Source organism: Schistocerca gregaria, chromosome 4, assembly GCF_023897955.1.
Source record: "Schistocerca gregaria isolate iqSchGreg1 chromosome 4, iqSchGreg1.2, whole genome shotgun sequence".
Taxonomy (NCBI): domain Eukaryota; kingdom Metazoa; phylum Arthropoda; class Insecta; order Orthoptera; family Acrididae; genus Schistocerca; species Schistocerca gregaria.
In genome coordinates, this window is record NC_064923.1 from 335292110 (window position 1) to 335364198 (window position 72089).

The 72089-nt window shown below is 42.0% G+C and overlaps 9 non-coding genes across 9 annotated transcripts; 2 read left to right on the forward strand and 7 right to left on the reverse strand.

Annotated features, from left to right (window-relative positions):
• Positions 1 to 23556: 23556 nt before the first annotated feature.
• On the reverse strand, positions 23557 to 23631 carry Trnas-cga (transfer RNA serine (anticodon CGA)). The gene has a single exon. It is a non-coding gene; the product is annotated as a tRNA-Ser (tRNA).
• A 225-nt stretch (positions 23632 to 23856) lies between these two features.
• Trnas-cga (transfer RNA serine (anticodon CGA)) lies at positions 23857 to 23931 on the reverse strand. Its single transcript has one exon. It is a non-coding gene; the product is annotated as a tRNA-Ser (tRNA).
• Positions 23932 to 24156: 225 nt separating this feature from the next.
• Positions 24157 to 24231, reverse strand: Trnas-cga (transfer RNA serine (anticodon CGA)). Its single transcript has one exon. It is a non-coding gene; the product is annotated as a tRNA-Ser (tRNA).
• Positions 24232 to 25356: 1125 nt separating this feature from the next.
• Trnas-cga (transfer RNA serine (anticodon CGA)) lies at positions 25357 to 25431 on the reverse strand. Its single transcript has one exon. It is a non-coding gene; the product is annotated as a tRNA-Ser (tRNA).
• A 225-nt stretch (positions 25432 to 25656) lies between these two features.
• Trnas-cga (transfer RNA serine (anticodon CGA)) lies at positions 25657 to 25731 on the reverse strand. Its single transcript has one exon. It is a non-coding gene; the product is annotated as a tRNA-Ser (tRNA).
• A 225-nt stretch (positions 25732 to 25956) lies between these two features.
• On the reverse strand, positions 25957 to 26031 carry Trnas-cga (transfer RNA serine (anticodon CGA)). Its single transcript has one exon. It is a non-coding gene; the product is annotated as a tRNA-Ser (tRNA).
• A 525-nt stretch (positions 26032 to 26556) lies between these two features.
• Trnas-cga (transfer RNA serine (anticodon CGA)) lies at positions 26557 to 26631 on the reverse strand. The gene has a single exon. It is a non-coding gene; the product is annotated as a tRNA-Ser (tRNA).
• Positions 26632 to 27432: 801 nt separating this feature from the next.
• Positions 27433 to 27507, forward strand: Trnas-cga (transfer RNA serine (anticodon CGA)). Its single transcript has one exon. It is a non-coding gene; the product is annotated as a tRNA-Ser (tRNA).
• A 525-nt stretch (positions 27508 to 28032) lies between these two features.
• Positions 28033 to 28107, forward strand: Trnas-cga (transfer RNA serine (anticodon CGA)). The gene has a single exon. It is a non-coding gene; the product is annotated as a tRNA-Ser (tRNA).
• Positions 28108 to 72089: the final 43982 nt, after the last annotated feature.

Below are 72089 nucleotides of genomic sequence, written 5' to 3' on the forward strand. Positions count from 1 at the left end.
ATTTATTCCTTTTTAATCAGGGTCTATTTATCCGGAACAAAATAAAAACAAAAATTAATATCGTGACGCTACATGCAGAGCTGAATGGAGATGTGATCTTTATTTACACGGGAATTTTTGGGAATATACCTCTAAAATACTCATACCAAGGTTGTGTAAGCCATTTTCTACGACATATGAACGACATTTCGAAAATCTTTTGCCGATTTATATTCATGGAAGTCGGAAATGTACCGAATAGCACTACCATTTGCAGCTGTTATTACTTGCATATGTAGTACGTAATTCCATAGTGCTGAATATTTCCATATATAGGTGGCCTGCTTGGTGCTTCGACAACCGGAGCCTGAGTGGTTTCATCGGGTTTGACCCTACGCTTCCCTTCAGTTACACAGCTGTCCATTATATACGAAACATATCTGACACCACAGAATCAGAGAGCATCATCTTCGTGGAAGATGGACACACTGTTCTGACGAAAGATAACGTGCTTTATTTCTTAGGTACATTATCTGCTGAAACGAATCGGGACGGCTTGTTGGTGAATATTAGCATGGAGTATGTACAGTCTTAGACATAAAAATTCACCGCCGGCCGGGCGCCACAGAGACTAAGTTCGAGTCGTTCACTTAAGGTGGCCAAAAAGACGACCGTCCCTGATACCACTGTCCGATCATCTGCACAATCGGGCAACACTGCTAGAGGCGGAAGTGTCAGGAGGAAGTGTTGTCTACTTCCGAGATGTAATGTTGGGTGAGCCCATGGTCTGGTGGTAATCGCCGTGCGTTCTAAACTTATAGTCTTGTGTTCGCGACCGACTGTATTTTTTTCCCCCACATTTTGGCCCTCGTCTAAAGTTATGGGTCTGATTGAACATCGAAGATAATTCTTTTCACATTATAACCAGCAGTGATAATAATACTTTGAGAAACAATTCCGCAGGACAGCTCGTACCTGCGTCGCGATCACAACAGTTTACGCTCGAGCGTTTCCTCGCGCTGCAGCGGCTACCGGCCTCCGGCAAGACGCCAGCCGTCTCCTGAAATCGGGCGCCGCACATGTGAACGAGGTACGGTGGTGTCAGTGTATGTATCAACTGTCATTTTCGAATTTAATATTCTAGTTATCACCTTGCAGTTTAGCATTGGATTTTGCATACATGAAAATCATGAGCTACGGTTAAGCATTGCGAAATTGGGTCACAGGTGGAAAAAGGTGTAACACCTGCAACACAACGTTTACTTTTGGTATAACACAGGAGTGAATGCTCGAAAGATTTCAAACGTATGTGGAGCGAGTTCTTTTGTGAACAATACGCCAGAAAAAGATATTCTTGTTTCAACAAAGATCGTTGTGGCACGAATGATTTTCCACATTAAGGAAGTCTGACTACTGATACAAGTGAAGGATTTCCATTTAAGCATCATTCGTCATTTGCATTCAACAGGCCAGGCTCAGACACCTAGTGTAGGAGTACTGCACACTCTAACTCGAAACAATAAAAATCAACAGTGACGATTATTGAAGTTTTGCTTGAATGTCATCAGGTCGCTCATTGAGCGTTCCTACAAAATACTGTTACTAGTGACGAGTTGTGATGCCTTTGTCGTTAAATTCGTAAGAAGAAATGAAAGACTGAGCCCTACCAAAAGACGTAAACTGGAGCAAAGATTAGCGTGAACATAATATTTTCCATCTGATAGCACCAACTTCCGCAAGGGTGTGTCCATCACAGCTGGAATGTGTTGTCCACAATTGAGATACCATCGGTCCGCAGTGTAAGAAAAGCGACAAAACTGCATCACATGTGCAACTGCTTGATAACACAGTCTTTTGATTTGAGAAACAAAGCTGTCCAGGAGATTGAAAAGGAAGTCATCCCTCTGATCGTATACCCGTACAATTTTACCTTTCTCGCTCTTAATCGGTCAACCGTCAAGGCAATTCATTTCTAGACAAATATGCTCTTGAAAGTACACTGGTTTAATGACATCGTTAGAATCATCAGGTTTCCACAGGTGTAGAATTTGTAAACTACTTTAGCACTGTCAGATTGTTTTAGATTTTTTGAAATAATATGCTGTTTCTCATTAACTTCTGTTTGATGATTACTCTTGTGTTCAATGAACTAATAGAAAACGCAATTAATATATTAACTTTATTGATTCAAGTTAAATTCAAGTTACTACAGAAACATCACTAAGGCAGTCTAACTTGATAGAGAATTATGTGTCTGTAAGGCGATTGTGGCTATTTTAAAACGAATTAGTAGGATATTACCGACTTTTGACCTCGAAAACGTCTGTATTTACTGCATGTCCTGTATCATACTCAAATGTTATGAAAATGTGGCAATTCATACCTGGATATAAAATTCTGTATTCACAACTACAAAAAATATGTCTTCAGAAAACAAAAGTGGCATTATGAATATTTCAGTTCCGTAAGGTTTTCGCTCTGGGACTAAGGGATACTGAAAGTAGCTAGACGAATTTTACTCGAGCGTTGTCTTACGATTCCCCTATTGAGTTTCTATTTGCCCGCTTGTAACTGTGCTACAAAAGAATTTAAAATATTGATTTCCGAGAGTCTCTAAAGCAACTTCAACATGGTAAGTAAGCACGTTCCCTCGGAGCTATTGAAGAAGTGCGACGTGTATATCTTACTTATTTTACCAGTAGTCACTGTAACAGATAAATCGCAACATAAGAGACGAGAGTAATTGTATTTCCCGAGTGGAAGTATTTTCATTGACTCAAAAGTAATAACTAACATCCTTATATCATCACGCACATTATTCAATAGAAATGACATAATAATATGAAGTTAATTGCCTTCAAGGAAGTAACTCTTCGGTCAGAGAGTTGTCAGCAAATTCTACCATGTTGCCAAGTTTCAGGGGAGGATACTAGCTGATGTGTTCTGTGAGTGACCTCGGAAGTGACTATAGTTTCGTCTCAAAAGTGTTGGTGGCAAGGGCCGGAATGTCCTCTTTATACGTCAATGCGTCTGATTAGCATTACTGTAACTAGGTTTAAGGGCTAGAGTGTAATAACTTGTAATACATAGATGTCCTGAGTGCAAACGGAACGTCACAAATTAATAACGGCGACAGATAAGTTTTGTTTTACTGTCTTAATCGGACCGAAACCTTGAAAGCGTATTAACCAGATGCTATTCACAATTTTGGAGTTTCTCCGGTGGTTGAGTTGGCAACGTATCTTTGTTATACAATATTATCGTTGAGATCGCTCTCAATTGCACACGCTCTACAAGACAGGCATAACTTGGCCTCTTGTTGTCAGCTTTTCTTGAGGATATTCTGCCGTTGCTCGAAACGTGAGGTCTTAAAGGAGAGCCGGCCAGAGTGGCCGAGCGGTTCTAGGCACTACAGTCTGGAACCAAGAGACCGCTACGGTCGCAGGTTCGAATCCTGCCTCGGGCATGGATGTGTGTGATGTCCTTAAGTTAGTTAGGTTTAAGTACTTTTAAGTTCTAGGCGACTGATGGCCTCCGAAGTTAACTCCCATAGTGCTCAGAGCCAGTAGGTAAAAAGACGAGGGCTAGTAGAAATCCTTGGGTAACAGAAGAAATATTGAATTTAATTAATGAAAGGACAAAGTACAAAAATGCAGAAAACGAAGCAGGCAAAAAGGAATACAGACGTCTCAAATATGAGATCGAAAGGAAGTGCAAAATATCTAAGCAGGCATGGCTAGAGGACAAATGTAAGGATGTAGAGGCTTATCTCACTAGGGGTAAGATAGATACTGCCTACAGGAGAATTAAAGAGACCTTTGGAGATAAGAGAACCACTTGTATGAACATCAAGAGCTCAGATGGAAACCCAGTTCTAAGCAAAGAAGGGAAAGCAGAAAGGTGGAAGGAGTATATAGAGGGTCTACACAAGGGCGATGAACTTGAGGACAATATTATGGAAATGGAAGAGGATGTAGATGAAGGCGAAATGGGAAATACGATACTGCGTGAAGAGTTTGACAGAGCACTGAAAGACCTGAGTCGAAACAAGGCCCCCGGAGTAGACAACATTCCATTGGAACTACTGACGGCCTTGGGAGAGCCAGTCCTGACAAAACTCTACCATCTGGTGAGCAAGATGTATGAGACAGGCGAAATACCCTCAGACTTCAAGAAGAATATAATAATTCCAGTCCCAAAGAAAGCAGGTGTTGACAGATGTGAAAATTACCGAACTATCAGTTTAATAAATCACAGCTGCAAAATACTAACGCGAATTATTTACAGACGAATGGAAAAACTAGCAGAGGCCGACCTCGGGGAAGATGAGTTTGGATTCCGTAGAAATGTTGGAACACATGAGGCAATACTGACCCTACGATTTATCTCAGAAGCTAGATTAAGGAAGGGCAAACTTACGTTTCTAGCTTTTGTAGACTTAGAGAAGGTTTTTGACAATGTTGACTGGAATACTCTCTTTCAAATTCTGAAGGCGGCAGGGGTAAAATAAAGGGAGCGAAGGGCTATTTACAATTTGTACAGAAACCAGATGGTAGTTATTAGAGTCGAGGGAAATGAAAGGGAGGCAGTGGTTGGGAAGGGGGTGAGACAGGGTTGTAGTCCCTCCTCGATGTTATTCAATATGTATATTGAGCAAGCAGTGAAGGAAACAAAAGAAAAATTCGGAGTTGGTATTAAAATCCATGGAGAAGAAATAAAAACTTTGAGATTCGCCGATGACATCGTAATTCTGTCAGAGACAGCAAAGGAGTAGGAGGAGCAGTTGAACGGAATGGATAGTGTCTTGAAAGGAGGATATAAGATGAATATCAACACAAGGAAAACGAGGATAATGGAATGTATTCTAATTAAGTTGGGTGATGCTGAGAGAATTAGATTAGGAAATGTGACACTTAAAGTAGTAAATGAGTTTTGCTATTTGGGGAGCAAAATAACTGATGATGGTCGAAGTAGAGAGGATATTAAATCTAGAATGGCAATGGCCAGGAAAGAGGTTCTGAAGAAGAGAAATTTATTAACATCGAGTATAGATTTAAGTGTCAGGAAGTCATTTTTGAAAGTATTTGTATGGAGTGTAGCTATGTATGGAAGCGAAACATGGACTATAAATAGTTTTGACAAGAAGAGAATAGAAGCTTTCGAAATGTGGTGCTACAGAAGAATGCTGAAGATTAGATGGGTAGATCACATAACTAATGAGGAAGTATTGAATCGGATTGGGGAGAAGAGAAGTTTGTGGCACAACGTGACCAGAAGAAGGGATCGGTTTGTAGGACATGTGTAAGTAGGCTGTTTAGGTTTTTTTATTGCTAACGCCACGTAGCGCTCTATATGAAAAATCACTGGCTGTGCTGTGCGCAGTCTGTGGGTAGTTTGCATTGTTGTCTGCCATTGTAGTGTTAGGCAGCTGGATGCTAACAGCACGTAGCGTTGCGCAGTTGGAGGTGAGCCGCCAGCGGTGGTGGACGTGGGGAGAGAGATGGCGGAGTTTTGAAATTTGTAAGTATTGGTGCCATGAACTGATATATATATTATGACTATAAAGGTAAATACATTGTTTGTTCTCTATTAAAATCTTTCATTTGCTAACTGTGCCTATCAGTAGTTAGTGACTTCCGTAGTTTGAATCTTTTAGTTAGCTGGCAGTAGTGGCGCTCGCTGTATTGCAGTAGTTCGAGTAAAGAAGATTTTTGTGAGGTAAGTGATATGTGAAACGTATAGGTCAATGTTAGTCAGGGCCATTCTTTTGTAGGTATTTTAGAAAGTCGGATTGCGTTGGCTAAAAATATTGTGTGTCAGATTGAGCACAGTCTTGTATAATTGTTCAAAGGGCACGTTTCATATGTCGACCCTTAGCCAAGGATACCTCACTGGAATCTTCTGATTTTTTCTTGTAGTTTGTGTAGTTAGTGTAGCCTTTGTTTATTGCTAGCGCGTAATCATAGAGAGAATTTCCTTTGTAGTTGCAGTCTTTAATTGTTTTACAGTAAAACAGTTGTGGCACGCATGTACCAAGTATTTCGCAGCTTCGCTTGCAATTAACTAGATATTATTTTCAGTGCTATGTTAATGTGTTCTCTTATTTTTGCTCTTCAAATGGTGCTTTTCTGTGTTATCGTGCGAAATACTGTGACAATAATGGCGTGTGAAAAACGTAATACTAGGCTACCCACAATCTATTGGTTATGACCTGTAGATTAAAACTGAAGAAACTGCAAAAATGTGGGAAATTAAGGAGATGGGACCTGGATAAACTGAAAGAATCAGAGGTTGTACAGAGTTTCAGAGAGAGCATAAGGGAACAATTGACAGGAATAGGGGAAAGAAATACAGCAGAAGAAGAATGGGTAGCTCTGAGGGATGTAGTAGTGAAGGCAGCAGAGGATAAAGTAGGTAAAAAGACGAGGGCTGCTAGAAATCCTTGGGTAACAGAAGAAGTATTGAATTTAACTGATGAAAGGAGAAAATATAAAAATGCAGTAAATGAAGCAGGCAAAAAGGAATACAAACGTCTCAAAAATGAGATCGACAGGAAGTGCAAAATGGCTAAACAGGGATGGCTAGAGGACAAATGTAAGGATGTAGAAGCTTATCTCACTAGGGGTAAGATAGATACTGCCTACAGGAAAATTAAAGAGACCTTTGGAGAGAAGAGAACCACGTGTATGAATATCAAGAGCTAGAAGAGGATGTAGATGAAGACGAAATGGGAGATACGATACTGCGTGAAGAGTTTGACAGAGCACTGAAAGACCTGAGTCGAAACAAGGGCCCCGGAGTAGACAACATTCCATTAGAACTACTGACGGCCTTGGGAGAGCCAGTCATGACAAAACTCTACCAGCTGGTGAGCAAGATGTATGAGACAGGCGAAATACCCTCAGACTTCTAGAAGAATATAATAATTCCAATCCCAAAGAAAGCAGGTGCTGACAGATGTGAAAATTACCGAACTATCAGTTTAATAAGTCACGGCTGCAAAATACTAACGCGAATTCTTTACAGACGAATGGAAGAACTGGTAGATTCAGACCTCGGGGAAGATCAGTTTGGATTCCGTCGAAATGTTGGAACACGTGAGGCAATACCGACCTTACGACTTATCTTAGAAGAAAGATTAAGAAAAGGCAAACCTACGTTCCTAGCATTTGTAGACTTAGAGAAAGCTTTTGACAATGTTGACTGGAATACTCTTTTTCAAATTCTAAAGGTGGCAGGGGTAAAATACAGGGAGCGAAAGGCTATTTATAATTTGTACAGAAACCAGATGGCAGTAATAAGAGTCGAGGGGCATGAAAGGGAAGCAGTGGTTGGGAAAGGAGTGAGACAGGGTTGTAGCCTCTCCCCAATGTTATTCAATCTGTATATTGAGCAAGCAGTAAAGGAAACAAAAGAAAAATTTGGAGTAGGTATTAAAATTCATGGAGACGAAGTAAAAACTTTGAGGTTTGCCTATGACATTGTAATTCTGTCAGAGACGGCAAAGGACTTGGAAGAGCAGTTGAACGGAATGGACAGTGTCTTGAAAGGAGGATATAAAATGAACATTAACAAAAGCAAAACGAGGATAATGGAATGTAGTCAAATTAAATCGGGTGATGCTGAGGGAATTAGATTAGGAAATGAGACACTTAAAGTAGTAAAGGAGTTTTGCTATTTAGGAAGTAAAATAACTGATTATGGTGGAAGTAGAGAGGATATAAAATGTAGACTGGCAATGGCAAGGAAAGCGTTTCTGAAGAAGAGAAATTTGTTAACATCGAATATAGATTTATGTAACAGGAAGTCGTTTCTGAAAGTATTTGTTTGGAGTGTAGCCATGTATGGAAGTGAAACATGGACGATAACTAGTTTGGACAAGAAGAGAATAGAAGCTTTCGAAATGTGGTGCTACAGAAGAATACTGAAGATAAGGTGGTTAGAGCACGTAACTAATGAGGAGGTATTGAATAGGATTGGGGAGAAGAGAAGTCTGTGGCACAACTTGACTAGAAGAAGGGATCGGTTGGTAGGACATGTTTTGAGGCATCAAGGGATCACAAATTTAGCTTTGGAGGGCAGCGTGGAGGGTAAAAATCGTAGAGGGAGACCGAGAGATGAGTACACTAAGCAGATTCAGAAGGATGTAGGTTGCAGTAGGTACTGGGAGATGAAGCAGCTTGCACAGGATAGAGTAGCATGGAGAGCTGCATCAAACCAGTCTCAGGACTGAAGACAACAACAACAACAACAACAACAGGCTACAAAGTAAACTGAGAAATGACACTGAAGACGAAAGCAGTGTGTTAGCGCCACCTCGTAATGAATTCACTAATGATCAAAGTAGTTATTTGGTAATAGTGCACAGGGAAATTGAGCGGGCTGCAAATAATGGTTTAGGCAGTGAAACAGTTAGTGAACAGGGAAGCATTATCGATCGATCTGTCGGCAACAGCTCGCGTCAGGAATCCGATATGACAGGACACAATCTTGCAAATACTGTACATTCAGGTTTTGCGTCCTCACCGTTTTCTCAAATAAGTCGAGACACATTTTCTGCTTGTCAAACTGTGAATGTTGCCGGTGCAAATGCACTGCCGAAAAGCATAGAGGAACGGATTCCAGACACTAATACATTATTATTGCAATTAATGCAACAAATGAAACAAAACCAGAGACAAATACTGCAACAGTTAGACACAATGGAACAAAATCTTCAAAAGTTAGACACAATGGAACAAAATCAGAGACAAACACAGCAAAAGCTTCAAAAGTTAGACACCACACTTGAACAAACACGTGAAGATTTAACTACTGAGTTACATAACATTCAATCGAAATGCCAAAAAATCTGTAATGAGGTAAAAACACAAATTTGTGAGCATTTTCAAACTATTTTTTCCCGGCATGAAAATGCATTACAGAATCATGAAGCAGCCATAAAAGAACTGCAAACTATTGTTTGTGAAAATCACGACACATTGCAAGCTAAAATGGACTCAGTTGCATCCACCGCCTCGGTTACGCAACTTGCAAGAACTCAGGAAAACTTCAAGGATACAGTAGATTCGATTTCAACACAAATGGACACTCTGAAACTTGGTTCAGAAATACACACTGAGGAAATGTGTTCACTATCGGAGAAAGTAGCCGAACTTTCAGATCAGTTCACTAACTTATCTACAAAGGTAGATGATGATCTGAATGATACAGAAGAGTGCGAACAAATTAGGAAATTCAAACAAAATCAGAATCAAATTAATACACAACACCAAAGAGAAATCTGGAAAGTGCAAGGTCAGCTGAGACAGGTAATACAAGAATTACGTATTTCAGAGGACACTCGCGCTCCAACACGGGAAGAGGGACTTAGAAATACGGAAAAGCCACAAAATAATAACACAGCGCATTTCGGAAATTATGAAAGAAATTGGCAAGGTGCACCGAATTTTCAGATGGAACCGCCGACACGACGTAACAATGACCGATATGCTACAAGCCGACACGATGATTTTGACTATAAGCTCTTCATTACTGCACGTAGATTCAAAACATTTAAGAATTCTGGCAACGACATTCATCCACAAGCGTGGCTCCATCAATTCTCTCATTGTTTTCCTCCCAACCGGTCATTAGAGCAAAGATTAGAATTTATGTGTGGTTACTTGGAGAATGAACCAGCTGTAAGAATGCGATCGGTCATTCACGATTGTCATAGTGAAGGAGAATTTTATCATGCCTCTCTCTCAGCATATTGGTCTCAAGCTACACAAGACCGAGTAAAACATAGCATCATAATGATGAAACATTTCGAACAATCTGAATTTTCCCAGTCTTGTCAAATATTTTGAAGACGTGTTACATAAGAATCAGTATCTTTCAAACCCATACAGCTCCTCAGAACTTATCCGCATTTGCTTAACTAAATTACCTGAACATTTACGACATATTATTTTGGTAGGACGTTGCAAAGACGACACTGAAGCTTTTCAGCGACTCTTACAAGAAATGGAAATTGACACTGACAATCGCGGAACACGAAAACAGAAGCACAACAATTACAGGTCATATCCACCGCAATTCCGCGATGAAAGAAATAATAACTGGACGCGACAAGGCTATTCTTACAACGCAAATCGTGAACAAAACAGACACCAGCCGTATGACAACCGTTGGCAGAATAATAGTTACAAGGAAAGATCGCACTTCCGAAGTAATGAATATTACACAGACAGTCATAGAAACAGAAAATATGGCAACCAGAACTATTATTATCACGGGAGACAGAACAATTTCAGACACAAGGGTCCACGGCGCAGTGATAATTCAGGGAGAAATTCTGCACCACTTAACCGACAAGAAAGAAACTACAGGAACTACCGACATGACGACAGACGATATAATCATAACGACTGACGGGAATTTCGTCAGAACTGGCGGGATTCAAACAGAACTGGGCCCTCTCGGCAAGGTGAATTTGTAGATGTTAGGTCTCCTAATCCCAATAACGGCGCGCGCCAACAAAGAGACAGACAATGACTCGCACCGCATTCAGCCGCGTGCGCCAGCTGACTCAGAGAAAAATAACATAGACGTCAACCTTGAGAAAAATTTTAGCATTCCTTACCGATGTATACATCGTGGTAATTAGGTTGAAACTAAAATTCTGCGCACTATGAATAGTAAAGGATTGCACCATATTTCACATGTAAAACCGTTTATTGAAAGATAATCTGCTTTTTAACTTTGTCTTTGCCATAAAACATTTCATTTCACATTTCTAGTATGCTCTGTCACACTGAGAAACTGTTAACATGCAACAATGTTTTGAAGTTAACTATCCAGTCTAGAACTTAGTATTTACGAGTGCATTGTTATCGTGAACAGACGTCACAGTGTTATTGTGTGTGTACATTCTTGCTTGTTAGTTGCACGATTACGTAACGACTATAAGGCTTACATACTTAGAACATTTACCAGTACTCCTAATGAGATTTTAATGCAACATTTTGGTTTACTTGAAAATACATTCTTTATTTGAAGTACATTCGGTGAGGTTAAAGATGACTTAGCAATTGGTTTCTCTGATAGCTACACGATTATATCACGACGCTACTAATATGTGACACGATTTACATTGTTGCTTTTGCGGTGTATCTGTTTTATATCTGCACAGTTTTTCTGTATTATTCTGGAAAGTAAAACTTGTTTTTAGTAGTAACGTTTGTGGTATAGCTACAATGAGACAGCCTTTATCGTAGCACAACAATACGTTACATTATAGTACTTTCTTGATCACGGTCAGGTACGTAATAATAACGATATATATATATGGAAAGCATTTCACCTTCGTTTATGATGAGGTAAGTACATTGACTTCAGCAGAACTTTGCTTACAGAGGACGATAACTACGACAGTTCCACAGTATTATCTTACAGAAAAACGCACATTTAGCACTACAGGACTACCATTTATTTATCAAGATTGTTGAATTAAAAAGAAAGTTTTTCGTGATACATTTCATTCCATTGCTGTAATCTGTAACACCATAGGGTATAATTACATTAATCCTCAGGGGGTACACGCCTACTTTGTGTACCATGTGTCTGGCAAGCACAAGGAGCCTTAGCTAATATGGTATTTGCTTATACAACTTTTCACATCGGTACCATATTTCTCTAACACATAAATTACACACCTATCTGATCATCTAACTGGGAGAGTCAAACATTTATTTTAATACATCAGTGACAGATGTTTACGTAATTACACGGTTGGATAACTTCACACTTACGAAATTGTATTTGTCTGTACCTTGTGAACTGTTCATACGTATTTTTTCGGAACCATTGTGATACTATGAGAGCTTTGTATGACATATTTGGTATGGGATCATGATTTTTAAGGTACATTTGAGGTAGATGACACTTTTCACATGAGCAGAGAATTTTTTTAGGTTTTGTAATTATTGGAGGAAGCTATGACGATTTTGAGAGTTGACTGAGGTGTTATGATATTATTGCGATGGCTATGTGTATTATGCTGTTGCGGTATGTTTATGATCAATATGCTGATGCTATATGAGTTATTTGATTATGCTACGTATCTGTTATGATAAAATATTGAAGAAGTGTCGACGAATATGTATATATGTAATAAGGTAAGGAATAATGAGTAGTGGTTAGGGACTCTGGTTTGTAGAAAAGGATGTTGGAAACCAAGAATCGTACTTTAAGAATTATGAAATGTGTGTACATGCGTGAATGTATTACAATGTTGTCGAAAATGTTTTGGACGCTTTTATATTTATAGGTTTTTATTTTCTACACATTTGTAACGCAAATTCTCAACCTGTGAAAGTATTTTTATATAGACTGCCACTGTAGCGGAAACTGGTGTCGTAAATATTTCGATAAGACAGTTAAGTGACCACCTGCACATAATGCGTCGTGGGCACCCAGCTGCGCGACAACCACCTGACAAAAGAAAGCCATTAGTGTGTGCCTTTCAGAGGCACAGGTGAAAAAAAAGGAGGCCATTATCCTCGCTATTTACATTCCTTTGTAGAAAGCACCGCAAATACGACACGCTCATTACTGAGAAAGATACTTACATCTGACACCTGATTATAACAAACGTCTTTCTCCGAGAGTTGAGAGAATTCTACTAACTTATGAAATGTCACATGGCTATTCAATGATATTTTTATGCTTTGTCCATAGTTGCTTATTTCATTTGATATGTGTTTTCCAGCTGTGTTGCAGCATTGGTTTTATAAAATTAAATGCATTTGCTAATGTGAACACTTTCTGTCGACAGATCTATTAAATAATTATTTTATGATTCACATTCTTCGAAAAAGGAGCTCTTGGAATGGAAAGAGCAATAAGAAGCGACTAATAACAGTAACTGTATATACATAATTTTCTTTTCAAGTACTTCGTAATTTGTTGTAGCATTAGTTTTTGTGGTGCACCACTTTAATTACATAGACATTAAGATGTGATTATAACTTTCCCTTATCTGCATTGTTGTCTTTAGTATACTATTTTTTCTGCTTGTGGATTTTTTCATGTTTAGATATAAGTTATTACATTTACTGCTGCTTGATTTGCAAATCTGCATTTTTTTGGGTCATTGCTGTTTGTGTTAATTTGTTTTGTGCTGCTGCATTGCGTCGTCCCTTAGTTTAGAATCTGAGTTCAGTAGGTTTAATTTAGCTTAAGAGGGGGTAGACTATATAAGAAACTAACTATGATGTATTGGAAGAAAAGCATTGAGAAGCTATAAGAAAATGGTTTGGCCAAAAGAGTAGTGTACAGTGGAGAAAAACTATTTTTGAAAGAGGATATGAACAAAATACAGAAGGCATGCTTGGATAGGATATTTTTGGTGGAAACAAATGTTCAGATATGACGAAAGATCTACAGAATGAAGTTTTGGGTTGGACTGCAGTACCAAATGTTACACTGAAAACAAACCCTGCCCTTTCCTCTTGTGTTATCCCACTATGCGTTTGTGTACCCTTGTGTATTTGTTTTCTTCCTGTCTCTGTGTACTGCTCATAGAATTTTTTCTCTTCTAATGCTAAGCTACATTCACTATGATGAGGAATGCTGTTATCCTCAAATATAATTTGCATTAATAACATTTTATTTACTTAGTAAAGGTGTTTACACATTATTTATTCTGTTTTGTTCTAATGCTCATGTGTGAAGTTGATGTTCCAAAAGTTATTCTGTTCTTTTATGTATGTACTTATGTCGTAAATTTTGTAACACTGATGTATTTGCTATTTCGATTCTTTTGTAAAGCCTGTACTACTGCAAATGATATCTGTATTGTTATGTTCATTAAAGATGTATTTTGTACCTTTGTTATTATATTCTTATGTTATAAAATTGTAATTGACACCAATTCATCAAATTAAGTAACTTGTAAATTACATTTCACTGCATATGTTTCTGTTGGTCATAGTATATGGACAATATGTGAGACGTAGGGACTGATAGTGTTTGCACATGTGTTAATAATTCAGCAAGGGACTGGTTCTAAGGACATTTCAAAAACAATTTTTGTGAGTGCACAAGCGGTGGTTATGGACTTGCTATATTATTCGCAAGACTCTTCAATGGTGATTGTGCGCCTGCACAGTCAAACAGACGGCTGCTGGCCATCTCTACAAGGACTACAGTGGGTCTACACCTTTGATGACCCACCAATACCATTATTTCTACAAGGTCTGCAGTGGGTCTGCACCTCTGGTGGTCCACCAATAGTAATCTCTACCAGGACTACAGTGGGTCTGCTCTGTGATGACCTACCTACCAATATTCTTCAAAACTTCGACTGACTCTGCTGTGGGTTTCCTCTGTTGTGGCCCATTACCTGTCTGCATGTCAAGTGTCAGCACTGTCTTCCCATTGGAAGGACAACACTACTTCTTCAAGACTGCTTAGAAATCCTCTACTTCCATGTGCATTCTCTTTTACTAGTCAGACTTAAAAAAAAATAAACAGTGTAATTTTACTGTGATGAATGATCATGACTGTCTTTATGGGACTGTGAGAACATTTTAGCTTTTGACCAACATCGTATTAATAAGTGTGCGCATTTGATATATTTCTTACAGTAATTATGAAAAAAAATTTCAAAATTGTATTGGCCACTGCCCAAAACAATTTGTAAAATTTTTTGTGGGGAGAATGGGGGCTATGTAAGTAGGCTGTTTAGGTTTTTTTATTGTCAACGCCACATAGCGCTCTGTATGAAAAATCACTGGCTGTGCTGTGCGCAGTCTGTGGCTAGTTTGCATTGTTGTCTGCCATTGTAGTGTCGGGCAGCGGCAGCTGGATGCTAACAGCGCATAGCGTTGCGCAGTTGGAGGTGAGCCGCCAGCGGTGATGGATGTGGGGAGAGAGATGGCGGAGTTTTGAAATTTGTAAGTATTGGTGCCATGAACTGATATATATATATTATGACTGTAAAGGTAAATACATTAATTTGTTCTCTATTAAAATCTTTCATTTGCTAACTGTGCCTATCAGTAGTTAGTGACTTCCGTAGTTTGAATCTTTTAGTTAGCTGGCAGTAGTGGCGCTCGCTGTATTGCAGTAGTTCGAGTAACGAAGATTTTTGTGAGGTAAGTGATATGTGAAACGTATAGGTCAATGTTAGTCAGGGGCATTCTTTTGTAGGGATTATTGAAAGTCAGATTGCGTTGCGCTAAAAATATTGTGTGTCAGTTTAAGCACAGTCTTGTATAATTATTCAAAGGGGGCGTTTCACATGTTCTGAGGCATCAAGGGATCACCAATTTACTATTGGAGGGCAGTGTGGAGGGTAAAAATCGTAGAGGGAGACCAAGAGATTAATACACTAAGCAGATTCAGAAGGATGTAGGTTGCAGTAGGTATTGGGAGATGAAGAAGCTTGCACAGGATAAAGGAGAGCTGCATCAAACCAATCTCAGGACTGAAGACCACAACAACAACAATTAGTGGAACCGGATTATCTCCATCTGTCGTCTCATAATTATGAAAAATTATTTTTTTCATGTGCACAAGACCGCAGTATGAACTCATGGGTTTTCGTAGGATTCCTATACTTAATTTCGTTTTGATCGTTTTCAATGACAGCAGAGGAGAAGCAAAACTATCTGACTTGAAATATAATTTTCCAGCGAGATTTTAATCTTTGGCTACAGTTGCAGTAGCACATCCAATGAGGTATCAAGAATGTGAGAATTCACTCGTTGCTCTAGTATACGCTAGGGTAGAAAGAAGCAGGTTTCCCAAGATGGCAGACAGTGTAATTAACGTAAATTTTCCAAATCGTTGTCACTTATTAAACATGAATTGTTCAGAAAATTACAACTATATCTAGTGAAATGAGTAGGTTAATGCAGTTCCAGTCCGTCAATATCAATGAGTTGCCAAATATTTTCCGAATAGCTCTGTGTGTGTGTGTGTGTGTGTGTGTGTGTGTGTGTGTGTGTGCGTGTGTGTGCGTGCGTGTCTGTGTCGTGTGTGTTCGTTCGGACATGTCCGAAAGAACAGACACTACTTATCGAAACAGACAGCCTTGTTAATCTAGTAAATATCGAAGGACTGATGTCCAGGCTGTCACAGGGCGATAAAATACAGCTACGGCGCAGATAAAAAATTTGTGTTTGACCTGGTTTGAAGCTGGATTCGTGGTGTCTTTTCTTTCGGACATATATGCATATATAGGGTGTTTCAGGAGGAGCAGTAGACATTTTAGCAGGTGGTAGCATAGACCAATTGCATAAAAAATTCGAATGTGTCCACTTTTTATTGAGTACAGAGATACAGCTGTTAGAATGTAACCGTAACAAACCCTAAGCTAAGGCAAATGACTTTCAAGGCTGATTTTCAAAAAGTCCCCCTCCAACTTCCATGCACTTTTAATTTCTCTTGATAACCCCACGTGTATGTCTTTGTGTTCTTTAATGAGGATTGCACTATTCATAATACGAACGAGCAAATCGGCTCCTGGGTTTACCTGTTCTTTGTAGACTTCGCTTTTTAACCATCCCCATAGGCAAAAATCTGAAGTGATAAGGTACGGGGAACTTGGTGGCCAAGAAAAGTGCCCACATCTACTGATCCATCTTCCGGGAAATGTTAGGTTGGGACATGTGTCACCTGACGACTAGAAAAAGCAAGAGTGCCGCCATGCTGGAGGAACATATGCATTCTTGTAGCTAAAGTAACCTCTTCCAATAATGCTGGAAGCTCATTTTCGAGGAAGTCTAGACAACGGTGTCCTGTAAAGACCAACAAACGAAACGAAAATGCATTGAACCCAGCTGTATGTACTCAATAAAAATTGGACACATGTTATACGGCATTTTTTCTGCAATTCGTCTATACTACCACCTCCTACAACATTTACTGATCCTTCTGAAACATCCTGTGTAATTAGTCAGGTCTCGACGGGCCATCGAATGTTTTCATTGCTAGACTCACATCATCGTCCAAACCCTCGTGGTAATACAGTATAGCTGCGAGCGAGTGGAATAATGACTACGCCGTATGTGGTAAGCAGAAAAGACGGGAATTTGCGTCTGAAGAGAAGGGAGTGTAGAAAGGTCTTGCACGAATGTTGATCGCTGCGTCCCCATAGTGCAACGGTAAGCGCGTCTGCCTTGTAAGCAGGAGGTCCAAGTTCGAACTTCGGTTGGGTACAAATTTTCATTGCGCCGTTGGTGTATTTCCACGTCCTGTGACAATGTTGACGTTTGTCGTTCTATATTTAAGATGCAATTGTTTTTTGGGGCAAGACAGGCGATCTGCGAACATTTGTCCAGCCATCAATATAACCGGACTTCAACGGCATCAGTTCCGTAGTTATTGCTTAGTGATGGCTCTAACACATACATGCTAATCAGATTGTAGATCATATTTAGTCAACTAACGAATGGTCAGTATACAAGTATTTACAAACAGTAGAAGCAGGACTGCAGCGAGCTGACCACTTAACATAGAGGGCCTGTGTAGTGAGTCATTTCATCTGCATAGCTGACGGTAATATTTGTCAAGAAATGCAGTGCAGAATTAATGTAATACCCGCACGATGGTCTCTATAGTCACACTGTATCATCAGCAGCTTGTAAATGGAGTACTATATTTGTTGAATCAGATTACTCAAGCTCATGCCAAATAAAGAGAAGCGACGACGCTACCACACTATCTTTACTTATGTACTCAGCGCTAAATTATGTGTGCCACCAATAACGTTACTGTAAGCAGTTTGACAGCATAACACCATAACATCCACTGAAAACGTGTACCATTATCATCATACAGTTGTTACTCGCAGTGATTACAAGTTGCTGATGTTTGTCAAGAATAGCGGAAAGCCCCTCATGAACATGAAGGTCAATTTGCATTATGCCTAGAAAAGAGAGAATCTTAAGTAACACTAAGAGGTTACCCAGCGAAAGGAAGAATCCACGTATTTTCTCGAGTTCTTGCAGTTTGATATTAATGTAGTACCCGTTGGTTTCACACTAACGAGCTCTTTTGGCTATCCGAATACTCTGTAACGTCCCATTAGAAAAATTATACATGACTGTGCTTAAACTGAAACACAATATTTTTGGCGCAACGCAATCTGACTTTCAAAAATCCCTACAAAAGAATGGCCCTGACTAACAATAACCTATACCTTTCACAAATCACTTACCTCACAAAAATCTTCGTTACTCGAACTACTGCAATACAGCGAGCGCCACTACTGCCAGCTAACTAAAAGATTCAAACTACGGAAGTCACTAACTACTGATAGGCACAGTTAGCAAATGAAAGATTTTAATAGAGAACAAACAATGTATTTACCTTTATAGTCATAATATATGTATCAGTTCATGACACCAATTCTTACAAATTTCAAAACTCCGCCATCTCTCTCCCCACGTCCACCACTGCTGGCGGCTCACCTCCAACTGCGCAACGCTATGCGCTGTTAGCATCAAGCTGCCTCTGCTCAACATTACAATGGCAGACAACAATGCAAACTAAACACACACTGCGCACAGCACAGCCAGTGATTTTTCATACCGAGCGCTAAGCGGAGTTACCAATAAGAAAACCTAAACAGCCTACTTACATAGCCCCCATGCTCCCCACAAAAAAATTTTACTAATTGTTTTGGGCAGTGGCCAATAATGATTTGATAAAATTTTTCATAATTACTATAACAAAGATATCAAATGCACACACTTATTGATACAATGTTGGACAAAAGCTAAAATTTTCTCACAGTCCATATAGACAGTCCTGATCATTCATCACAGTAAAATAGTAGTGTTTTTCTCAAAGACGGAGCAATAAAAGAAAATGCACACGGAAGTAGTGGATTTCCATGCAGTCTTGAAGAAGTAGTGTTGTCCTTCCAACGAAAGACAGTGCTGACTTTTGACATGCAGACAGGTAATGGGCCACAACAGAGTCAGTCGACGTTCAAGACTATCGCTAGGTAGGTCATCACAGAGCAGACCCACTGTAGTCCTGGTAGAGATTACGGTATTGGTGGGCCACCAGAGGTGCAGACCCATTGCAGTCCTTGTAGAAATAATGGTATTGGTGGGTCATCAAAGGTGTAGACGCACTGTAGTCCTTGTAGAGATGGCCAGCAGCCGTCTGTTTGACTGTGCAGGCGCACAATCACCATTGAAGAGTCTTGTGGATAATATAGCAAGTCCATAACCACCGCTTGTGCACTCACAAAAATTGTTTTTGAAATGTCCTTAGAACCAGTCCCTTGCTGAATTATTAACACATGTGCAAACACTGTCAGTCCCTACGTCTCACATATTGTCCATATACTATGACCAACAGAAACATATGCAGTGAAATGTAATTTACAAGTTACTTAATTTGATGAATTGGTGTCAATTACAATTTTAAAACATAAGAATGCAATAACAAAGGTACAAAATACATCTTTAAAGAACATAACACTACAGATAACATTTGCAGTAGTACAGGCTTTACAAAAGAATCGAAATAGCAAATACATCAGTGTTACGAAAATTACGACTAAGTACATACATAAAAAATCAGAATAACTTTTGAAACATCAACTTCACACATGAGCATTAGAACAAAACAGAATAAATAATGTGTCAACATCTTTACAAAGTAAATAACATGTTATTAATGCAAATTATATTTGAGGATAACAGTATTCCTCATCATAGTGAATGTGCGAGCGCCACTACTGCCAGCTAACTAAAAGATTCAAACTACGGAAGTCACTAACTACTGATAGGCACAGTTAGCAAATGAAAGATTTTAATAGAGAACAAACAATGTATTTACCTTTATAGTCATAATATATATATCAGTTCATGACACCAATTCTTACAAATTTCAAAACTCCGCCATCTCTCTCCCCACGTCCACGACTGCGGGCGGCTCACCTCCAACTGCGCAACGCTACGCGCTGTTAGCATCAAGCTGCCTCTGCTCAACACTTCAATGGCAGACAACAATGCAAACTAAACACACACTGCGCACAGCACAGCCAGTGATTTTTGACACCGAGCGCTAAGCGGCGTTACCAATAAGAAAACCTAAACAGCCTACTTACAACTCATACGGGAATTATCAAAGTGTAATTGTTACAACACTCAACTACTTTAATAACACCTCATTTTGGATTGAATATGCCTCGGGAAGCGACGTTAATTTGAGGTTTCCGTCTGTTTCCTGAAGCCTTACTGAATGAAGTCCGCAGTGCACTCCCAGTTGTGCTGCCTGCAGCATGAATTCTCTGAAGTGTAGTGGCAGCTGGCAATCATTGCTGAATACAGACATGTGCAAATATCTTCACTGCTCTAGGGGAACTCATCTTTGCTGCATTTTTTCCATACTGTAATTAGCGCAATACCATAAGGCTCATTCTACTGAAGAACTTGATGCCAAGAATTCCTTAAATAAGAATCTGCGAGGGGTAGTAATGCATGAAAGGAAACAGACTGTTGTACAAAGGAATGGAGACCGCCATGTTTTTTGTGCTTCCTACAGGACCTACAATACGAATCTGGTGTCATATTTCCTTCAGAACCCTGAGCTGTTTATTTTTCACTTCATACTAAAACAAAAGCTATGATACGACAAGAGGAAATGACTTACATGATTCTCAGAAACTTCAGATTTTTGTGTTTATTTTCTCACTTCATACTACAAGGGCGTTGATATGAGAGGAGGAAATGAGGTATACATTTTCTAGACATAATATTTTCTTGTGTGCTGCTACTGCGTGCTTGAAAGCTCTGAAGTTCATTTTTGTGTTTTGAATAAATTTTGATACTCCTCACATTATGTTGTGAGAAGGATACTGTTTTCTTGGGATTCAAATAGATTGTACCTTTCATCAGCGGTTAATATTCTGATGACTAATGACTGAACACCCGTTCCAATTGCTCCATGGCACTAGTGAGTAGAGACACGTTGGTTGTTATAAGAACATACAAGCAGTGATGTCCGCTCACTGCAGTCAAGGTCAAGGTGATTTCTTCCTGTTTATAGCGAAGCGTCTGCCGCCGTGTCCACGCTCAGCATCGCGGCGGCATTGGGCACCGCAAAAAATGGTTCAATTGGCTCTGAGCACTATTGGACTTAACATCTGAGTTCATCAGTCTCCTAGAACTTAGAACTACTGAACCGTAAGTAACCTAAGGACAGCACACACATCCATGCCCGAGGCACGATTCGAACCTGCGACCGTACCAGCAGCGCGGTTCCGGGATGAAGCGCCTAGAACCGCTCGGCCATAACGGCTGGCTTGGGCACTGCTAATCGCTGCACTTGTTGTGAGCCGCCACAACAGCGCACTGTCTCTATGAACGATATTTTGGTGTTAATACATCTTACGTACTTTACGTAATATGCAGGGCATGGGTTAGGTAAAAAATCAGTATGATGCAATACTTATTGTTGCTTGTCTCTCTAATGATAATAGTATTGATTCAGATTGCAGATTGTGCGTGAACACGAAAACACACACACACAGACACACACAGGTACACACAGTCGTTGATTACAGTGATGACTGCTGTCAGTTGAACGACACATGCGCCAATCAATTACACAGATACACTGCGACCCAAAGATGTCAGTTGCTGGCAACAAATTCCAGCCATGATGGACACATCCTTAGGGAAGAACAAGTAGTGCAAAACACACTTTTGGAGCTATCAGATGAGAAATATTATGTTCACACTATTCTTCGCTCCAGTTTACGTCTATTGGTAACCCTAAGCCTTTCATTTGTTCTTAGCAAGTTAACGATAAAGGCATCATAACTCGTCACAAGTAACAGTATGGCATAAGAATGTTCAATGAGCAGCCTGATGAGGTTCAAGCACACCTGCAATAATCGTTACTCCATTGATTTTTGTTGTTTCGAATTAGTGCCTGCAGTACACCTACAACAGACTTCTGAATCTTGCCTGTTGAATGTAAATGTCGAATGATGATTAAATTTTAATCCTTCACTTGTGTCAGTAGCTGAGACTACCTTAAGGTGGGAAATCAATCATACCAGAATGATTTTTGTTGAACAAGAATGTCTTTTTCAGGCGTATTTTTCCCAAAAGCATTCGCTCCACACACAGTTGAAATCTTTCGAGCTGCCTGCTCTGCATTCACCCGTCTATTATACCAGAAATAAATATTGTGTAGCACGTGTTACACCTGTTTCCACCCTTGACCCAATTTCGCAATGCTTAACAGAAGTTCCTGATTTTCAAGTTCACAAAATCCAATTCTGAACTGCGAGATGATAACTAGAACTTCCAATTCAAAAATGACAGTTGATACATACACAGACAACGTCGAGCCGCGTTCACCGGGGCGGCGCCGGATTTCAGGCGGCGGCTGGCGTCCAGCTAGTGGCCGGTAGCCGCTGCACCGCGAGAAAACGCTGCAGCGTAAGCTGTTCTAATCGCGGCGCAGCCATGAGCTTTCCTGCGGAATTGTTTCTTGAAGTACTGTTATTACTGGCGGGTAGAATTTGAAACGAATTATCTTCGATGTTAAAGCGGAATCCTAACTTTAGACGACGGCCGAAACGTGGGGAAAAAAAGGAATACTGTTGCACGCGAACACGTGGCTATAAGAAACTTCCTAGCAAATTAAAACTGTGTGCCCGACCGAGACTCGAACTCGGGACCTTTGCCTTTCGCGGGCAAGTGCTCTGCCAACTGAGCTACCGAAGCACGACTCACGCCCGGTACTCACAGCTTTACTTCTGCCAGTATCCGTCTCCTACCTTCCAAACTTTACAGAAGCTCTTCTGCGAAACATGCAGAACTAGCACTCCTGAAAGAAAGGATACTGTGGAGACATGGCTTAGCCACAGCCTAGGGGATGTTTCCAGAATGAGATTTTCACTCTGCAGCGGAGTGTGCGCTGATATGAAACTTCCTGGCAAATTAAAACTGTGTGCCCGACCGAGACTCGAACTCGGGACCTTTGCCTTTCGCGGGCAAGTGCTCTACCAACTGAGCTACCAAAGCACGACTCACGCCCGGTACTCACAGCTTTACTTCTGCCAGTATCCGTCTCCTACCTTCCAAACTTTACAGAAGCTCTTCTGCGAAACATGCAGAACTAGCACTCCTGAAAGAAAGGATACTGTGGAGACATGGCTTAGCCACAGCCTGGGGGATGTTTCCAGAATGAGATTTTCACTCTGCAGCGGAGTGTGCGCTGATATGAAACTTCCTGGCAAATTAAAACTGTGTGCCCGACCGAGACTCGAACTCGGGATCTTTGCCTTTCGCAGGCAAGTGCTCTACCAACTGAGCTACCGAAGCACGACTCACGCCCGGTACTCACAGCTTTACTTCTGCCAGTATCCGTCTCCTACCTTCCAAACTTTACAGAAGCTCTTCTGCGAAACATGCAGAACTAGCACTCCTGAAAGAAAGGATACTGTGGAGACATGGCTTAGCCACAGCCTGGGGGATGTTTCCAGAATGAGATTTTCACTCTGCAGCGGAGTGTGCGCTGATATGAAACTTCCTGGCAAATTAAAACTGTGTGCCCGACCGAGACTCGAACTCGGGACCTTTGCCTTTCGCGGGCAAGTGCTCTACCAACTGAGCTACCGAAGCACGACTCACGCCCGGTACTCACAGCTTTACTTCTGCCAGTATCCGTCTCCTACCTTCCAAACTTTACAGAAGCTCTTCTGCGAAACATGCAGAACTAGCACTCCTGAAAGAAAGGATACTGTGGAGACATGGCTTAGCCACAGCCTGGGGGATGTTTCCAGAATGAGATTTTCACTCTGCAGCGGAGTGTGCGCTGATATGAAACTTCCTGGCAAATTAAAACTGTGTGCCCGACCGAGACTCGAACTCGGGACCTTTGCCTTTCGCGGGCAAGTGCTCTACCAACTGAGCTACCGAAGCACGACTCACGCCCGGTACTCACAGCTTTACTTCTGCCAGTATCCGTCTCCTACCTTCCAAAATTTACAGAAGCTCTTCTGCGAAACATGCAGAACTAGCACTCCTGAAAGAAAGGATACTGTGGAGACATGGCTTAGCCACAGCCTGGGGGATGTTTCCAGAATGAGATTTTCACTCTGCAGCGGAGTGTGCGCTGATATGAAACTTCCTGGCAAATTAAAACTGTGTGCCCGACCGAGACTCGAACTCGGGACCTTTGCCTTTCGCGGGCAAGTGCTCTACCAACTGAGCTACCGAAGCACGACTCACGCCCGGTACTCACAGCTTTACTTCTGCCAGTATCCGTCTCCTACCTTCCAAACTTTACAGAAGCTCTTCTGCGAAACATGCAGAACTAGCACTCCTGAAAGAAAGGATACTGTGGAGACATGGCTTAGCCACAGCCTGGGGGATGTTTCCAGAATGAGATTTTCACTCTGCAGCGGAGTGTGCGCTGATATGAAACTTCCTGGCAAATTAAAACTGTGTGCCTGACCGAGACTCGAACTTGGGACCTTTGCCTTTCGCGGGCAAGTGCTCTACCAACTGAGCTACCGAAGCACGACTCACGCCCGGTACTCACAGCTTTACTTCTGCCAGTATCCGTCTCCTACCTTCCAAACTTTACAGAAGCTCTTCTGCGAAACATGCAGAACTAGCACTCCTGAAAGAAAGGATACTGTGGAGACATGGCTTAGCCACAGCCTAGGGGATGTTTCCAGAATGAGATTTTCACTCTGCAGCGGAGTGTGCGCTGATATGAAACTTCCTGGCAAATTAAAACTGTGTGCCCGACCGAGACTCGAACTCGGGACCTTTGCCTTTCGCGGGCAAGTGCTCTACCAACTGAGCTACCAAAGCACGACTCACGCCCGGTACTCACAGCTTTACTTCTGCCAGTATCCGTCTCCTACCTTCCAAACTTTACAGAAGCTCTTCTGCGAAACATGCAGAACTAGCACTCCTGAAAGAAAGGATACTGTGGAGACATGGCTTAGCCACAGCCTGGGGGATGTTTCCAGAATGAGATTTTCACTCTGCAGCGGAGTGTGCGCTGATATGAAACTTCCTGGCAAATTAAAACTGTGTGCCCGACCGAGACTCGAACTCGGGATCTTTGCCTTTCGCAGGCAAGTGCTCTACCAACTGAGCTACCGAAGCACGACTCACGCCCGGTACTCACAGCTTTACTTCTGCCAGTATCCGTCTCCTACCTTCCAAACTTTACAGAAGCTCTTCTGCGAAACATGCAGAACTAGCACTCCTGAAAGAAAGGATACTGTGGAGACATGGCTTAGCCACAGCCTGGGGGATGTTTCCAGAATGAGATTTTCACTCTGCAGCGGAGTGTGCGCTGATATGAAACTTCCTGGCAAATTAAAACTGTGTGCCCGACCGAGACTCGAACTCGGGACCTTTGCCTTTCGCGGGCAAGTGCTCTACCAACTGAGCTACCGAAGCACGACTCACGCCCGGTACTCACAGCTTTACTTCTGCCAGTATCCGTCTCCTACCTTCCAAACTTTACAGAAGCTCTTCTGCGAAACATGCAGAACTAGCACTCCTGAAAGAAAGGATACTGTGGAGACATGGCTTAGCCACAGCCTGGGGGATGTTTCCAGAATGAGATTTTCACTCTGCAGCGGAGTGTGCGCTGATATGAAACTTCCTGGCAAATTAAAACTGTGTGCCCGACCGAGACTCGAACTCGGGACCTTTGCCTTTCGCGGGCAAGTGCTCTACCAACTGAGCTACCGAAGCACGACTCACGCCCGGTACTCACAGCTTTACTTCTGCCAGTATCCGTCTCCTACCTTCCAAAATTTACAGAAGCTCTTCTGCGAAACATGCAGAACTAGCACTCCTGAAAGAAAGGATACTGTGGAGACATGGCTTAGCCACAGCCTGGGGGATGTTTCCAGAATGAGATTTTCACTCTGCAGCGGAGTGTGCGCTGATATGAAACTTCCTGGCAAATTAAAACTGTGTGCCCGACCGAGACTCGAACTCGGGACCTTTGCCTTTCGCGGGCAAGTGCTCTACCAACTGAGCTACCGAAGCACGACTCACGCCCGGTACTCACAGCTTTACTTCTGCCAGTATCCGTCTCCTACCTTCCAAACTTTACAGAAGCTCTTCTGCGAAACATGCAGAACTAGCACTCCTGAAAGAAAGGATACTGTGGAGACATGGCTTAGCCACAGCCTGGGGGATGTTTCCAGAATGAGATTTTCACTCTGCAGCGGAGTGTGCGCTGATATGAAACTTCCTGGCAAATTAAAACTGTGTGCCTGACCGAGACTCGAACTTGGGACCTTTGCCTTTCGCGGGCAAGTGCTCTACCAACTGAGCTACCGAAGCACGACTCACGCCCGGTACTCACAGCTTTACTTCTGCCAGTATCCGTCTCCTACCTTCCAAACTTTACAGAAGCTCTTCTGCGAAACATGCAGAACTAGCACTCCTGAAAGAAAGGATACTGTGGAGACATGGCTTAGCCACAGCCTGGGGGATGTTTCCAGAATGAGATTTTCACTCTGCAGCGGAGTGTGCGCTGATATGAAACTTCCTGGCAAATTAAAACTGTGTGCCCGACCGAGACTCGAACTCGGGACCTTTGCCTTTCGCGGGCAAGTGCTCTACCAACTGAGCTACCGAAGCACGACTCACGCCCGGTACTCACAGCTTTACTTCTGCCAGTATCCGTCTCCTACCATCCAAACTTTACAGAAGCTCTTCTGCGAAACATGCAGAACTAGCACTCCTGAAAGAAAGGATACTGTGGAGACATGGCTTAGCCACAGCCTGGGGGATGTTTCCAGAATGAGATTTTCACTCTGCAGCGGAGTGTGCGCTGATATGAAACTTCGGTAGCTCTGTTGGTAGAGCACTTGCCCGCGAAAGGCAAAGGTCCCGAGTTCGAGTCTCGGTCGGGCACACAGTTTTAATTTGCCAGGAAGTTTCATATCAGCGCACACTCCGCTGCAGAGTGAAAATCTCATTCTGGAAACATCCCCCAGGCTGTGGCTAAGCCATGTCTCCACAGTATCCTTTCTTTCAGGAGTGCTAGTTCTGCATGTTTCGCAGAAGAGCTTCTGTAAAGTTTGGAAGGTAGGAGACGGATACTGGCAGAAGTAAAGCTGTGAGTACCGGGCGTGAGTCGTGCTTCGGTAGCTCAGTTGGTAGAGCATTTGCCTGCGAAAGGCAAAGATCCCGAGTTCGAGTCTCGGTCGGGCACACAGTTTTAATTTGCCAGGAAGTTTCATATCAGCGCACACTCCGCTGCAGAGTGAAAATCTCATTCTGGAAACATCCCCCAGGCTGTGGCTAAGCCATGTCTCCACAGTATCCTTTCTTTCAGGAGTGCTAGTTCTGCATGTTTCGCAGAAGAGCTTCTGTAAAGTTTGGAAGGTAGGAGACGGATACTGGCAGAAGTAAAGCTGTGAGTACCGGGCGTGAGTCGTGCTTCGGTAGCTCAGTTGGTAGAGCACTTGCCCGCGAAAGGCAAAGGTCCCGAGTTCGAGTCTCGGTCGGGCACACAGTTTTAATTTGCCAGGAAGTTTCATATCAGCGCACACTCCGCTGCAGAGTGAAAATCTCATTCTGGAAACATCCCCTAGGCTGTGGCTAAGCCATGTCTCCACAGTATCCTTTCTTTCAGGAGTGCTAGTTCTGCATGTTTCGCAGAAGAACTTCTGTAAAGTTTGGAAGGTAGGAGACGGATACTGGCAGAAGTAAAGCTGTGAGTACCGGGCGTGAGTCGTGCTTCGGTAGCTCAGTTGGCAGAGCACTTGCCCGCGAAAGGCAAAGGTCCCGAGTTCGAGTCTCGGTCGGGCACACAGTTTTAATTTGCCAGGAAGTTTCATATCAGCGCACACTCCGCTGCAGAGTGAAAATCTCATTCTGGAAACATCCCCCAGGCTGTGGCTAAGCCATGTCTCCACAGTATCCTTTCTTTCAGGAGTGCTAGTTCTGCATGTTTCGCAGAAGAGCTTCTGTAAAGTTTGGAAGGTAGGAGACGGATACTGGCAGAAGTAAAGCTGTGAGTACCGGGCGTGAGTCGTGCTTCGGTAGCTCAGTTGGTAGAGCACTTGCCCGCGAAAGGCAAAGGTCCCGAGTTCGAGTCTCGGTCGGGCACACAGTTTTAATTTGCCAGGAAGTTTCATATCAGCGCACACTCCGCTGCAGAGTGAAAATCTCATTCTGGAAACATCCCCCAGGCTGTGGCTAAGCCATGTCTCCACAGTATCCTTTCTTTCAGGAGTGCTAGTTCTGCATGTTTCGCAGAAGAGCTTCTGTAAAGTTTGGAAGGTAGGAGACGGATACTGGCAGAAGTAAAGCTGTGAGTAGCGGGCGTGAGTCGTGCTTCGGTAGCTCAGTTGGTAGAGCACTTGCCCGCGAAAGGCAAAGGTCCCGAGTTCGAGTCTCGGTTGGGCACACAGTTTTAATTTGCCAGGAAGTTTCATATCAGCGCACACTCCGCTGCAGAGTGAAAATCTCATTCTGGAAACGTGGCTATAAGTTTAGAACGAACGACGATTACCACCAGACCACGGGTTTACCCACCATTACATCTCGGAAGTAGACTACGCTTCCTCCTGACAGTTCCGCCTCTTGCAGTGTTGCCAGATTGTGCAGATGGCAGGACTTAGTGTCGTCAAGGGCAGTTGGTTTTACTGGGCACCTTAAGTGAACGACTGGAACTGTGGCGGGCGGCCAGGCGGTCAGTTTTTATGTCGAAGACTGTACATTATTCGCTCTTATAACGGCTTGAACGGTGCAGGGGCCCTTTGACTAGGGTGTCTGAATGTGGGCAGATGAATAGCAGCCCATTGTTCCTGAAGAACCGAAACGGGAGAGGCTAATGATGTTAGACAATCGAATCTGGACTGAAGTCTACGTCTATTCCATTCCAAACCAGTTACAAGGTGTTCAGGTGGGGGCTCTGGACAGAGTAGTCCTTTTCAGAAGCGCTGTTGTCAACAAAAGATTGCCTAACAGATGCTAATTTATGACATGGGTATTGTCATGCTGATGCAGTAATTGTCTACGGACTGTTTCTCTACTGTACTTAACATATAATGCTGTAAATCAGACAGTCCATTGAGATAAATCGCCGGCCGCGGTGGTCTCGCGGTTCTAGGCGCGCAGTCCGGAACCGTGCGACTGCTACGGTCGCAGGTTCGAATCCTGCCTAGGGCATGGATGTGTGTGATGTCCTTAGGTTAGTTAGGTTTAAGTAGTTCTAAGTTCTAGGGGACTAATGACCACAGCAGTTGAGTCCCATAGTGCTCAGAGCCATTTGAACCATTTTTGAGATAAATCCGTTGCTCATGATCCGTGCACTCTTTTCAGGTGATAGGATCTTTGCTCACACCATGTTGGCTGGCCACTTGCCTGTATCTTTTACTAGGGTTCGTCTCAGTATCCTGTAGAATCCACTCCTCCAAACCTGATGTACACACAGTCCACCGCCTCCCAGCACGTTCATCTGTCTGAAAGGATCCATGATTACACAAACTCCTGAAAAGGGCTTTAAATGTTGTGTGATGTCGTTGATGTCTGATAGGTTAATTATTTTGGTATAGCCGTGCTGCCTCTCTACGGTTTCCATCTGCTTGGGCGTACAGAAAACACATGTGTGCTTGGTCCCGATATGAATACCGGACCTTTCTAAATTACACTGCGACAATCACACATCATGCAACACACAAGGATTGCACAGCACATGGGCACAGGAACTTTCTTCGTCAGCGTCATCTATTGCGGCAACACAGCATTTGTGGACATATGTTAGTAGAAATTTTTTCCTCCATATCCAGATAGGAATCCATTCCAGCAGTTTGCCAGTTTTACTGATGTTCACCCTTCACATACAGTCTTAGTTTGCTAGTAACTAGAGTATAAAACTAGCCTTTCTTCAGTTTATGATGGCCATCGGTAATCAGTGTTATTCTTTTATTTTCTGGTTACCTGTAATGAGAAGTGAGCGAAAGGCGACAGTCGATATAAGTGAAAAGTTTTGCTCTAATGTTAAGGAAAACTGGAGCTTCAAGTACCTGCACTATCTCTACACATTTTACGTTTACACACAAAATAAAATTTTAAACGATTTTACTTGCGTCATCAAACATACTGTATTCGTCAAGCAAAATAATGCTTCCTGAATATCGAAGTTTTGGATATGATCTCTAACCATACAAGGCAACTTACCTGTCTGTTCAAATGGTTCAAATCGCTCTGATCACTATGGGACTTAACGTCTGAAGTCGTCAGTCCCATAGAACGTAGAACTACTTAAACCTAACTAACCTACGGACGTCACACACATCCATGCCCGAGGCAGGATGCGAACCTGTGACCGTAGCAGTCATTCGGTTCCGAACTGAAGCGCCTAGAACCGTTCGGCCACACCGGCTGGCTATTAAGGAGTAACAAGGTATTTGTTATCTCGCTCGTTAACAGGCGATATCTTGCATGGTCGCAGTATTATTTTCTTTTTAACGCCCTTAAAATAATACAGCAGTTAAATGTAAAGTAAATTTAATTTTCTTTAGTTTGCAGTAGAAACACGTGTACAGAAACATGTCAGAGTTTGCCTTCTCAGTTTCTGTTATTCACTTGGCTGCATTTGTATTCCGATGTTTTGGAGAACGCAACTACCATTCGCGATTCTAAAATCACGTTCCTCTGAGACATATTATTGAACTTGTATCCCAACTCATCAAAAATATTATTCAGTTGTTTCTCATTCATACGTATGAGCGTTATTAACACTGACATTTATGAGCTGAAAGAGCAAATAATCACCATTTTCTAACTGTGACCTAAATGAAAGCAGCAGTCTTTATAGCACATACGTATTGAAAGAGATATCTCTGAAATTGTCAGTAATGCTAAAGGCCTTGGGCTTTCTGTGATAACATCTTTTGCTTACCAGCCGGCCTTACTTACGAATTTAGGAAAATATTAGATGCTGCATGGTGCATTGCGTGATGCATTACGGAAAGGTCAAGGATACAGACTGTTCGGTAACCCAGGCTCATATCAATGAAGTTACGAAACGGCATGATACTTTCACTGATTATCAATTTTGTTGTGCTCCCGTTCCCCTTCCTTATCCACTTTATGTGTTATCGAACCTTCCTACCCTGCCGAAGGGAGCTTCTCCATATTTCTATAAATATTCGTCCTATAATTTCGATTAAGCCACAGGGTGTTGTTAAGTAGCAAAACGCCGAATATATTACTTAAGAGAGGCATTTTGACGTGTAGCATCTACTGTGTATAAAGTAATCGAAACTCTAGGACATGTTAAGTCTACACGGCTACGGTATTTAACAGGTACTGATGAATTTAAGAACTGGCGCCAATTTATGAAGTTAGAAAAAAATTAAGGTTAGCCTTATTCGTAATTAAGGGTGACGGATGCGTATAAACGACAGTGACCCTGCGTTATTGCCGCTGTAACGAACAAGTTAATGGTCTTGATGGCGAAGAACTGCTGTATAATCATTTAAGAGTCAATGTCTAGAATTTAGAGAATAAAAACGGAGAGGTTTTTGTGAAATATGTTTTTCATTTAGTACTTTAAGGTTGTGTACTAAATGCACCGTATGACAAAAAAGTGAAGCACCCTAAAGGCATGGTCGGATGTCAACGTAGCTGTGTGCAAATACATACCATCGCCAGGTATGTAAATGATTAGGTGTTACCTTTCTCTTTGACAGGTGGAACGGCCACCAAGCTGCATAGTATTGTTTGTGGGTACTGTTGTTAGAGGGTACGGCAAGGAGTGTAAGCGGCGAGAACAGCATCAGATGTTGAGTGATCACTATGGAGGACACGGGGACGCCGGTCTGTGCCTGTAAGACCGTGTTATCGGCATCTGAAACAGTCTGAATGGGGCTGCATTTTGGGTGTCCATCTGGTCGAATAATGCAGTAGCCAGATTTGTGGGGCCTTGGAATCTGACAGTGATCCAGTGTTTGGACTGCGTGGTAGACCCAGGATGGCCTACTCGTCGTCAAGCTTAGGAACGACCATTCCTGATCACCAAATGGAGGATCACCTTATTGTGCACCAAAGACTTCGTAACTTCACGCTGCGTCTGCCACGCGACAACAAGTAACGAATTCCCTGCGACATTCTGTGTCATCATACAATACTGATAGAAGATGAGGATCAGCCGGACAAAATAGCAGCCGTCCCAAAGTGGCAGTCATTAACATCGTAACAGAAACGACTCCTTTTTGAGCGGTGTCGTGACTGGAAAGCATGGTCTGCTGGTGAATGGCGCCTCATTGTGTTCAACGAGGAAACATTGTTCCGCACCAACCCGAATGACCCTCATTGGTGAATATGGCGGCCACCTGTGTAGAGGTCCGACTCATCGCTTTGGGGAGGCACAGTAGTGACTCCTTGCGTCAGGCTGCGAGAAACCATGAGGTATGGCTTCAGGGTAGGGCTGGTATTGATTGAGCGTAATCTGACGGTACAACGAAAGTCACGGACCTCCTTGGTCATCATGCGTTACCTCTTACGCTACTGTATCGTGGTGCCATTTTTCAACAGGTCAGTGCTCGCCCAAAATGACACTTGTCGCTATGAAATGCCTGTGTGACGCTAACTACCGTGGCCCGTAAGGTGCCCAGATCTGGACTCGAAACAACATGTGTGAGACCTTCTCGGCCGTCAACTCTATAGCAGTCGCATTATCAACGTTATCAGGGACCAGTTACAACAGTTGTAGACCAGTTTGCCTAAGGAGATGATAGAATGGCTTTATCACTCTCTTCCCAACCGAGCATGCAAGCAAGTGAGGACTGAGCTTCATACTGATAAGTGGGCCGATTCTGTCGAATTCTTCGTGAATTTGGAAATAACATCATATAACCTTGAAATCCGGATTCGCAGAAAAGAGCGGATCAAATTGTGGAAAGGGGCCTAGATCAGTTACTGTTAGTTATAGAAGAACACACACCACTTTATTCTTCATACCAATGAACAGCTTTCTCTTTAAAGCAACAAAGATCAATTTACAGCTGAGGGCCCAAGTAACTTTAAATGATTGCTTTTAAAACACCACGATTTAGAGTAACGCTTGAAGGCCTTACTTAGGTAAAATTACAATATCTTCACGTCTACAGGCCGAAGTAATATATCAGATCAGCTGAAGAAATTCTTTAAAAGTCAAGCATTTACAAATTCCGGCTAAAGTCCGGAAGTGTATCCTAGTTCTCCTTTTTTTTCCCTTTATGCCTTTGTTCCTCCTTGCTTCTCTACAATCTTATTATGCTATAATTAAAATTTTCAATAACGATATATCATTTCCAGATCTGATATCAATATTAGGATGTATGGACTGTAAAATTATAGTATCTCACGTTGAATTTTACACACCATATTCTTACAATGAAAAACGATTCAACCTCCGATAGGGTATTTGTCTATCCAGGTAGATAAAGTACACTATCCTTCATAAGTTTGGAAACACCAAGTGTTTCAAGACATTGGAAAGGAAATACATTATAAATGTCATCCTATTGTTGTCTAAATGTTTATTACACTCAAACAATACATAATACACGCAACTATTATATTTTAGAATTCTCAAAATAGCCACCCTTTGCTTTAATCATTGCCTTGCTTACTCTCGGCATGCGATGGGTCAGCTTTGCCATGGTTTCCGTTGGAATTACTCTCCATTCTTACTGCATGACCTCCCTATAGCAAGCCCCGCTCGTGACTACGTGTTGTCGGATCCTCCTGTCCAACCCATTTCGCAGTAGCTCGTTGGGGTTACAGTTACGGGACTGGGGAGGCCATTCCATACCTTTTTCAAAGGTTCGTTAACCTCTAGACACTTCACATAGTTCTGACACAAGCGGGATGTGTGTTTCCGATCGTTGTCTTGCTGTAAGACAAATCTTTTCCCAATAAGACGCAAACCAGATGTATAGACATGTCACTGGAGAATAGCACGATACTTATTTTGGTACATTATTCATCTACTTACACTAAATCTCCAACATTACTTCCTACAAGGATCTTCATATCTTCAAAGTTGGAATTATGGCCTAAAGAGCGTACGAATTGACGGCGTTCTCCAAATACCTCGAACTTGGATTGTTCAGTGAATAAGAGTCTTTCCCAGTTCCCTGCAGTCAATGTTGGTGTGTCGTAGCCCACTGAAGCTTTTCCTTGTTGCCAACAGGGCGCAAAATGGTTCCCTTGCTGCTACATAACCCTGGAGATTGACTTCTGACAAGCGCGGTCTCACTGGTGTATCTTTTCAGTTCACGGACAGCTGTGAATCTGTTACGTTTACTGGTCTTTAGAAAATACCTCTGCTGGCATCCTGAAATGCTCTTGTGTGCTCATGATCCAGGATGATCATCACAGAAGCTTATATCTCGATGCCAGGGTATGTTCGTGACACCTCCACTGACAGAAATCATCAATTTCTTCAATATTTCTCTGACGCTGTTGCCTTCTTGGTGCAAAGTAATTGTCTTTAGCAGTGAATCATAAGAAATCTGGCACTTTGGGTCCATTTTAACTGATTTCGCTGCGTGTCCTAGCTTCTACCGCGGAATGTCTTACATTCGTACGAACAGAACTGTAACTGAACAGAACTGTAAACAACGTACCTCTACACGGTCGTACCCTCTACTGGCACCACGTGGCGTCTTTAGTACAACTGTTCGGGCAGGTAGAGCCACTTCATATAAAACTGAGCAATACCATTTTGAGTGTATGTGTAGAATAATTATATGTACTGTAGTGAAAGTGATGCTATTGATCGTTACTGAAGAATACTATTCTGTATTCCACCACGTAACTCAAGTTATCACTACCATCTTGCTCCGTAATAATAAGCAGCATGGTATTTCCAATCTTACGGGATAATAATTGAAAGTCCATTAAGGGATATACGATATCAGCGAGATAAACACTGGGATGATATTGGGCCAACGCTACAGACCCAAAATTTACAATATGTTCATTGAATGCACTTAACGCATTTACGGACCGCCATAATTATACCTTCCTAGTTGTGTGGAGACATTGTTAAGAGCGTATCTTAACAACGGTGTTAATAGTATCTCGTATTTGTTCTTGATTCCAACCTCAGTATTGTTAGTACCCCACCCACCTCGTGAAATTCACTTTTATTCGTAAAATATTTTTTTCTTTTGTTGCTTTCACCAGCAGTGCAACAAGTAAAATTTCTTTGTTCTTCATTGATAATGTACGTGTGGCCTATTAAAATGTTTCAGTTCACTTACCTAACATTCCGCAGATCATATTCGTCGCAAAACAACTTTAAACTTATCAGTTAGGACAAACAATCGGTGAAAAAGCCTCTAACAAAATACTGTTAAATCACAGAAACACGAGAGACGATTTGTGTGCCAGAGTATAACACATATATTTTTTGTTTGTAACATCTCAGAAGAGATTCATACATATTACACAAACCACCGTACAGTGCATCATAGATGCTAAATTGTACCACTGCTGGTCCTTCCCTCTCATCTTCCACTTGCCAACGGAGCGAGAGACAAATGACCGTCTGTGTGCTTCCATAGGAGCCCTCATTGCTTCTGTCCTCCCGCTCCTTTCTGGTGGCGCTATAATCGTTTAGCAGGTTGAGGTTGGTTCTCTAAAATACTTTCAACAGTGTTCCGAGACAAGAACGTTTTCATTCCTCCAGGGAATCGCATTTCTGTTCATCGATTACTGCACTTGCGTGTTGATCGAATGTACAGGTAAAAAAATACAGCAGTAGGCCTCTCAACGACTTCGATGTCGTCTGTTAATCCGACCTACTAGGGATCCCAACTATTCGAGCAGAATAGGACGTACACCGTCCTGTGCCCGGACTCCTCTGCAGATGATCTACTTTTTCCAGAATTCGCCCGATGAAGGACTGTAAATCGTTGCCCTATAACCGACCTCATATGCTCATTCCACTTCATGTAGCTTTGCAATGTTACTCCCACATACTTAATGAATGTGACAGAACTGGTTCTCTTACTTACTTACATTAACTTTAAACATGTACAGTGAGCTGACATTGGCACCAAATAGAAATTCTGTTCAAGTCGTGCCGTATCCTCCTCCTGTCTCTCAACGACGACGGCTTCCCATACACTACAGTGTCATCAGTAAACAGTCGCAGGTTGCTGCTTACCCTATCCGCGAGATGGTTAATGTATATAGATGGATGGATATGGTGTTATGGGCGCTCAACAGTGTAGTCTTTAGCGCACTGTATATAGAGAACAGCAGTTGTTGTACCACACTTCCCTAACAACACCTCTGTCCGACTAACGCTCGCTGTTCAGGAGAGCTTACTTTGTTGTACTACGTATAAAGAGTTTCAAGACACTCGCATAACGGAGAACTTACCCGGTATGCCCGGACCTCCGTTAACACCTTGCATTGCAGCACTGCGTGAAACGCTTTCTGGAAATCTAGCAATATGAAATCTGCCATTTTCCCTACAGGCATGTTTCTCACGATACAAAGCGTAAACAGGCCAGGCTCAGGTTTGAGGATCCTTACTAAATTCGTGCTATTTTTTGTACAGAAGCTTTCCTTTCTCAAAGAAATGTGTTTTTTTAGAACCTACAATATGCTCAACAATTCTCCAGAAAATCGTATGTTGGTTCCTATATTTTTGGGCCCGTTATTTGCGCTTTTAGTACACAAGAGTCACCTGTGTTTTCTCGCAGCTGCGAGGGACTTTGCAATGGTCATAAGATTGGCAACAAATGTAAGCTAAGTAAGGAACCAATGCCGAAGAGTACTATCAGTAAAGGGAATTTGGATAGGAACTGGATTAGGAAAATTATTTGTTTTGAGCACTTAAGATCAGAAAACAGCAATAAAAGCACCTATCAGTCTGATAAATAAGAGATATGGCATTAAAGAAGCAACTATCACTGAGCGGAACAGCAACAGTGAGTAGAAACCTCCCAGTACGTAGAAGCCATGCTTTTAGTTTCAGAGCAATCTCCGAACTCCTTATTTTGCAGGCATAGTATAATTCACTCCCTTCCAAGTAACTTTCTGTAAATTGAACGGATGATGATACAAGTTAAAAGGGAAGTGATCAGATCAGGTAATTTCATCAGCACGAAGCAATGGCTTGCTCTGTAATGTTTTCAACACTACTGGAAAACGAAATGATGAAATATGTCCACTTACGTAGTTCTTGCTGGCAGTGTTTACAGTCATTTGATGTGTTTCATCAGTTAGCACAATGTCATAACAGACATTATACTAGAGATATTACTAAAAAGTATTCCATAAATATCACTGATAAAGCTACTTCCGAACTCAGCTGAGTCAAGTCTCTACTATCTTCATAATCTTAAACTAATATCGTTTTACAGTGTTTCACATGCAAAGAACGATTTTACTTCATTCGTGTGAGAACTGGTCCTGTTATGAAAAAAGCTGTAAGGCACTTGTTTCATTCTGCTGCTTTATCATGAACTGGGGGGGTGGGGTGGGGTAGTGGGGGGTTACAAAGTTGTAATATGTATTCCTTCCTATGCCAGTACTCACTAGTACCTAGAACAATAAAGTCAGAGCTTACTGCTTTACGTGAAAATCATGGCTACTGAATACTAATTAAACGTTGGTGGCGCCTTTGCCGGTTACAAAGGTAGCGAGGAGCACAGTAACTCTATAGTTAGAGGGCCGCACTGAAACAGGCGTCGCAAAAGAAATAAAACGACAATAAACCTCCGTCCCTGCGTCTCCGGCTAAAAGAGGGATTTAGTTTGTAATCCCTTAATGGCTCCGAAAACGTCAGCCTTTGGTGAACAAATGCAGCCAAAATAACAACATTTTGAGATGCTTCCGGGGAACTGTATGATTCTATGGGAATGAGGATCAACAGCAAAAAAGTTACTATATCTAATGATGCAGTCATGAAATCGCTATAAATAAGCGAATCCATTTCATTAATTTAGGTAATGATAGACAATTATTGGTGAAAATAGAAATGTGAGTAACATATTTAACACTTTGAGATGTCTCATTTAGCCTGCTGTGGTGTTTTACTTAAATGCCGCAAACATTTTCTTGATCTCTTGAAAATCGATGTAATAGGATATAAATGCTTTTCTTCAGCTACTTGTTTTAGTAGTTTCACCGCTGCCCTTGAAAATATTTTCTGCCACTTTTCCGTCTTGCATTTCCATTACGGATTCTTTAACGTACCGTCTTCAGAGCTTCTGCTGTTGTATTGAGTAAGGACCAACATGCATTTTATGAAGTTGCAATTCGTCATTGGCGTTATATAAAATATCTTGTGACGTTCAGTTTTTTGAATGAGGTAAACTACTTTGCCACATGTACTAGACGGAAAATGCTTGTTTTGTGTACCACAGATACAAAGTACTTGTTGCCACGCTTAATGCTTGCTACATAATTACAATTAACAAATGAGTCTGTGTAAGTGTGGGATTTATGGTCCGTATAAAGCGGTTCATAAAAGTGGTAAATAAAATGAATGTTTATGATAGGCAATGTATGATTTGCAGATACATTAAATCTTCATGTGACTGAGGACATCTGCAAAGTTTTTGAACTGTTGCTTCTGTGACACACCATGTTGTCGATGTGAATGCCGACCTCGCATAACAGAAACGATACATTAAATGCGTTTGAAACGTAGTGTTACAAAAGACATAAAAAGTGCGAAAAGTAGGTACGTAGAAAAAAAGTGATATTAAGAGGTGCTAAGAGGAACACCGGAGGTGATACGTCTACGGTAAATCTCAAGAATAAAAGGATCACATTACCAAATCATACGCTGAAATGTACAGGGTAATCTCCTGGTACAGGAAACCTCTTTTGTTTCGTACCTTGATCAAGACACTGAACAGAGTTTTTGATAAACGATAAGAGCCCGAGCCGCGCATTATTTTGTTACATGGGCAATGAACCTATCTCGTCTATCAGTCGAGATACGGGATTATGTACGGTTAACCTTTTTAACAGAACTATATACTTTTCTTTGAGGCTGTTCTAAGGCATTTAAAGAAAAGAAACAAGAATATTGTGATATAACGGTTATCAATACACAAAAAATCCTGTAAATGTGCTAAAATAGCAAGACAATCGGCTATTGCAGTATAAACACTTACTAGTGTCACTTTCGTGCCAAACTCCGCCATTCTGTCCACGATTTCGACTGCATCCTTCTTTCACGACAGTTGTTCACGTTACCATGAACATGTGCACACACTGAAAGCAGCTTTCGTAGGTCTGTGCCCTAGAACGTAACGTGTAATTTCACTTTTTTCAGTTTTAGTTTACCCTGTATCTATGTAATCTAAAGTACGGCCTACGTTCTTGATACTCATAACGACCGTAATGGTATATATCTCAGATACTTCTGTGGAAAGAATCAGCAGCAACTCCATCGAATGTTATACCACTGTACTCGCTTCTTCGGGAGGTTTCAGAAGCAAATGAAAAAAGTCTGTCGATAAATTAAGTAAAACATATATTTTGAAGTAATTTCCTCCATTTCGTTATCAATTACTGTTCATTTGTTTCATACAATCATGATCAATGATGATTTCGGCTTTATAGCCATTTTCAAGAGCACTTTGAAATGTTTCAGTACATCTCACCTAAGTAGCATGTCATCCACTAAAAAGCATTTTTCTGGTCAGATACAGCAACCATCGCATTACAGGATGTTAGTGAGTAACAAAAATACGGAATATGGCGGTGCACAGTATCAACCATGTAATGTATCTTCGATATTCTCACATATGCTATAACACAACTACACCTTTATGAGACCATAAATATGTTTTTCGACGATGACACGTCACTTCCATAGCTCCGATGTACTATAACACTTCAACATGTACATGAAAATGGCTGTAAAAACGAAATCTTCATGGTGGGAAATAAATGAATAGTAATTTATAATCAAATGGCGGAAATTTCCAGGAATCATTAAATAAAACATATTTCATTCAATATCTGGGTTGGTAATGAACTTACGTACCGTTCTGCATAGTATCAATTGCCTGAAGCTCGTTTTGATAACTCGAACACAGCACAAACGAAAGAGTAATAGTCACAGGTGATTCGGGAGTATAGGAATGCTTAAATAGGCCCTGGAAGCAAGTGTGAAACATGACACAATGTACCAACAAAGAGTAGATTATAGGGTTGCGCTCTGACGAAACTACTGTTTGATAGCTTTGGTATAGTACATAAGTGTCATAGTAAATGGTAGGACTACCGGTAGTATCTATAGGGTTGGCAGGAAAGAAACGTACATGTGTAAGAGAGAAACTGGGAGCAGAATATTGATCTTTTCTTTGTTTGTTTGGTCGTTTGTTTTCCAAATAACCAGAAGTGTGTGTTATTGACTGTTAGTCCATTGTGTATTTTATACCTTTAAAGACAACAAACTGTATTTTATAAGTAATAAAATTATTTGATCACATAAGGTATGCACTTTCATGTAAACAAAACAGCTACTTTTCATGTACTTACAATTCATATATAATTGTTGTTATTGTATACTCAATACAATATTCTTTGTCGTGATCAGAGGTTACAGGTCCTAGTTATTACTGACAAATGCTACTTTTGTGAGTAGCTGAAACATGTTTTTTATGAGTTTTGACCAAGTATGGAAGCAATGTTTGCTATATTCTAGTTTCGTATTTGTTTTGTTTTACTTTGTTGTTGAGTAAATTGCGTTTGCTAGCGCTATATGATAAATCTGTATCCTTTACTTTATTTTTTACTGCAACATCCTTCTGTTTCACGATAAAAATTAGCAATTTTCGAATAAAATCTGAATTAAACATTCACAATTATAATTTTGTATAAATATAATTTAATTTTAAGTAATAGACTGTTGTTTAGGGAAATCTAGAAAGACACTGGTCGCATACGTAAAGAAAGCGATCGTTATAACGCCCGATAGTTATGCAACACAGCTAACGTACAGGTAACGAAGGCACATCCAAAAGTACTAGGAAAACTACCGTGGTCTGCATTACTTAAGATAATCTATGGTAGTTTTACAACTCTAGTAGGGTACGTAATACAAATTATCAGCGAGCTGGGGGTAGCAGGCAGTCAACGATTAATGTCAACGGGAAGACAGCCGAGATGCTAGTAATCGTCAAGGAAAAAGGTGGCAATTTATGTTCAAGTTGGATACAAACGTTTAGAGGACCGTATTGCAATAGTTTGCAACTCGGAACGCGACAGAGCAGGTGGTGAGAGTAGGCTGGCGACGTACCGCTCGGTCCAGACGGAGCCGCAAGTGTCAGCGCGAGCACGTGGGCAGGCGCGGCCGCCTCGGCTGACCTCGCACAGCAAGCGTGGTCGCCGAGAGGAACGGAGGGCCGGCTAGGCCCACTCAACAACAAGTGCGGGCCGCGGCGCGGGCTCGGGGGCGCGGGAGCATCGCGCGGCTGGCGCGGCTGCAGACACGTGACTGCCGGCGCGCTGAGGCCCGGGCTGCCGGCGGCGGCGTCCGCGTCGGCGTCGGCCCGCCCGCCGTCGGCGTCGCGGCGCTCGCCGTGCCCGGGCGTCCCAGCCGGGACCTGTCGCGCACCGCAGTTCACGCTCCGGCCGCGGCGAGGCGCGCTCGTCGCCCGCCACCTGTGCTCGGCCGGCGAGCCATCCAGCCACAAAGCGGGATCGAAGCCGTGCTCGCGCGTCACTCTCGCGCGGCGGCGTCTTTGGTATGCTGGTTGACTGATCAGTTCACACAGCGCATCACATGTTTAAATACAGGTATTGAAACTATCAAAATATGAAACTCAATGAAAACTCCAACAGTCCACTGTAGGGCTCAGTATCCGGACGGCAGCCACCTCACACGCTACGAGAACAGACTGGATGCCTCGTAACTGGCGTTGGTCAGCTGCTACGATTAGGCTGGTGACAAACAATAAGTGTGTTGGCTTCGGGACCCATTATTTTTCTGGCTAACATATATATAAGGAGCATCACCTGTTGCTCGACGTAGGCCCACAGGGACATTTTTATCGGTAAAGGGATGACAGTATGTGATTTTAAGGGGAGTAGGACGTCAAACTGGCCGACTTGGAGCAGTTGAGGCATCACAGGACATTTTAATTTCCAGTGTATACACTTTTACAAATAAAGTCATAAAGCTTTGTCAGCATCACCAAGAAGGATTCAGAATTCATAACAAAATAACTTTTTTTCACCTGGTAAATTTTCTTCATTTTTTCATCAAGTATGGCTGCATTTGTTTCTATACATCTACATCTACATCCATGCTCCAGAAGTCACCTGACGTGTGTGGCGGAGGGTACCTTGAGTACCTCTATCGGTTCTCCCTTCTATTCCAGTCTCGTATTATTCGTGAAAAGAAGAATTGTCGGTATGCTTCTGTGTGGGCTCTAATCTCTCTGATTTTATCCTCATGGTCTCTTCGCGAGATATACGTAGGAGGGCGCAATATACTGCTTGACTCCTCGGTGAAGGTATGTTTTCGAAACTCCTGCAGAGTCTTCCACTGGAGTTTATCTATCATCTCCGTAACGCTTTCGCGATTACTAAATAATCCTGTAACGAAGGGCGCTGCTCTCCGTTGGATCTTCTCTATCTCTTCTATCAACCCTATCTGGTACGGATCCCACACTGCTGATCAGTATTCAAGCAGCGGGCAAACAAGCTAACTGTAACCTACTTCCTTTGTTTTCGGATTGCATTTCCTTAGGATTCTTCCAATGAATCTCAGTCTGGCATCTGCTTTACCGACGATCAACTTTATATGATCATTCCATTCTAAATCACTCCTAATGCGTACTCCCAGATAATTTATGGAATTAACTGCTTCCAGTTGCTGACCTGCTATTTTGTATCTAAATGATAAGGGATCTATCTTTCTATGTATTCGCAGCACATTACACTTGTCTACATTGAGATTCAATTGTCATTCGCCGCACCATGAATCAATTCGCTGCAGATCCTCCTGTTATTCAGTACAATTTTCCATTTTTACAACCTCTATAGGTACACTTTTCTTCATAAGTTAGAGAGATTCTTCGATGAATTTTGCACAGCATGCTTACCACACTTACAGGTGTATGAAACTCTAGAATTTATTTAATTTATGAAAAAACGAATGAGCTGTTGTATTTTAAACTTCATGTTTTGAAAAAACACAAATATTATAGTTAAGTACCTCAATTTTTACCACTGTTTTTAATAGATGTGGAAAATTCTAGAATTTCATACACCTTTTGAGTATGGTTTGTATGCTGTGCAACATTCATCGAAGAATCTCTCTTACTTATGCAGAAAAGTGTACCTATAGCAACAAATGCTGCCATTAGTAAGTGAAAAAAATGATGAAATTTCACATGTAAATAAAATTATTTCTTTATGTTTTCGAACTTGCACTGCTTTGAGTGTGAATTGTGAATCCTTCCTGGTCATGCTGACAAAGTTTTATGAATTTATTTGTAAAAGTGGAAATAAAAATGTCCTGTGATGCCTCTCGTCCTCCAAGTCGGCCCTTTGGACATCCTACCCCCCCCCCCCCCCCATTAACACAAACTCTACATTCATCATTGACGATGGTTTTTATCAAAAAAGTCGATAGCTTTTCCTAGCCATGCCAACTATTACTCTGCGCTATTATGCGAAACACCCTATATCTGACACGGCAATTATATACGTCAGAAGATGTAAAGTAACAGTTGGGAAAACAGTTGTGTGGGTGTCTAAGCAACTTAAACAGGCACAGCTACAGCGGAATGTTAGGCTTTTCATTCAGTCTTATATTTCAATAGTTCTGCCTCCTGTATGTAAGCATCTGTTTCACTGTATGAATTGGTCAATCAATCACGTGTAACTATTTAGCTTTGGCTGCCCTAGGTTTAAGATTATCTGTCTTTGGAATGATTATGTCATTTATTTATTTTACATGCCTCTGGAACGGAAGACCGTTCACCGGCTGCAAGTCTTTCGATTTGTCGCCACTTCGGTGACTTGCGTCGATGGGGATGAAATGATGATCATTATGGCAACACATCACCCAGCCCCTGAGCGGAGAAAATCTCCAGCCGAGCCGGGAATCGAATCCGGGACCTTAGGACTGACATTCTGTCACACTGATCACTTCTTTTTTTCGTTGTTGATCGTTATGGTTGGTCGTTGTGGTCGACACAATTACTTCCGCTCAAGGTCGTTTGTAGATCCTTTCACTTAGTTTTTTTATTACAGAGGCCAACCGGCTATCTGACTGAACACGCTAAGCTACCTGCCGGCACCACTCAGATACCGGGGGCGGACCCTAAACATGGTAGTATACATTCACAATGTCTGAAAGCTATCTAAAGGATCGTGACTTCCACGAAGTACTTTTGAACTGGCAGCACTGGACCCACGAGGAGAACACAGCAAATGGCAGAACCTAATTTCCCAGAAAGGTCGCTCAGTGGAGTCCAATAAGCGAACATGTGTATCGGTTTATCCGTAGCTACACGACTGTTTCTGAAAACCGACTGTCAAAGTTTTCCAGGTTCCGTATGTGGTTCTTACCGCACGTTGTCCTCACACGAAATGGTGGCTTAAAGGTTCTCCGCATGAAGGACTGGACCTTGCCATATCTACAAGGAGATGATCATCACTCGTACCTCGATTTTTGGCGGTACTTAAAGACGGCAAGTGCGGAGGTTGAGCGCTGTTCTCGATATCGCGTGTATTTTGCGAACTATCTCAACAGTGAAACTTCCTGGCAGATTAAAACTATGTGCCGGACCGAAACTCGAACTCGGGACCTTTGCCATTCACGGGCAAGTGCTCTACCATCTGAGCTACCCAAGGACGACTCACGTCCCGTCCTCACAGTTTTACTTCTGCCAGTACCTCGTCTCCTACCTTCCAAACTTTACAGAAGCTCTCCTGCAAACCGTGCACTCCTGAAAGAAAGGATTGTAGAAACTTCCCCAGGCTGTGGCTAAGCCATGTCTTCGCAATATCCTCTCTTTCAGGAGTGCTAGTTCTGAAAGGTTCGCAGGATAGCTTCTGTAAAGTTTGGAAGGTAAGGGACAAGGTACTGGCAGAAGTAAAGCTGTGAGGACGGGGTGTGAGTCGTGCTTGGGTAGCTCAGATAGTAGATGACTTACCGCGAAAGGCAAAGGTCCCGAGTTTGAGTATCGCTCCGGCGCACAGTTTTAATCTGCCAGGAAGTTTCATATCAGCGCACACTCCAGTGCAGAGTGAAAATCTCATTCTATCTCAACAATGTATTAAGCACACACTCATCAAACTGGCGTGGTTCCGGCGAGACAGGTGCCCGCCCGATTCAGAACGGAATCTGACGCTCCTACCTCTTGAGGTCCGTCCGCCTACCATCCTTTATCGCCTTGCGTGGTTTTCAGGGTTCCAGAGGGATGGACTAGTCTTTTTCAATGTACGTATGTCCAAAAATGTAGGTGTCGTGTGAGGGTGCAGCTGACTAATGAGAGGGGGAGCATCGTGGCCTGGTCTCGGGTTTTTAACCCCTGCCCACCTTGTCTCCACCAGCCTGTAGCTGACTGTGACGCTATAAAAAAGGAAAATAAGTGTCAAAGCATTGCGAAATGCAATTAGCTTCGCGATAGAAGAAACCTCTCAGAATAAAAAATAACGTAGAGTCCAGCTTCTTAATTTAGCGCCCAAAGTTAGAAACCTGACTGTTGTTTTTATTAATTTTATTTTATTAGTTTCACTTATCTATCCATGTCCGTAGAAGGTTCCTAAACAAAATTTCTTATCAAATTAAGGGATACAAGAGCTGTGTATTAATTTTAAATTTACAACAGGATTTCACAATAAGTGTTACACATTTGTTAAACAAAATATAAGAGCATGGTATGCTGAGGAGATACAATCTTTTTAAGTCCTCATATTTTGACATTTCATTCTCATATCTATTATTGTATTAATTCTTATATTTTATTTATATGTTTAGTCTTCAGGAAGATTTGGTGCATTCTCTAGGATCGTTGAAACTTTCTAAATATGGATATTACAAACCCTACGAGCATCACACGAAGGTAGGTTTTCCACGGCGACATTTCTTCATACGAACCTTAATCAGGAAAGAAACGTCGTTAAGAATGTGAAGATTTCTTGAGTTAGCAATATTTTCGTGGCAAACCGTCACTACAGGAATTTCAAATAATTTTCTTACCTTTTTTAAATTCATTCATATGACAACAATCACTAGACGAATACGAACGACGTCATATCAATCTACACAAGAAAACATTAGTGGAGTAATCCTCTACACACACGGCTATATAAATGAAAAACAAAAATGAAACTAATAATCGGGTTTAGAATACGGGGGACCATACTGAAAAAGCGACAGTTCTTACCACTGTGCTAACATTTAGGCTGAGAATATCGTGTGGTGAAAGGCACATAAAGAACCTGGAAACTACCTCGAAGACTTTGACCGTCGGTTTCCCTGATGTGGTCGAGTACCTGTGGAAAACTGAAACACGTGTTCGCTTATATTGACCCCTCTCCCGCTAGTCAAAGTTTCTGAGAAATCGGGTTATGGGCCTTGCCGTGCTCCCCTCATCAATGTTGATCGTAAATATTTAAACAACTGTTCACCCCAATAACTTCTGCCGGGGGGGGGGGGGGGGGGGTACATATCGCTTAAGCTAAAAACATGTTGACTAGGACCCATAATTTTTGAATTCTATCAGTATTAGGTAATAAGGCGAGAAACTTTTATTCGTATGAAATTCAAGTTAGTTAACATATTTAACACTTCTGTAAAATAGTGCCAGGGCCAAAGTAAACAAAGAATTAAATGAAGTCGTGCTACGGCCTGATGGCGACTCTGGTTTCTCTTACGTGCACGATGTTTCCCAGCACCACAAAACGAAAGATAAAATAGCAGTTGATCAGTTTGCCACAGTTTTGTATGACATAGAAGAGTATTTCGAAACTGGGAATGATGTGACTGATGATGTGCTAACGTGAACTGTATGGGAAACAGAAAGTCCTCCTACAAATAACCAGCACAAAAAGATAAACTATTAGCCAGAATTTGATAACAATTATTAGTCCAACACAACTACTAATATGGTGCTGTTTTCATGTACTAGAGACTCACTAATTTGTGTAATAATGCATCTATCGATAGTAAGCAGGATCCTTAACATATGAGATAGTCTATCGGCAAATAAACATTTAGCTCGAAAATTAATCATTCAGTTGATGAAATGTACTACACATGTATATTTACTGTATCACATTCTGAAGAAACATCAATATCCTCTGTTTTTGCCTCAAAAACGTAGTGTTTTACTTGTTCCTCGTGCTCCTGAATGTCTACTCCAGAGATATTCATTGATTTTAATTTGTCCCATTAATATATTACCTCTTTTTTTATCAAGAAATGACTGAGTGGATAAATGTAGAACAGATTGGGGGTAACATTCCTCCATTTTTTATGGTACCGCAGCAACATATGTGATGCTTTTTGTTTAGTAACTTACTGAATTGATGGTAGAAATCCTTGAAACACGAGGGAATTATATTTGTAGTTTTCTCACCACCTCTGTCCTTTATAACTGATGCGAAGGCATCATACAACTGTTATTCAAGCAATATTCAGGATATTCAGCCCAGATATCAATCGTGTAATTATTGCCACAACATGTTTCAGGACAACATTATCCCACTTTTAAGTTCTTAAAACAAGGAATTGAAGTAAAACAATTCACCGTTCCAGGGGTACAGTTGCAAACGGAAAGCCGCTGCCATCACCTACCGACGCCGATATTTGCTTGTCTTACAGCCTGACGCTCAGCACCAACAATACTACTGTCTGACATCAGATCATGCATGGTAGAGGTAGTTTCACGTTATAATTGGCTAGGACCAGACAGACATTTCTCAACGATTTTGTAACAGACGGCAGTGTGGTTGGTGCTCAGCATTAGGCTTCAATTAAATTCCATCGTTGGTAGGTGATGACAGCGGCTTTAGTTTGCAACAGTACCTCGGGAACGGTAGATGCACCGGCTTCTCAACTTTTATGTTTTTGCTTTGATTTGATGCTGCACAAGTGCAACATGTTTTTAAGTTGTAACGAGGCCTAATGACATAAAAGTTTTTAAGGTAGGTGGTACCTCTGGAAGTCTGTAATCCACACACATCAGTCGGCATAAGGATGATTGTTTTATCTAGTTTCCTTGTTTCTAGCACTTGAAAATGGAATGGTGTTGGCCGGCCGCGGTGGCCGTGCGGTTCTAGGCGCTCCAGTCCGGAGCCGCGCTGCTGCTACGGTCGCAGGTTCGAATCCTGCCTCGGGCAAGGATGTGTGTGATGTCCATAGGTTGGTTAGGTTTAAGTAGTTCTATAAGTCTAGCGGACTGATGACTTCAGATGTTAAGTCCCGCATTGCTTAAAGCCATTTGAACCATTTTTGTAACGGTGTTGTCCCGAGACATTTTGTGGCAATATTCACAAGACTGACAACTGGGCGGAGTATCCTCAATATTGCTTGGATAACAGTTCTATGATGGCTTTACATAAGCTATCCTGGAACGTGCGATGAACAATAAAACATATAATCCAAGGGTTAAAAACCATGCAAACATAGAGTTCCCCAATCAGGATTTGTCCCTTCTACATAAAGGCTTAAAATACAATGTCCCGCCAACGGCAGCGACGAAAATTATTCGTAAACTAGTGGCGGAATCCAAAAGTATTGCTGATAGTTTAAATATTGAAGGATAACCAGTGAAATTTAGTATATAAGGCAATTAATAAAGTAATTCGAAATAAATTATCAGTTGGGGGGGGGGGGGGGGGATGGAGAGCAGTGAATGGAAGGTACTGAAACAGGTAAATAGGAAGTTAGAAGAAAATGATTCGTTGATGCTGAAAGGGGACAAGAGGAACACAGCCATTATTATGAAAAAAAGATCGTTACGTGGATAAAGTAAATAGTTTTATCGTAGAAAATGGAATAGTTTTGAAAGTGGAACAGTAGAAGCTAAATATGACTTTACTAGAAGATTTATTTCTAGAGACGTTTAAAGAAACTTAATTTTAAGAAATGAATAGACGGTTTTATAGTCATGAATCCTGAGACTTCATATTCGGACGGTAGGACAAAGACCCATAAAGACGGGGAACCGGTACGGCCCGTGATGAATGGGAGAAGACGACCTGGAAGAAGATTAATGAAACAGTTACGTGAGACGCGTCGGAAATGGTATACCTACAATAAAACCTATATGGGTTAAAAATAGTATGGAGGCAGCACAATTTATACAAGGATGCTACTTATATGACGCTGCAGGGGTGACCTCTTTAGTTGTAGCTGATTTGTAAACATTTGGAACAGTGGAAGAAGCGATAGACATTAGAGAAAACAACTTACCCGATCATGGTAAAATATCTGCTGTCCTCATGCCACCACCACGAACATAAATCAGCGTTTCTCAAAAACGTGGTGCACAGGGCTGATTACATAACTCCAAGTCCGGAAAATAAGAATGAGGAAATGAAGACCCTTACACAAATAACGGTAGAAAATTGTTTTGACGCGAGTTTGATAGATTGGTTGGAAGTAGTAGTTAGGCATGGTAACCAGTAAAATGATAAAAATCCAGAAAAATATAGTCATGCCATGTTGAGGGAGCATCTCACAAAAATTAGCGAGATTCCTTGACAGGAAAGGGGCTAGAATAGCTTTCGAGATGGACAAGAAAATCTACAGAGTCTGAGGCACAAGATCGACACAGATGAGGATTGGATGAGGAAAGGATTGTGAAGTGGGATATTTGGTGCAGACGGGACGGAATTTAAAGTTAGATTTAAAGAGCATGATAAAAAAGAAAACGAATGAGTACCATATGTTGGGGGATATAACGGAGAGCATGAGGGCGTTGCTCGTTGAAGAAAAATGGCGGTTACTAACAAATTTAGAGGAGTTAGAGATTTATAGTGCCTTAAAAGAGGAGCACGTCAGTGTTTTAAATGAAAGGACGTATGTGTCCAGTGAGCATTTCTGGGTTCACTTTAGCAATGTCCTCCTAGAGAGGCAGGCACCCACATACACTCATATTCAGAAAATTAAACCGAACACCTTGAACGACTATAGATACGGCGTTCATATTTACAGTACATGTCTATTAGCATGATCTGCAAAAATGATTATCATTGCAGTCACATCTGTTCAGCATGTTTCCTGTTGCCCTGCAGGCACAGGGGCAGCCATGGGGTCTGATATCTTGCTCTATGTGTGGCGGCGTCGACGCTTATAAGGCGCGAGTGGCGTCCTGTGGTGTAGATATCCGCGCTGCTCTCACCTGTGTCCGCAGTTCGTCTGAGGTGGTTGGCTTTGCGTCACAGCGCTGCGCTCGTCGTTTCACTGCCTTCCACACATTTTCGTTTGGCGACAAGTCTAATCATCTGGCGGGACAGGGCAAAAGGCTGACACCATGTGAGACGAGAAGCACTTGTTCGTGCAGAAACAAGTGGTCATTCCTTGTATTGCTCAAAATGGTGCCTGGGGTGTCTTGCAGAAAGTATATGGCTGTGGGTCGCAAGATATAATCCACGTAGGTCACACTGGTCACAGTGCCCTGGACACAGTGTGATTTGTGGTTGTACCCAACAGCACCCCGCAACACAAGCCTTAAGTATTCTTGTACGACTGCAGTCACATTGATGCCGCTCCCCCAGTCTGTGGCGAACCAAAATACTTCATTCATTTGGAGAGAAACAGAACCACGATTCGTTCGAAAACACTCTCTGAATCCATTCCTGTACCCAATGGCGTCGTTCTACACAACGTTGCCGTCTAACATGTTCCTGCGCATTGGTCAAAGGCAGACGGAGAACTGGACGACGCTCCCTAATAAAAGTCGGCGGACTGCCACGCCTCGTAGTATGCGCCAGAGCTGAGGAGGAAGCAGATCTGTCCTGTAATGCCTTCCGGATGAGGTTTCGGTCTTTTAGGGGGTGGTCTGAGTGGTGCGACCTGACCCATCTCGTTCTGTTCAACGGCCGTCCGTGAACAGTTGTGCACACACCCGTTGCTCTAAGCCACTTCGTCTCACACGGAGCAGCAATTCCCCGAATGGATGCACCACCTCATCTCGTGTCAATAATGCGCCATATTTGAACCTCACTAATTCGACGGTACGGTTCGCGCATGTCTGTGAGGCATCCTGCACGTCTGCTCAAGTCACACGGATCCAGTACCTTCGGTTTATAGCTGCACCGAGAGCCCCATGGTCATTTTACCGGAAGGTGGTTTCGCGCAGAAATGTCGATGTTGACCCGGAACCTGCTGACCGATATGATCCAAATGTTAATCATTTCTGCAGAACACACTAATGTACATCTCATCTGAATATGAACCTCCTGTCCCTAGTCGCTCCGGTGTTTTTTTTTTTCTGAACGTTAGTGTGCTTTACCTAGTGGCATAGGATTTTAGCATTCTATTTCCGTCCAGATTTCAGCTTAGAGACAGCTTTAAGTTAAAGGTGGTTAGGACCAAAGAAGCATTTATGGCAGACGGTAGTATCGTTGGTGCTGAGTATTAGGAGTTAAGTATATTTCGTCGTTGGTAGGTGATGCCAGCGGCTTTCAGGTCGCAACTGTGTCTCGGGAGCAGTGGTAGACGACACGTACGAAAGAAACCTGTCTATCACCTGCATCCATTCATGTCCATTGTGCATTCTGACGGACTTCGGCAATTCCAGCAGGACAATGTGACACGCTACATGTCCAAACATGACACAGAGTGCCCCCAGGAACTGTTATGAGTTTAAACACTTCCGCAGACCATCAAACCGCCCGACATGAACATTATTGAATACATCTGGAATGCCTTGTAACGTGGTGTTCAGAAGAGATCTCCACCCTCTCGTACTCTTACGGATTCATGGTGTCAATTCTCTCCTGCACTACTTCTGACATTAATGGAACCTATTCCACGTCCTGTTGCGGCACCTCTGCACACTGGCGAGGGCCCTACACGGAATTCGGCAGGTGTACCAGTTTCTTCGGCTCTTCAATATACTGGGTGATCAGTATAAATTTGAAATCTGAATAAATCACAGAATAATGTAGATATTGAGATACAAATTGACACACATCCTTGGAATGGCATGGTGTTTTATTAGAAACAAAAAGTACAAAAGTTCAAAAAATGTCCTACAGATGGCGCTTCATCTGCTCAGAATAGCAATAATTAGCATAACAAAGTAAGACAAAGCAAAGATGATGTTCTTTACAGGAAATTGTCAATATGTCCACCATCATTCCTCAACAATAGCTGTAATCGAGGAATAACGTTGTGAACAGCACTGTAAAGCATGTCCGGAGTTATGGTGAGGCATTGGCGTCGGATGTAGTCTTTCAGTATCCCTAGAGATGTCGGTCGATCACGATACACTTACGACTTCAGATAACCCCAAAGCCAATATTCGCACGGACTGAGATCAGGGCCCTGGGAGCATGACGAAAGTGGCGGCTGAGCTCACGATCATCACCAAACGACGCAAACAAGAGATCTTTCACGCGTCTACCAATACTTTGGCTTCTTCAGTTCTAATAAAACCCCATATCATTCCTAGCATGTGTGTAAATTTTCACCTTTATATCTACATTATTCCGTGGTTTATTAAGTTTTCAAATTTATACTGACTTTTTGATCACCCAGTATATACTGACAAACATTTGAACGAGGTAATAACATTTAAACACAATTTTAATCCAAAGGAATTACCATAAATTGCCAACATAAATCCAGTACTCTGAAAGCATTAAGATTGATTGCTCATTAAAACATTTGACTAGATACAAATACATCATCTTGCCAGTACGGGGCATTTATCAACAGTTCTAAGTGTCCGCCACATGACAGCTGTCTGTCTGTGCGCCGGCCGCGGTGGTCTCGCGGTTCTAGGCGCGCAGTCCGGAACCGTGCGACTGCTACGGTCGCAGGTTCGAATCCTGCCTCGGGCATGGATGTGTGTGATGTCCTTAGGTTAGTTAGGTTTAAGTAGTTCTAAGTTCTAGGGGACTAATGACCACAGCAGTTGAGTCCCATAGTGCTCAGAGCCATTCTGTCTGTGCGGCTAGGTCTAATGGACACCCCACTGGGTGACCAATGAAACTCTAAAACACAGTTTGAAGAAGAGTTTAATAAATCGCTGCAATAACTGACCTCTCTCTCCCAGTAGGACTCCTATTAGTAGGACCCCTTCACAGATCCACCAAAACACAACGCCACAAATAACTCAAACAATACTAAAACCAGTCATTGTGTAGCAACAGCGACGAATCAGGGGCACACAGAACCAGGAGGCGGTAAAAAGAACCCAGTATGCGTCGTCCGCTGAGACGAGTAAGTGACCAACCAACGGTCGTTCCCGATTAAATCACAGGCAAGGGAAAAGGTCACAAGTGAATCTCCAACTGACAGCTTGTTCCCCAGAGGTCGCTTCGAAGGGCGGCAACACGATGAGCGACGGCGCAGCACCCTTTCGGTGGAAAACCAACAGCGATCAGCCTCTCACGGAACGGAGCCATTGGTGACTTGCCGCACAATCGGCCACCGTCGTCCCGACCACTTCAGCTCGGAACACCAACTCCCCGCAGCGCTGCCCAAACGAGACTCGCCCGCCGTGAAAAATTCGGGCCACTGGCAGTGCCACCGGATAACCAGAGGAAAGAAAAGCATAGGAAGAAACCCAGAGAAGATGGCCATGCGAGGCGACACTGTTTTAAATTGAAGTATAGTTAAGGTATAGCGTCAAACATCAGACTTCACGTGAATAATATCCATATTCTAGATGTAGGTTTTACTATCAAAACTGAAATAACGTCCTCACCACATAGATTTGAAGATCGAGTAGCGTTCCGTAATTTCATTCGAATAGAGGAGGAGGTGTTTTAGTGTCTACTAGCCGTCACTGAGAAAGATATTTACAGACGAGATTCAAACATGAGCCAGCCCATTAACTCCGAATCACGTATACGGTGGTCCTGATTAACATTTCAAAACACCCAGTGCGACGTAGGTGACGATGAGACAAGTCAGTTGATGTAAGACACATGGGGCCGCAGATGTCAGAAAATATCCCAAAAGTAGATGAGAAGTGTTGAACATGTGACGTCACAAGATGACGTACCTGCAGCGGTTAAGCCTGTCGGTTTGTCACAACTGATCATGCATCCCACCAGTATCAAGTATTCACGTCAATGCGACTCTGGTCGCACGTGAACAAATTCAGCGTGCGTGTTCAGGGTCCGGGACTTGAATATGGAAGGCAGTATATCTTTCACTGAGCTGAACAATTATGGATTTACACTGAGGTCTCACGGTCTCCTCTGGTTCACTGAAAAGTAACGTACAACAAAAACCTATGCCTCTACGTCACAAGTAAATGAGTATAGGCTTCCGAACTGCTTCGTTACCAGTATTTGACCTACTTTATCCTTAATGAATAATGTCTATAAACACAGAAAGAAGGGACAAAAGGAAAGTAAATAAAAAATAACAACATCTCATTCTTGCTAGCCGCGGGGAAACCAATTTTGTAACTTCTCCGTTTTGAACATATCACATTTACAAAATTTGGAAATTTGCACCGTTAGCTTGAATGCAAGTGTTGCACCGATCAGACATCCCTACACGCCCAAGCGCAAATGCTGTATGAGTGACAGGCATCTGGTGACATAAAATGTGCAACATTTCTCAGTCACTTTTGGGGTATTCCCCCATGTGTATCATATGAAATTTCTTATCTCAGCGTTGCGTTGCTTTCGGGATTCTTAAACTTTAATAAGGTTCTCCCTTATATATTTCACAGATAAGTTCATAATAACAAAAATTTCCAGTGAGTAATTTATGTTTACTTTCAGACATAGACTGGGTGTCACGATATGATTTCTGGCCACTAGGGAAACATCTCAGTCGTTGGACTTTGCAACAAATACTTAATGAGATGGTACCCCTTTTGAAGAATAACAAAGACTCAGCTCTTTGAAACGACGGACTTTTTCTTTATAACGCGGTGTGAACTTGGTACCTTGCTCTCCTCAACCCAGAGCATACGACGCTATCCGGTGCACTATGACTTCGACAGAGCAATCACATGTTCGTATACAGTTTACAGTTCGTAAAGACTGCATCTACAAATGTCATTACTTGACATGATATATGAAAATTGTACCAAAAACGAGGGCTTTTGATAGTTCATCACTGTTTCGTGCGACTGAATAGGTAAGCTTTCGTTGCACAAAATACATCAATAACAGGAAGTCTTTACCTGCCGGTGTGTAGTTTCCTGTGATGTTATTATGACAAATCGTAGTTAAAACGCCGCGTTTTCGAGAAATCCTAATTTGTTAATGCTCTGAAACTGCTTATATTCGTACAATGTAAGATATGATAAAGGAAACTCAGCATGTCTCTGTTTAACACATAATGGAGTGCCTCCTATCTTCTGTTTGTAAAGTTAAGCAAAGTTGCATTTCATAAGCCACGTTCCTTTCCAAGAGGAAAAAATCTGACATGGCAGATTATTTATTTCACACTCTTAAGTTTAATGGAACGTAGACTTCCATTCTGTGACGTCTCCAGCTCCTCGTCCAAGTGCGTTTTCACATACCATGAACACGACGGCCTATTCGCTATACTACGAGCTGCGAAAATCCGTTTATGTAGGCGGTCCGGTATTGAGGGTAAAAATAGATTAAGGACGCTAGACCTTATGGATTCAGTGCGTTGTGGCTTCTTTACCCGCAGGGTAGATGCCAGGAACGGCTAGCGGTGTTTCTTGGAGGTCAAGGACACCACAACGTCTCGGAACTGACTACCCAGATGGTACAAGTGGTCGTCTGAGCAGCAAGGACATACAGAGATGGCGCCAGACATTCGGGTTTTCAAGGGCACGGAGGGAGTGCTCTTCTAACGCAGCATGTTTGGCGCCACCTAAATGGCCCTATTGTGCAACAAATACGGTTGCAGAAAATCAGAAAACTTAGTCAGAGGAAACACTATCAATTAAAATTAATCGTTAGAAGAGAGGAGAAGTAGCTCCAGTTCGAGGTGTAACTGGCTGACCAACGAAAACCAGTAATTTAAATATAACGAAATAGTAAAACACATTAACAAAAGCTGAAACTTTGGGTGTCTGTGTGCTGGAGCCATATAAGAAGTGAACGTGCATCTGATAGTGAAACTTTCTCACTTCTCGGAACATTTTAGAATCAATTCTCACGAACTTTTCTTCGATCAAAGGTGACGTACTGGTAGAGTGCTACGTCATCTTCGTAGTTGGCAGCATTGTTGGAACTCGTTTCTGCTCGTAAAACGTAAGACTCTTTTGTATTTAAGTTAGAATTGTTAGATGCTTGTATGTAGACTTACCATGAGACTTTCACCTTGTGATCAGTGGCGTTTTAGACGCTCTGACGCTTATTAAAAAGTCTTAATTCTTTCCTGAAATCGTTAGGAACATTGCCGTAATAAACTTTAATGTAGGTAACCACCTGTTATACTGGAATGCTCACACTCCTGGTAACCTAGTTATAACATGAATTTTAAAGTAGTTGCCATATGTTCTGTCAACTCACTCTCGATGCATCTCGACTGTTGGACACATTGATCAACTCAGATACATGAAAAGTAAAAAGGCAAAAGACAATTTTCACCGAAAACAAATTCGCTTACGTAGTGTTGTTAGTGTCTGTTCACTGTCCATTCCTGAAGCGTATAACATTTTAATAAGAGCAGCCACAGCCGTTGACATTCGCGGTATATTGAAATTAGAATAAAACCGCAAACAGCCATTAAGTAGTGATTTAACACGACAAATTTCGCTGAATTAAAGCAGCATTTTCATATGGTTAGTAGTGTCACGTAGATTAGTTGGAGGTGTCTTCGTGTGCAAATCTATATGACACTAGTAACCACCTGACGATGCGGCTTTAACGCAACTGAACAGCTTGTGATTAAATCATCACTTGAAAATTTTATGCGATTTTATACAAGTTAAAATTACTATTCCTGAACGTTACATCGGGAAAAAGGTACACCTCTGTTAGATACAACATTTATTCACTTTTAACAATGAGATCATTACGAACTCTAAATCTACGTACACTTTCTGCAAGAACATTATAAAAATCGTGTCTGGGAATATACTTCTAATTGTAAAATATATAACTATTTTATCCAGATCTATTTGCAAGTAGGTTCTACGGGAAATACGTGGTTGCCAGCTACTCTGAATCACAGCATTACGGCTCAAATGGAGCGGAACGTTAAGCTTTTAAATTTCTTTGATAGGGTACCCCCATGGTATGGAGTTCCTGAAATTTCCTGGGTCTCTATGATATCTGTCCTGCCACTTGCAATTTTCCAGTTTGCCGTTCTCAGTCTTAGGCAATATAAATAACTCTGCGACCAGTCACCCTTTTAAAAGATTATTGCGTCCTGTTTAATAAAACTGGGTTGCTTATGTACAGAATCTTACAAAATTAGTAATGCAAACTTCTGCAGACTGTAGAGGAAATAAGGCAGTAACGTATGTCCTAAAATGACATTTTTTCAAATACACTTCTTGGATTTACCGACAGATAACACTGTGTATGTCCTACTAATTTAATCGAAGCAAGTGATTGTGTCGATGAAATACTGTCAGACATACCATATTACCAAGGAGGCCTGTAGGGTCACGGGTCTTTTCATGTCACAACGATATACAAATTAGGTCCTAGTGAAAATCTTCAGACCTTTATAAACATTTTCCAAAGTTTTAAGATTAATTACTTGCAACATATTTAGCGTTTAAAAATGAAAGTGAAATAAATAGTTTTTTCTCCCATAATAATTATTGTATATACAAACGTTGGACAGTTGTTGCATTACGATGGCCTGATAGGTTGACATGAGTTGGTAACAAACAAATATTAGTGGAAGGAAACATAAGGATCCTCCGGCGAATGACGCAAACGCTCATTTCCATTTCTCATAGAGAACGTAAAAGTAATATTTCAAAGCCTAAGGCTAAGTCCAGTTTATGTTGCAGTACATAAACTAAAATTGGCGTAAAACACTCGTCGTTCTTGCATACAATGTTTTCTAATTATGATAACTCGATCGGGATTGGAAGGAAGACGATAAAACTGAATACAATTTATTATATTACACGCTAAAAAGTTTTTTTCACTGCTCTAACTGAGTTATTTAATGGATTCTCCAATTTCACTAATCTTAGAACTTCATCACTCCTGTGAGCTTTAAATTTATGGCACTTTTACGGCATATGTAAGACATAAAATAAGTACAATGAGTGATCAAGAAGTCTAATTACCTAGAAAAATCAAACACTGGCCATGGATACTTTTGATGGTGTTAATTCTTATCAACACACTCACCCTTCATCTTGACATTCCTCTTACAATGGTGGAGAAATGGCAGAGTTATTGGTTTTAGAAATTTTGATTTAGGTTGTCCAGGAATGCACAAAAATCGTGTCGTCGTCATTCTGGAAAGCACAGCCACCAGTAACCTCGTCAGGATATTTTGGGAGCAAACTCTTGTGACGGTATGACTTCTACGAACGTAATCTGTTAGTACCACAACACGACAGCCCCAAAAAACTATATCGTAAACTCCCTTTGATGGTTTGGTGTTCGCCTTTCTCCTTGAAGGTAAAGCACTTGTTTCTATTCTTGCTTTGGTCCCTTATTTCGAAGTCCCATTGGCGGATATAAAGTTACGTTTTAACACAGATCGACGAATACCAATAGTCCAAATTCATTGCAACTTATTGAGGAACACCTTAACACATTATTTATAGAAAGTTTTAAGGGGAAAACCTTGAAATTAATCTCGTTATCTTGCATTTGGTATCAGCGTCTAGATGTAGTCGTTACGTTCATGTTGTATGAATGCATAGTCTCGTGGCGATAACACTGAATAAAACGTTCTCGGGTTTCCAACGGCGTCAATTGCTTAAAACTACACGAGCCTTCTGCCAGGCACTTCTTGGTCATTGTCAACTGTTATGACTGCCAGTGGGATGTTGGTGCGCCCCTGTATACACTAGCTGCCGGCGGTGACGTCACTGGTGCCTGTAACATTGCCATATATGGGCATGTTCTGAGTCGGCGTTCGATGTGCCCTCTTCAACCGCGCGATCGCTGGATCCCACGGAGCGCTGAGCTGCAAGCCACTGTCTCAATTCACGGTGTTTGCGGTAATTTTTATTTCAATAGCTTCCTTTTTTTAAACTGTCCCAGAACCCGTTAGTGCTAGCCACGACAGAGGTATCGTCAAATTTTATGTGGTGATCGTTTTATAACGCATGCTCAGCTAACGCAGATTTTTCTGGATAGTGTAGGCGACAATACCTTTCATGTTCTTTCCTGCGTTGTTCCACGGTGCGCACTGTTTCTCCGATGTACTTCTGTCCGCACTCACGAGGTATTTCGTAGACTCCAGGTGTTCTGAGACCTACTGCGTCTTTAACTGGTCTCAGTGATTGGAGGCCTGAAGATTGATTTGACCTTGCGTCTTTTGAACAGGCGGTGTATCTTGCCCGACTCAGAACCACAGAATGGCAGCAAAGCATATTTATTTGCCTGCTCTTCGGCGGCGTTCTTATTCTGATATTTCCCTGAAATCATTTCGTTCACCTGATGGGCGCTGTAGCCGTTATTTCTGAAAAACTTGCGTAGGTGGCTCAGTTCGTGGGGCAGGTTGTCGTCGTCTGATATTACTCTTGCACGATGCACCAATTATTTAATACTGTGCGCTTCTGTGCTGGATGATGATGGCTGCTGGCGTGCAGATACAGGTCTATCTGGGTGGATTTTCTGTAGACGCTGTGGCCAAGGCACCCATTCCGTTTACGGTGAGCAAGGACGTCGAGGAAGTGCAATGCATTATTTTTTTCCACCTCCATGGTGAACTGGATGTTACTGTTGATGCCATTGAGCTGTTCCAAAAACTCGTCTAATTTCTCGCATCCGTGTGGCTAAATGACGAATGTGTCGTCAACGTATCGAAAGAACCACTTCGGCTTCAATGGCGCAGTAACTATGGCAACATACCTCAAAATTCTCCAAGAAGAGGTTTGCAACAGCTGAAGCCAACGGGCTACCCATTGCTACGCCGTCTGTCTGATCGTACTACTGGCCGTTGTACACGAAATAGGAGGAACTAAGAGTGTGCCTAAATAGCTGGACCACGTCACTTACAAAGTACTGCGAAATTAGGTCCAAAAACGTCTTTGATAAGCACATTCGTAAACAGCGCCACTACATCAAAACTGACCATATTGTTGTCCTTACTAAGGCGTAGACGGTTGATTCTGCTGATACATTCTGCTGAGTTTTTTGTATGATGTTCGCAGTGTCCCACATGTGGAGCGAGTAGCTTGGTCAAGTACTTCGCCAGCTTGTGTGTTGGAGAACCTATTGTGGACACAGTGAGGCGAAATGGCGTCCCGTCCTTGTGTATCTTCAGTAAACCATAAGCAGTAGGTGGTCTAGGGGCCTGTAGTTGAAGATTATTAACCACACTGTCTTCCACTGAAGATCGCTTAACAAGTTTTGATATTTTTCTTACTATTCTTGATGTCGGGTCACGTGGGAGCTTCCGATAGGTATCTTCGGTCTGTAGCGCACAGATCTTCGTATCATAGACTTCGAACTCCATAATTACGGCGGCATTGCCCTTCTCAGCGGGAAGTACCACAATGCTTTCATTATTACGTAGTGCTCGCAGGCCGTTGCGCTCACACCTGGTGACGTTGAATGCTGGTAACTTCGCCTTTGTCAGTATCCGGCTGGTTTCTCGCCGTATTTCGACATTTCGACATTTCACGGGGCAGCTTGTGGACTGCCTGTTCAACACCGCTTATTATTTCACAGACAGGAATGTCCCGCGGTGAAGGTGCGTCTATATCTCTCGCCGTCATGTTGATGACTGTACGTTCTGAAGATCTGTGGTCCGCACAGTGTTGTTGTTGCGAAAGACTGCCGAACTTTCCTTTCTGCTTCTCTGTAGTTCGTATCTGTGCTGACGTCTTTTGAGAAACCGGAGCAGCGTCGACCCATTCCCAGTCCAAACCTGTGAGTGTTCTTGATAACTGCAGGTGCAGGGCCATAAGCGCACGTCCATTTGCATCCAGCTGTTGCCTAGTGTTATGAATCCTTAATCGTAATAATGCAAAACTGGCACGACAAAATATCCTCCTGGTGGCAGCGGTGTTGATATGATGGGATACCATAGCAAATCGTGGAATGGTCTTCTCGTCGCGGCAGCGCAGTAGGAAGGCTAGCGAACTTAACAAATTTGCCTTGTTGACACGCAGCTTTCCGAGACGTTTTACGTTGCGCCACGTTTCCTCGCCGTAGAGGTACGTAATGTATGAATGCAGAGTCTCGAGGCAGTAACATTGAATAAAGTATTCTCGGGTTTTCAACCACGTCCATTGCTTGAAACTCCTTGGTCATTGTCAAGTGTTATGACTGCCAGTGGGCTGTTGGTGCGCCCATATATACGGTAACTACCGGCTGTGACGTCACTTGTGCCTGTGGCATGTTATGAGTCTGCATCGATGTGCCCTCTTCAACCGCGCAATCGCTGGATTCAACGCAGCGCTGAGCTGCAAGCCACCGTCTCTATTCAGTATGTTTGCGGTAATTTTTATTTCAATAGCTTCCTTTATTAAATTGTCCCAGAAGCCTTTAGTGCTGTTGACTTTGGTCCTGGTTCTTGCTACAGAAATGACTGAAATTTTGGTTATTAGTATTAACATGTCCACTGTCTATTTCCCCTTCTTCCAACGCAGTCGACATACCAAAATACTTTTCCAAAACAAATAAATTCACAGTTTGCACAACAAAACTTAATGCGTAGTTGTCCTTAGTTCATACTATACGTACGAAAGGGTCCCTTGAACCGCACTCAAGCATAGTCGAAATACTAGTGACAAGCGGTTGGTCCGAATTTACAGTATATATTAGTCATATAAAGTTTTTCAGCGAAGACGTCTTTGCTCCATAGACGACCCATTGATACGTAGTACCAGACATTCTCACAAAAAAAGTGAAAAACGAGAAGGTAAGGAGAATACGAAATGAAGCTTCATGGTTTGAGGTTTTTCAGTCACTCTAACAACATCAATACGCATTGTTGTTCGAGCGACTGAAGAATTGGGTATAATTTACAGTGAAACCTCGCATAGCGATTATAATTCATGCTAGAATACTACTCGCAGGGCGAAACACTCGTTAAGCGAAACAATACATCCTATATAAATTAATGTAAAATACGATAACGCACTAAAAATTTTATCGTATTCGTGTCTTTTATTCAAAGAAAATCAAACACACAGTATTATTATTTTATTATTCACGTTACATAACTTATTCTTTTTTACTGGGGAGCTTTTATAGTCATTCGTTTCTACCGACGCTTCAAACCTGCAGAAAAAGCGACACAGCATTATTGTCAGATAAATTTGTAGCACACATTGCCACTGCTTTATTAGGATGATGATTTTCAATGTACGATGTAACCGATTACCATGCTTTCAGCACTTATCGTATTGCTCCGAAGATTGTTGATATGATGTTACCATCTCCTCCTCCTCCTCCTCCTCCTCCTCTGAAGAACTCCTTTCCACAACTTCCTGCTGTGAAAAACACTGTAACTCCTAAGCTCTTCGGCGGTCATTTCTCGGCTGTGATCTTCCACAAGCCCGTCCATACCATTGTTATCCACCTTTAGTCACATGTTCTTGGCCAAAGACGCAATCTCGTTGACTGCATGCTACACAGGTACTGACTCAGATGCCTCAGTCACGTTCAACAACGCAGTTTGGCCAAAGCTTCTTCCAAGTTGAATTGACAGTTTCCTTCCTAAACATTCCCACGCCTTTTCGACCATCTTGACGCAGACAATGATGTTGAAATGATATTTCCAAAATTCTCTGCTAGTTGGATTGCTAGCTTCATTCAACTCAAAGCAATACTCGAAGAGTGCTTCAGTATAGAGCTTCATAAAGTTAGAAACTTCTGGTCCGTAGGCTGAAGTAACAGAGTGATGTTGGGAGACAGAAATAGAAACATGAAAAATAAAAAAATTTTCAAGGGGGTGGTTTTGTAGGCCTAGAGAATGCTCAGGGGCGTTTTCCATAACAAGCTAGACATGGAGTGGCAGATTCGTCTCAAGTAAATATGTTTTCACTGTATGACCAATAACTTCATTGATCCTATCCCAAGCAAAATCACGTGTCACCCAAGCCTTGTCGTTGGACCACAACGACATATTTAATCTGCTGTTCTGGAATTTACACTTCATGAAGTTCTATGCTGCCTTGGAATACTGCAGGAACGAAATTGTCTACCAATTGGACGTGTGTCATGTGACCAGAGTGGTATTTGTACAATAGTTGTAGCGTGCAAAATGAGGAGTTAGTGAGTTTACGATGACATACATGAATCAATCATATTTGTGCATTGGAAAATGCAGAGTTCTGAAAATTGATGATTCATTCGTAGTAGCCCTGTAAACACAAGTATGATACATGTATAGACACTATTTTAAGCAATTGTCTTTTATTACAGATTTTAATACAATGATAGTCATACGCAGTGATGATATTTACATTGGATCAATCTACGGTAGGCAACATTTTCATTTTCGAAAATTAGCAGTAGATACTATAACGTTATGGAGTTTTTTATACGGTACAATAAATGACCTGTTTTCTGCATCTAGGAGAATTAAGTTGGTCTACTGTAACACCGAAACCGTTTCCATGTGAATTAAACGAGTAAATGCAAATGTGTTAGAGTTTCTACTTATAAGATCGGCCATTGTAGTGGTCCTACGTGATCGATAGGATTTTTGACCAAATGCATACCTGCCTTCAGTCCAACGTCGGACCACTGTCACCTTCGATTGCCACACAAATCAGCATATTGCACGATTCGGTCAACCACTCAAATGGAGACTCAGTACGATGTTCTTTGTAAACATAGCAGGGTCTGATAACGCTGTCTCACATGGCTATCTCCGTGATGTTCGCAGTGATCATTCAACATCTGACGCTATTTACGCTCCTTAGATACTCCTACCATAGCTCGTAAAACCTAAAAAATTGATGAAAAATTTTACTATTTTTTGCGCTGAATACCCACCAGATATGAACTATAACTGCTGTATTGTATTTATGCATGCATGTATGTATGTGTGCGCGCGCTCACGTGTATGTGTGTGTGTGTGTGTGTGTGTGTGTGTGTGTGTGTGTGTGTGTGTGTGTCTTTGTATTTCATTATGAATGACGTGTAATTGTGCTAATACGAATGCGTGAGTGAGTGAGTCCTGTTTCATGAACAAAGAGACTTAAGTGATAGGATATAATAATATATTCAATTTTAAAAACCTTTAGATGTAAATAAACTGATATTTAAATTACTTGTTACCTTACAAGTTTTAATATTTAGTTTTATGCTATTATTGCTTAAACGTTGCTCTAATTATTTAGAGCTCTGACTGAAAAACTGATTTTTCTCTCTTAATCAAAAAGTGTCCCACTCACTGGCGGGATGTTCGATCTTAATACTCTACCCTCCTTTACTGTGCTCTCTTCTCGGTTTACGCTGGCAAAAAAGCTATATAATATCGTTGTTGCTAAATCACTTCCTTTTAGAACCTGTTAGTCTACTTCAGTAAATGTAGTAATGTAGATATTGTACGTCTTTGGTTCTCTTAAGTCCTGTGTTCTGCTTTTAACTGTGAGGCAGTGAGGTAACGATATTTTTCGTAGTTGTCAATGTTCTAGATATTTCTGCACAAGCAGGAAGCATCCGAATACTTCCTTGAGATGATGTTGGGACTCTTCCCAGATAACTGAATAACTGGGAAGAAGCGTTGAAAATCATCAAAAAAAGTAAAAAAGAAACGTGAAATTCATTCTCAGAAATCATTATTGCCTCCTTTAATCATGTATCAAGAATAATCTATTGTTGAGTAAATGAGTAGTTTCCCAGTTCGACGTTCGTTCTTAACTTTGCCAGAATATCATGACGTAGCTTTGATGTCTCCATGATGTAAAGGCAAGTTGCTACGTATTCTACTTATGAGAATGCTGTGTGGAGTCCCATCAAATAGATTTCCTTTTTAATTAAAATGTTTACTCATGACAATACAGAAAGAGATTTCCGTGAAAGCACCATAAGTGTTATAACTCTCTTAAGAAGCAATCATTAACTGCGACAACAAACAAGGCAGTAACTCTCCAAAACAGCTGGACACCGTACCAACAGAAACTAGTGTACACACATGAGCAAGTTAGACCCTGAGGGCCACCCAGCCAAAGCTCAAAGAGTAATTGGCATGCTGCACTCTCTGAGAGCGTACGCTTCCGTTCAAAGGAAGTCATCGAAAGGGGGAGTCGAAAGAAAGTTTTCAGATCACAGACAGTAACAGTTTAAGCATCGGCATGCAACCTGCAAGCTACGAACTTCAAAAGCTAAAGTCTGACTTCAATCTCACAACGTTTATTGAATAAAACAGGCAAATAAACTCGCCATGCATATAGGCCCAAGAAAACTCTGGGAATAGCGTGCATTTTACATGAAATATTTTAGCGTCTTGTGCCTGTGGTAAAGTGCCCACTTCAGGTGAAGCAGTGTTCCATGAGCGCGCTGCAAGTGTACAGTCGTGCGTAAGAAAATTTTCTGAGGTTCCTAATCGTCTGCTCAAACGAACGACTTGGTGTCCTTTGATCTCATCGCCAACCTGCTCTTTTGGCAGTGGACGTCCAAGGATTAATCTAGTAATATACACGATCCAGTGGTGTTAATGTGACCACCTGTCAAAGCCTGAAAAACCAACTTTTACAGCATGAACCACTGCAGTCGTGCACGAGGAGAGGCAGTGATGTTTTGGAAGGTACCGACAGAGATGCAGAGCTCCACCAACTCCAGTACCATGGAAAGCTGTGCTAGATTTATCGTTGAGGTTCAAAATGGTTCAAATGGCACTGAGCACTATGGGACTTAACTTCTGAGGTCATCAGTCCCCTACAACTTAGAACTACTGAAACCTAACTAACCTAAGGACATCACACACATCCATGCCTGAGGCAGGATTCGAACCTGCGACCGTAGCGGTCGCGCGGTTCCAGACTGTAGCGCGTAGAATCGCTCGGCCTCTTCGGACGGCTATCGTTGAGGATCCATGGTGTGAACAGCCCTACCGATGTTGTCCCACAGCATCTAGACTGGGTCTAAATCTCAGGTGTTTGGTGGCCAGGAAGTATGGTAATCTCATTATGGTTCCCTCTGAGACAGACAACAATCATGTACACTGCGAAGTGTGTGACATGTTTAGTTTCCCGCTGGTAGATGCCACCAGGCTGAGAAGAAACAAACTCCATGGAGGGGTGGACACTACTATGGGAACACCACTTCCAATTAATTCAAGATGGTGGCTCTCCCTAAGTGGTGGTGGTGGTGGGGGGGGGGGGAAGCGTCAATAGGAATGTCACATTGTTGACAGCAACACCATACTTCCCCACACTCCCCTCTTTCCCCATCCCTACTTGGGAACTGGTGGGAACAACACTCAATCTGCACTGAGCTTCTGGAGAGGAGGGACATAACGTACTGTCTTTATTTACGTACTTCAGTCATTTTTGAGGGCACTATCCTGGTGGAAGAATTTCCTAAATTTTGGCAGGGAGCCAATCCGCCAATAAGCCTTCAACGTTGCTGATTTAAATTCAAATATACAGAACGCTTCAATATTGTTGGGATGCTAGAAAACCTCTCACAAGAAAACACAGATGTCATTACACAAAGTGGGTGGTGAATCTGAGCAATATGTTGCTTATTTCTTTAAAAGTTAATGACATTAATTTCCCCGCAAGGAAATGTATTTAACTGGCGAGATATTGGTGTGGAACAGAGAGTAGTTTAATATATTCGTGTGTATTGCATATAAACACATGGCTGAGGACTTCATTCATAGCCTCGTACACAAGGAGTGGAAGGAGGTGATAGTGGATGGACGTATGGGGAATACTTCTCAGTAAAAAATTATGATGCTGCCAGATGGACTGTGGATATGTTTCACAGCTCATAGAGATTACTGTCTGGGCTAGAACTGTTCATGTTCTATTGAAATGACCAGTCAATCAACAGAGAAAAACTTCTCCTATTCCAATGTCCCAGACTGAAGAATCAGTTAACTCTTGGAATGGTTTTGTTCCACTTTCCGATCGCGTGTGTACACGTTCACATTTCTGTGTGCCCTAGTCCGCAACACTACACGAAATTGGCGAAGAACTGTCCTGTAGCCACTGCGAGAGTAATTGTCTCTACAAATCTGCAAGTGCATGACTTCTGGGAAAGTGTACACAGATGAAAACTAAGAAGGGACGGAACAGCAAATATCACTGAAGTCTAAGAAGAACAGCCTCTTACCAACCTATAAGTGAAATATCTGCTGGAGAACTTTAGAACATACATACATACGTGGGAAGAAGGGAAAGGCTCAAAAATGGCTTTGAGCACTATCGGAATTAACTTATGAGGTCATCAGTCCACTACAACTTAGAACTACATAAACCTAACTAACTTAAGGACATCACACACATCCATCTCCGAGGCAGGATTCGAACCTGCGACCGTAGCAGCAGCGCGGTTCCGGACTGTAGTGCCTAGAACCGCTCGGCCACTCCGTCTGACAGAAGGGAAAGGGCAGCCTACTATTACTGAAATATAGAAAGGCCAATACAAATTACCATAACAGAAGGAAAATGCGTCACTGCTCAAATGACAGATCGAAACTGTCATTAAAAATCTGTCACTAGTAAACAATGTATCATAATGATACACTCGCACACTGCGAATTGACAAAAGCCATTGGAAAAATAACACTATCACAAAAATCTGCCCCAAAAAGTCTTGCTAGGGGGAAGCTCCGGCAGCTGCACATGTGTTCACCTCGATATATGGATACAGATTAAGTAGTTTAGAACCAGTCTTACAACACCTCCTATATCCCCTCCTCTCCTCGCCCTTACCCGTGTAGGTAGAGACACGAGATCCATCTGCTGACATTGGTACACTGCTTGTAGTCTGCGGAAGTCAGACACAGATGGACAAAAGAAGCAAGAACAGGACACTTTCCCCGAGCTGTTAAAAATACTGTATATATCCTACAATAGGGCATTAACAGCGTTGCTTTTCACGCATCATCTGTTATATCACAAGAACTCTCTCAGATCTATCAGGCTCGAATCTGCTGTACACCAATAAGGAGTGCTAAGCTCCTCAGCATGTGTGCATCTAGAGAGGTCGAGTATACATGAGCTGGTGACGTGAGCAATATTGGTACAGAACAGCCTTCACAGAATGACAGTTATGGTAACGGAATGAAAATACTAGTCAGTATCACTAGCGTATATCAGTTGCGCAAGTTTGGAACATGTGTTATGCTTTTTCTGAAAGCAAACTGTGGATGTGTGTTGACTATATTGAATTCACCTAGCTTTATTTCTTCATGAGACATCGAATGTAGTGAGTATGGCGCCCTCCTACTTCTGGTTAGTTCCAAACTGATTTGGAGACAATGTTGGAGAGAGTCTTGGTTGAAGAAATAGGAACATTTACGAGATGCCTAGAGAGACCATCATCAGTTTTGCTCAGGATCCTTAGCCACTAGGTTCAGCGAAGGGGTAGCTTGTTTCGAAATAGAGGGCAGAGTGCCGCTACGGACATGATAGTTTGTTGAGATGATAATCATCAAAGGTGCTGTTGAGACATTTCAATCTCTGACTTTATCCTACGAATGCAAGAATACTTTTTGACTACCATCCACTTACGGAGAGATCATTATTGGTAATAAAACTGTACCGACTTCATAAAGTGTTTTCTCTAAGGAACGTAGCTTTGTATCCCTTTCTGCTGCAGGCTGTTTCCCACAATGTGAAGCAGTGTTCGTGTCATGTGATCTTTGTCATGTAACATAGTTCACGATATGTCCGCATATGCATAATTCTCGCAAAGTAATGGGAGGTTGGGGTGTTTTCAGCAGGATTACAGAAACTGAAAACCGCACTGAAATGTCATTGCCTAATAGCGTTTCAAAATCGACGTAGTGAGACCAGTGGTTTGTAACACGAGTAATTGGGCAAAATGTGTTGAAATTGAGGGAAACCTGATAAAATTACAAAAACTGATCAAAAATACGTAAAACTGAGAAAAAACGATGAAAATGGTCGTTAGAGTTCCGACCGCAGCGCTTTGCTTATGCGTCATCGGCAATAGTATTGCATACTGTGTTGGTAGTTTTACTCACTTGGCTGATACGAAATAACGAGGGTGGAGGGGATGCTAATCGTAGCTTTCATTGGGGTGTAAAAGTGACTGTCTCTTCTTTTTCCATACATGTCAATAGATGGCACGAAAGCCGCTGTTCTGTAATGACATTTGTGCATTCGGTACGTATGTAATACCCTCATGCATAACAATTTATTTAGAAGACTTCCTCAGTAATTTTGAGCGCTCAAAGGCTAGGAGAGCGCATTAGTATGGGAGACTGCAGGGGTGGTCGGCGGTTGTGCATTGAATAGCGACCACTTGCTGGCTCCCGCTAACTGCGAGCGCAGATTCTAGAGCTGCCACTTCGGATCGTGGCGGTTGTGTTCCCTGAGAGATACGTTTGTCCCATCCTTGATAAAAAGGCAAATATTTCACTATTGTGCCAGGCGTCGGCATTTTCTAGAATTACATTAGATTTGTGCACACCTGAACCAATATATCATTGTCAACCCAACACTGATCAAAAGCCGACCGTTGTGGCCGAGCGGTTCTAGGTGCTTCAGTCCGGAACCGCGTTGCTGCTACGGTCGCAGGTTCGAATCCTGCCTCGGGATGGATGTGTGTGATGTCCTTAGGCTGATGACCTCAAATGTTAAGTCTCATAGTGCTCAGAGTCATTTGAACCATTTGAATTGACGAAAACAAGCATCACCAGGACATGTATGAGAACCAAGGCTAGGATGAGCTTGTAGTGTAACATAGTCGTTGCTGTTGTGTTTTTTGTTTTATTGAGGGTTTTGTCAGGGGGATACATCTCTCTCCTCATTAGCCAAACTGGTACTATCAACAAGAAAACTCTTCTATCCGTGGCGGAATGTTTGCTCAATATTTGTTATCATATTATTATTTGGTCCTACTACCATTAAATTGCTGGTTAACCATAGTGTGGGTGCATTTGAAACTTTTAGAGAACAACCTTCGAGTAGTGTACCCCACACCAAGAAGTGAAATCAGTGCAAGCAATGACAAGCTATTCGTCATAGAGTGGTGAATTTGCTGTGTGTTTAAGGAGACTAGGATGGTGTTAAGTGCTTATTTTTTAGTACATGCAACACAGGATTCAATATTCTCGGTACATTAATCATTGTTGTAAACATATTTTCATACCATGAGAGTGAATTTGCACTTATTTAGCTGTAGATTTAATTGATGTTGGAATAATCTATCTACTATTTGCACAGTATTAGTTTTTAAAAGCGTAGAACTATACCCTTTACACAATGTGAAGTCTGTCAGTATATTATTAATTGTAGCAAGCAAAAGCATAAAACCTCGAGAGTACATCACGGTGGTACTTCATGCAGTATATGAGTGTTCTTGTTTGTTCAGGCACTTTGTTTAAATATATGAGCTGACATTAGAGCAGTTGCGTTTCTAAGACCGGTAACACCGTTTTCACACATGAAGTGTGCTGCGCCACGAGCAAGTTATCGTTGAAGATTTCCTGCACCATCTATTCCTTCACCGCCTGTACATCAAGAATCTCCTCCTTTCACTGTGCACAAACACACAAACACACACACACACACAAAGCGGTTATTTGATACAGTGCAGCATCTGAAACCTCTACTAGACAATCTTTTGATAGTGTACCTGAAGAAGTGAAATCAGGTCTAGTAATGACAAGCTATAACCAAATGCAGTGGAGGAGACTAGTAAACACGGTCACTATCCACTTCTTTGTGCAGAGCAGGCAGTTCAGCGCTCAGTGACGAAACTAGTATAGATATCTGTGTGGGTGTCTCATTTACACAGGACGTATTATTTCAAAGTTTGTCCTACATGACTCCGATTTTCCAGAGCTGGGGACCATTTTCAGGCGTTGCTGCCACTTTCACGATGTTGAACTATTGTTCCAGGGGGATCCAGTGCTGCTGAGATGTACATTCAACAGCTTGGAGGAAATGTCCTGTTCTTGAGTCTTTTGTCTATCTGTGACTGATTTCAGCAGACTAGAAACAGCATATCACTTTTAGCGACGGATCTCTTTTTGTACGCTCAGTGGCATGTTATAACAGAACTCGAAAATGGGTGTTCTGACCTCGGGGAGAGGGAATGGAGGGAAGAGGGGGGTAGGAGTGGATATAAGACTGGTTCTAAGCTGCTTCGTTTTCATCAACACATTGAGACGAACACAATACAGCTGCCGACACTCTCACCTGGTGCGATCTTTTGAGGTCGGTTTGTATGAAAGTTGTGTTATCAGAATGATTTTTGCCAATGTACTTTGCGGGTGTTGCATTATGATACAGCATTATAATCCATTGTTTATGAGTGGTGGTTTGTTTATTTCGATTTTAATGAGTAATTTGAGCTGCGGCACATTTTCCATCAGTTGTAGTAGTGTGTATCACCCTTCGTACATTTCAGTGCGAGTTATCTGCCCTATCACTTCTTACCAGAGTATTATGTTTCTGCACATATTCATCATGAGTTATAAACTTACAAATCGGTATGAAGTAACTCATCCAGAGCTTCAGTGATAGATTTCTGTCCTATTCTTTTCTTACCACCTATATGTGTACAAGTGCATCAGTAGGAATGCATTTGAGGATCGTTGCGAAACAGTTCTTCCAGCGATGGTTGTAGGACAGTTCCCTGCCTATGTATGGTGGTATTCTAGGCCAGGGCACAGTGCAAGGTGAACTTATACACACACTCTGTCGTATAGTGTCCTCA